The following is a 72,089-nucleotide window of genomic DNA, read 5'->3' as shown; positions in this document are numbered from 1 at the left end:
CTGGTTCAGCCCTTTTGGAAAACAATATGGGTGATTCTCAAAAATTAGAAATTGATCTCCCATTTGACCCAGCAATACCACTCCTGGGAATATATTCCGGAGAGGCAAAAAGGTATAGTAGAGATGACATCTGCATTTCTGTGTTCATTGTAGCACTGTTTACAATAGCCAGAATCTGGAAAAAACCAGAGTGCCCAAAAACAGATGACTGGTTAAAGAAACTCTGGTACATCTACACAATGGAATACTATGCAGCTGTCAGAAAACATGCAGTCATGAAATTTGCATATAAATGGATCAACATGGAAAGTATCATGTTGAGTGAAATGAGTCAGAAAGAAAGAGACAGACATAGAAAGATTGCACTCATATGTGGAATATAATATAACTGAGAAATACAAGTTTACAGTGATGCAATTTCTGGCAGATATTTCTCTGGACTTAGTTACTAAAATACTAAAATACAGAAACCCAAAACCGTGAGGCTGCTAGTGCGGTCACTCGACCTCATATCTCTTCATTCTCAGCAATGGAAACACAAATGCTTCCTTTTCAGCAGGTCCGACTTTAGGGGGGAGAAACTCCAAACAATAATAGTGAGTTTTGTTGAAATATTGAATGTAATCAAAATAAAGTAAAGGTAAAGTGAAATTTATCAGTTACACAGGCGGGGGGAGGCTAGGGCTGTGGGGAGGCTAGGGGTGTGGGGGGGCGGGGTGGAGCTATACTGTGATTCTTGGTGGTGGAATATGTGCACTGGTGAAGGGATGGGTGTTTGAGCATGTATAACTGAGACTTAAACCTGAAAACTTTGTAACTTTCTACATGGTGACTCAATAAAAAAAAATTAAAGAATAAAAATATAAATAAAAATGAAACTATGTCAATTTAAAATATTCCTACACTCTGAAAGAAACTATGGCTAACGTTTTTTTTAAAAAGACAATCTGCTTAATGGGAGAAAATATTTCCACTCCATAGAAGTGACAAAGAATATCTATCTTAATCATTTAGCATTGCCTTTTCAGCAGGTTTGAGTGGTGGTGAGACTGGTGTCAAAATATTTGAATATAACCAAAGTAGAGAGAAGGAGTATGGGGGAAATTGTCTGCCACATAGGCAGGGGAAGGATTGGAATGGGGTTGGGGTGGGGGAATACTGAGGATTTTGGTGATGGAAAATGTGCACTGGTGAAGGGATGGGTGTTTGATGATTGTATGACTGAAGCTCAAACATGAGAGCTTTGTAACTGTATCTCACAGTGAATCAAAGAAAAAAGGGTGGTATCTATATACCTTCATGCCTCCATGTTAGAAAACCTTTCTGTGCAGAGAAGACCAAGAATGGACGACCAACATTTCCTGGAGTTGAAGAGTTTAGATCTTTCACTCCTAGATTCTGTCAAAGAATCCAAAGGCAGGGTTTGAACGGGATATTCAGGCAAGATTTTTGGAGGACATCCTTGTTGAATGGCATGAATCCCTGTGACATACATAGGAGATCCACATTATTTATGACACTGTTGTAGTAGAAGAGTTCACATGTTCTAAAAGGGCCAAAGAACAAAATGAAGGAAAAGTGTGGGGATCCAAATTTCACAAAAATGAAACAAGCTAATCAAACTTCACTGCAGGCCCAGAAAGATGGGCACTTGCCTTGCACATCACCCATGCACGTTCTGTCCCAGCACCACAGATTAGTCCCCAGTACCCTTCTAAGAGCAGTCCTGAGTACAGTCAAGTATGGTTCCAAAAGCTTTTGCAAAAATAAAACAAACAACAAACTAAACCAAACCAAACAATAATCAAAATCCACTTGCAAAGATATGCTATCTTTCAATAAAAAGAAGAGGGTGAGGATATAGTACAATGGGTAGGGTGCTTATCTTGCATGTGGCTGAACCAGGTTAGAGGCTCTGAGCCCAGCAGGAGTACGTAATCCATGAGAATTTCCAGATGTGCCCCCCCCCAAAAAAAAGAGAGAGAGAGAGAATGGAAGAAAGAATTGTTTTCTATCAAGGCAAAGGACGATCTCAGTCTCAGAATGAAGAAATGACCCCAGAGAATGAAACCTTTAGGAACAGAACACAAAAACCATTTGCCAGGCAGTATTTTTAAGTTTCAACAGGCTAGAGACTTCATTCTTTATTCTATTTTCTTCCTTTGGAGTAGGAATGTCTACAAGTATTGTGCTACTGTTGCCCAAGTTTATTTTAACAACAAGTATTTTGGGTTTTATTTCACAGATTCAGAGAGTGAAGAAAAGTTTGTGAAAGGATAGCTTGTTTTAGGAGACATAGCTACATCAATGTCAACTTATATAAAAAGACATAGACTTTCGTAGTGATAATATTAAGTATAATTAAATCAGATGAGATTTGGATGTGATTCTATGAAGAAATGAGGTTTGGAGAACTATAGAAAGAACAAATATATTTTGCAGCTAAATGGGCAAAAGTAGTTGGTAGAAAAGGGTGTAGAATTTGCTAGGTTGAATAATAAACTTCTAAAAATACACTGATTGTTGAACTGGTTACCACCTTACTAGGAATAATATGTGTGAAGATGTGATTGCATTCAAATTTTTAAGATAGGGAGTTTACTTTGACAAATTAAGGTGATTCTAAGTGAAATAATTTATATCCTTATAAGAACTAGACAAAAATATTTGACACACACGTGAGAGAAGGACTTATGAGAATAGAATGAAGAGAATTATTTTTTTAATTAGTGAATCACCGTGGGGTACAGTTACAAACTTACAAACTTTCGTGTTTGCATTACAGTCATACAATGATCATTTACTCATCCCTCCACCTGTGCTCATTCTTCTCCTCCACCAATGTTCCCAGCATCCCTTCCACCACCCCCACCCCATCCCCCACCACCCCACCCCACCTCAGTGGCAGGGCATTCCCTATTGTTCTCTCTCCTTTGGGGTGTTGTAGTTTGAAATAGAGGTATTGAGTGGCCATTTTGTTTGGTCTATAGTCTACTTTGGGCACGTATCTTTCAACCCGAATGAATCCTCTCAACATCCTTTACTTGCTGTTCCCTTCTCTATCTGAGCTGCCTTTTCCCCCAGCATGTGAGGCCGGTTTCCAAGACGTGGCACAGACTTCCTGGTCCTTATCTCTACTACTCTTGGGTGTTAGTCTCCTAGAATGGAGAAAATTTTGAATATGCTCATTTTGGGGGCCAGAAACATAGTAAAGCAAGAAAAAAAAACTTGCCTTGCATGTGACCAGCTTCAGGTTTGATTTCAGGCGGAGTAGGGTCTGCCAAGCCTCTCCAAGAGTGCTGAACCAGGAGTAAGCCCTATGCATTGCCGAGTGTGCACCATCCCCTTAAAGTGTGGAACAGACTTGGAAGACGATCATTTTGAAGATTAAAGGCAAGAGTTTCTTTAGGCCATGGAATTGCAGCAATATCTGGGAACTGGAAGAGAACAAGAATAAACTCACTTTAAAACTCCCAGAAAGGAGTCTCTGGCCGGGGCCGGCTCGGGCTCCACCAAGATTTGACCCGGTGGCCATGCCTTTGCACAGCCGCTTTACTGCTGAACGACCAAGATCCAGAGCCTGCTATATGACTTGGGGTCCCAGGGAGTGCTTGCAGCCATGTCTCCTGACTGTGAACTAAGCTTTTGCTCCATGCTGCTCCAGGAAGGGAAATGATTCAATTTCCAACTTAAATCTCCCTGGACTTAATTACTAAAATACAGAAATCCTAAAACCATGGCGGCCGTGGTTTATATAAGACTTTATATCTCTTCATTCTCATCAGTGAAAAACTAATTATCAAATGTTTCCCTGTCAATAGGGCCATAATCTTGGGCGATAAATTCCAACAAGAATAGTGAGTTCTGTGTTGAAACTCCAACAACAATAGTGAGTTTTGTGTTGAAATATGGAATGTAATCAAGGTAAAGAGAAAAGGGAGTGAAATTTTTCAGTTATGCAGGGGGGGTTGGGTGGTGGGGGGGCGGGAGGTATACTGGGTTGTTATTTTGTTTTTTTTATTATTTTTTTTGGTGGTGGAATATGGGCACTGGTGAAAGGGCGGGTGTTTGAGCATTGTATAACTGAGACATAAGCCTGAGAACTTCGTAACTTTCCACATGGCGATTCAATAAAATAAATTAAAAAAATAAATAAATAAAAAATAAAACTCCAGAAAGACTATGATCCTGTCAACAACTTGAATTTGATCCACTGGCAAAGATTTCAGCTCTTCAATTCAGAAATATGAGAGATCAAATCATATTATTATTGTTGCTTTTTGGGGACTAAATCCAGTGGCACTTGAAGACAGCTCTGTGAATGGCACTTGAGGGTGACTCCAGCAGTGCTCAGGGTACCGTGAGGTGCTGGGGACCTAAACAGGAGTTCCCCTGCAGAACAGCGTGTGCCCAGATCTTTGAAACAGCTCCACAGCCCTTAATTATAGTATCTTAAGCTGGCCATTTTCCGGTTAGTTATTACATTTGTCCAAAGAAACTAAGATTAGTAGGAAAATAATCATTTCTCCAATACTTCTGAAGATTATTTTTTCACTCAGTCACTCACTCAAAAACAACTCATACTTTGGGCACAAAGATTTGATTCAGAGGTTGATTGACTACTTTGCAAGCATGCAACCAAGAATTTGATCATTGGCACTATCCACATCTCCAGTGTTACAACAAGAGTGTCAATTCCTGATACATCATAGCACTGTAGCACTGTCGTCCCATTGTTCATCAATTTGCTGGAGCGGGCACCAGTAACGTCTCCATCGTGAGACTTGTTACTGTTTATGGCATATCGAATACTCCACGGGTAGTTTGCCAGGCTCTGCAGTGCAGGCAGGATACTCTCAGTAGCTTGCTGGGCTCTCCGAGAGGGATGGAGGGATTGAATCTGGGACGGTCATATGCAAGGCAAACGCCCTACCCGCTGTGCTGTCGCTCCAGTCCTGGTATATCATAACCCAGTATATCTGACCATAGCAATGAAAGTGTGTAACCACCAGGGAACCACAACTAAGTTTAAGTAACCCCTGAACAGAATAACAAAACAACAATAACAACAATAATGGAAAGGAAAAGCTCAACTTCTTTTGAGTGTCGGTTTAATGTAAGAAACCAAAAAGAATGTAGAATTGTCCTTAACATATGATATAGAATTCACTAAGTAGATTATGAAATTAGAGCAAAAGGAAATAAACAAAGAGCTCATTTAAGATGGATGAGATGTGCCAGTTGAAACAAGCTGTTAAAACAAAACACTGTTCAGAAATTCCTGGAAATCTTACAGAGGAGAGCAAAAAATGGGAACCTATTCATCTTGAACTCACCCCTCCTCTCACTGTTTCATAATTATCTACTTCAGGGTCCTCTCCAAGGCCATAATTCAGAGAGAAAATACATTTCAGGAAGAATTCCTGAGTAGGCAACCTTCCAAGAGGTCCTTCTTCCTGACTTTCTTTCACCCACCTAAACTTGTACTCCTAAAACTCCTCCTTTGCATCATGACAGGGGTTTCATTACACAACTCAAACGGTCAGAGTCTTTTCATTCCAGCCTAAATCCTGGCTTTTTGCATGCAGCAGCATGCAATCACTAACAATATTTTACCATGGTTACTTTCTAACCTGCTTTCACCCTGCACTAGGAACTCTTGACTCCTTACTCTTTCTCCTACAGCTCCTTGAATGGTATTTGAGAGTGACTCCAGCAGGGTTCAGGGCACCATAAGGTGCTTGGGATCAAAGCAGATGCTTCCCTACAGAACAGCATGTACCCAGATCTTTGAAATATCTCTGCAGCCCTTAATCTTAGTATTTTAAGCTGACCATTTTCTGATTAGTTACTACAATATCCCAAGTGAACTAATATTAGTAGTAATATTACTAATATATCACTAATATTAGTAGAAAATAATCCTTTCTCCAATACCTCAGTGAATTTTTTCACTCACTCAGTCACTCATTCAAAAGCAATTCATCTTTGGGCCCAGGGATTTGACTCATAGGTTGAGTGACTACCTTGAAAGCATGCAACCATGAATTTGATCATTGGCACTATCCCACATCTCCAGTGTCACAACAAAAGCATTGATCTCCGATACAAAAAAGTATATGTGAGCATCACAATTAAAGTGTGTAACTATCAGGAGAACCACAACTAAGTATAAGTAACCCCTGAACATAATAACAAAACAACAACAACAACAAGGAGGAGGGAAGAAAACAACTCAACATCTTCTGAGCTTACAGTTTAGTGTCAGAAAACAAGAGAAAGTAAATTTGTCCTTAACATATGATAGAAAAACATTTAATGGATTATGAATTTAGGATAGAAGAAAATAAACAAAGAGCTCATCTGGGATGAATGAAATGTGCCAGTTGAAACATGATATTAAAACAAAACACTTCAGAAATTCATGGAAATCTTACAGAGAGAGCAAGAAATGGGAACTTATTCATCTTAAACTCACTTTTTTATAATTATCTATTTCAGGGTTCCCTCAAGGCCATAATTCAGAGAGAAAATACATTTCAGGAAGAATTCCCAAGTAGGCAACCTTCCAAGAGGTTCCTCTTCTTCCTGATTTTCCCTCACTCACCTAACCTTGTACTCCTAAAACTACTCCTTTGTGTCCTGACAGGGGGTTCATTACACAATTCAACCGGTCAGAGTCTTTTCATTCCAGCCCAAATCCTGGCTTTTCGCATGCAATCATTAACTATATTTTACCATGGTCACAAGGTTTTTCCTGACTGGGTTTCAGGCATACAATGTTCCAATACCCAACCCTTTACCAACGTGCATTTCCTACCACTAATGTCTCCACTTTCCTTCCCGCCACCTTCTCCACCTGCCTTGAAAACATGCCTCTATCACAAGCACTTCTTTCTCTGTCACTCTTTCCTTCTGGGCATTATGGTTTGCAATATAGGTACTGAGAATTTATCCTTTAACTACCTTCAGCATTCAGTTCTTTTTTGGAGGGTATCGTACTTATTTTATTCTTAGAAAAATGTTCTTTGAGGATTTCTCCAACAATTATCAATTTACCATATACTCAGATGACACAAATGCAGTATTATAGTTACCTTAAAATACCTTATAGAAAAATAAACATATATATATTTATAACAATCATGTTCTTATTTTCTCTCTGGGAGAGATGCTATCTTTTATCTGCTTGAAAATATGGTCCTGCTGCTTTTGAAAATAGCCTAACACCATTAAAATTTTTATTTTTTAAGTTGTTCAAAATATTTGATTACATTTAATATTTGAACACCAATATCTCCACCATTAAACCTTCCCACCACCACAGTTAGATCACAAACCCCAAACCCTGCCCACAATTCTTGTACTATGTGAGAAAACTAAGCTACAAAGAGTTCAGCTACCTACAGGGTCACCCTGTAGGTAAGTGGTACATTCAGAATTCAAACCAAGGAAGTCAACTCTGAAGATCTAATTGCTGAACATAATGGTAAGCATGACACCAAGCATGATTGTTTGGTGATTGGTTGACTTTCTAGAACATAAACGGGTGCATATACTGTTTGCACTGTCTCATCCCTTGTATCCAAGTAGCAGGAATTGTTTAGGTTATCATCATTACATGCTGCCATAAGCAATCCTGCCTAGTTTTTGAGAGAAACTGTTGAACAAAACATTCACAGAGAAAGAGTTCTAAAAAAAATTTAATGATACAAGAAAGTGATCATTAAAGAAGTGATCAAATCAGAATGTATAGTTTTAACATATAGTAATGATGCTGGCTTCTGGTCAACATTTATTAGTGAACTCTTGCCCAGTCTTTTGCTATACAGATACACCAACCCCAAATACTTGAAAGTTGTAACTAAGCATTCCACATCTATAGTCTTTCTATATCATGGAATACAGGACATGCCTACTGATTAGATGAAGGAATAAATAAGCTAATGGGAAAAAATGGGAACTAGGGTGCCATTTCCTAAAAGGGAATTAAGGCACTCCACTTTGGGCTACACAGATCCCAATTCTGGTGCATCAACTCACCTTTCTATTTTGGCCTTTCATCTCTTTCAACTCTTTCACTCTGAGGAATCCCACAATCATCTTAGAATGAGAATCCCCCTTCATAAAACTATGTTACTTGAGAAAAAAGAAATTTATACTTTAGACCATATTCATGTCTATTTCTTGGCTTCTTTTATATGTCTCAGAAAAACAAAGGAGGACTGAGTTAATCACTAAGGTGGCAGGTTGACATATTAGTCATGAGTTGCTTTAGGACATTTCAATCTATGAAGGGTTTCATATAGGACAATGGTCCTGTCAGGTCACTCCATATGCCCAACTGCACAGGAAGTCCTACCCAGTCAGTTTGTGATTGCTGCTCCTTGACCAAATCCTCTAAAGACATTTTTTAGCTTACCCTGGTGGGGAGACTCCACACAATCCCACTAGCTGAGGCAAGGTCATGTGTACTAGGTTGGATTGAGTCAGCATGATTCACCCAATGCTGTTGACTTTCATTCTTCTCCCACGGCTGCTTCTTCAAGGCAGGTTTTTTAACCTAAATAGTTCTTGTTTTTCCCCTGAAAGAAAGGCATATAATGACCCTGCTTATTTTCTGCCTTCAACCTGAATACAGGGAGAGAAGTGACTCTAAGAGTGGGGTTTTCCTCCTTGGTATCACCTCATGGTATTGACATGCATTAAAGCACTCTAAAATGTTTGCTGAGGTCAAAGATAACATGGAATGTGCAGTAGCAAAGTTAATTATGATTATTATAATTATTATTTGTTTGTTTTGATGATACATCTGACAATTCTCAGGGGTTACTCCTGGCTCTGCACTCATGAATCCCTCCTGGCAGGCTCTGGCGACCACAGGGGATGCTGGGCATACAACCTAGGTTGATTTCATGCAAGACAGTGCCATGTCGGCTGTACTATCTCCAACCTCAAATATGATTACATCATTATAAATTTTATATATAACTGTGGTAGTTGCAAAAACTATGAATTTTTGCGTTGTTTTTCCTAGCTTTATTATGACAGTGATGCATATTCACACATTTGTATGTCTATCTCTCTTCTATTAACTCCCGTACATCTAAGAATATGTTTTAATAATAAGTCATTTACTTCACAGAATTTGTTTCATAGTATTGGGAGAAAAGTTTATATGCCAGCCTCCATTTATCACCTGCAAGAAAGGATTAGCTCACTTAAAAAAAAACCCTGAACTCAGGACTGGAGCGATAGCACAGCGGGTAGGATGTTTGCCTTGCACGTAATTGACCTGGGTTCGAGCATCCCATATGGTCCCCTGAGCACCACCAGGAGTAATTCCTGAGTGCAGAGCCAGGAGTAACCCCTGTGCATCACCAAATGTGATCCAAAAAGCAAAAAAAAAATTCCTTACTTTAAAATTGCAATTTACAAATTTGTTCATAACAGTTGTTTTGGATATTCAGTATTCCAAAACCAATCCCACCACCAGTGTGACCTTCCCTCCACCAGCATCCCCACTTCTCCCATCAATTCCCCAAGCCTGACCAAACAAAAAGCCACAAACAAATTTACTTCACATTGCTTGTAACAATAAATGGTAAATGAAATTATCAAAAATAAATCAATAAAAATCAATTTGTGATGATTGTTGTAGCTCACAATGGTGTTTCTATAGTCATTGTTTGAGGATTTACTGGTATAATTGGTACTAGTTGAGTCTTCTGTGTTATTGTTGAGGCTCATTGAGCTTGGACATCCTCTATAAAGCTTTCCCACCAAATTTGATGTGTTCCTGCTGTCAGTCCCACAAAATTAGGAGGTATAGTTCAGCTGCATGTGTAGTCATGTGCTCCAGAAACTGTGGAGCTGGGACAATTTTGGTCTCTGGACAACTTCATGAGTTTCAGTTGCGGATCTGGGCCTTTTCTATGCCAGAGGATATCACGTGTGGATGGGGGCTGCAGACCTTCTACAGGGTGGGGAATATCACTACCTCTATTCTGAGAAGAGCCTAGCTCTCTCTGACTGTACACTGATAAAGTTGGGACACTTTGGCACTTTCGAGATAGTTATGGAGCTGGAATGGTTTTTATGCCAGAGGATGTTGAATGTGAATGGTACTGCTGGATCTTTTGGCAGGTCAGGAATCTGCCCACATCCATATTGAGAAATGCCAAGGACTCTCAGCCTGGAGATTGGTTAACCTGTGACAATTCAACAGCTTGACATTCTTTCTCTCTCTCACTTTTAATTATATGCAGCATGCTTGGTGAAAGTATGCCCTTGATATCATACTTGTTTTTTACTTTTTATTGATTAACATTCTGTGGTTTCAATGTTATCAATACTGGTTTTTCATGCACATAATTCCAACACCGTACATATCACCAGTGTACCCAACTCCCTACCCTTTCAAACTACCCCCTTCAACTAAGTTGTGTGGATCAGTTCTCCTAGATTGTTGTCTTTGGATATTTTTGCTTGCTTTGCTGTCTATATTTAAGGCCACACACGAGAGAAATCATTTTATATCTATCCCATTCTTCTGTACTGACTTCATTAGCATGATATTCTTTAGTTCTGTCCATATTGCAGTAAATTGCTTGATTTTGTTCATAAATATGTACAACAATTTCCTGACCCATTCATATTTGGGCATTTGGGTTGTTTCTGTATCTTGGCCTCTGCACTAAATGTGGCAATAAATGCAGATGTACATATATGCATTCAAATGTGTTTGGGGGATAAAAGCTAAGTGGAATGGCTGGGTTGTATGGTAGTTCTATTCCAAATATGGGGATAAATGTCCGTATTGTTTTCCATAAAGGCTGACCCAGACAGCATTGCCATCAATAATGGATGAGGGATCCTTTCTCACCACAACCCCAATACAAACGCTGGGTTGTCTCAAGACCTTTTGATAGGTGCTGTTTTTAAAAGCATGAGATTACCATCTTAATTTGAAGATTAAGTGTGATTTAAGGGAAAAGTGCATGAATGACAGGTTGATGAAGTTGGACAGAGGATTTTGGTTTTATGTGCCAACTTGGATGGGTTATGTTGCTGCTATGCAATTGAATACTTGTTTAGATGTTGATTGAGTATTTAGAGGTGTAGTTAATATCTATTAGCAGTTCAATTTAACAAAAGGCTATTTTCTTGAAAAATCTGGCAAAACCCAATATACTCACTAAAAGAACTTAAGAGTACACTCCACACCTGTAAAAAACAAGCAACAGCACTCTCCTTAGAAGTTCTGCAGTATCTCGCACAACCCAATGTCAGATTTCTGATTTTTCACGCGAAATGATAAATGGTAAGGTTATAATTTTGTATTGATGTGAACCTCAAAGTTTCATGTACTTTATTAGAGCTACAGGAGAACACCAATCAGATACAAATGGGAGCTAAAGGAAGAAATACAGCAAAGCTCAGTAGGCTGGGGTAGGCAGGCAACCAAGAATGATGTGATTCTCAGATGTGCGGTGTGTAGGGAGAGCAGACAGACAAATAGATGGGGAGTCCAGGAATCAGAGACAATGGAGGGAGAATACAGAACTGGCAAAGATAAGAGATCAAGCAGGAGACAGGTAAAAAGCAGGAAGGGGGGGAGGCATAAAGTGGAGATATTAAAGGGACTAAGCTTAAACCCATCAACTCCTGCTTCAAGGCAGCTCCCCAACCATCAATGAACAAGCCTGGAAGGCACCCGAGGCTCCTGAGTACTTCCAGAATAGCCCCTATGGCCTGCCCAGCACTCATCCTAAGACCTGAGACCCAACCTTAAAGCCTGGTCAGCTGAGTGTCAACAGAAGTGGTCCGTGAGCTTTCTGATCACTGCATCAGAGGCACAAACTAATCCCCCAAAGACCACACACCCCATACATATACCAAACTGAAAAAAAAATCAGTAAAGGGAAAAGGGGGAGGTGACAGTAGACAGAGTAGCAGGCAAGAGGCCCTCACACCCATCATGACCCCACATTGTTAAGGGAGTTTCTTGAGAATAGAAGTGGATTCCATTCTTCAAATTCAGCACAACTTTAGGATGGAGGGGTCAGGAGCCAGCTCCGAAGTGGAGCAGAGTCAGCACCACAGCCACCTTCATCTCATTCACAGCAAACTGCTTGCCAATGCAGTTTCTGTGAAGAGACAGATCATGAAAAACGATGTTAGGGTCAGTTCTGGACTGGGAAGCATCCATTAGAGCTGCCATGTACCTATACCCAGGGTTTTCTTTATGGGGTTCCTTCCCGGTCCCTCCTCACCCCACATAGGCCTGAAATCTAACTCTGAGATCTGCTCCATCTCCCATCAGAAAGCATTTGGGGGATCCCTAGGATACCAACCCTCAACCAGCTGCACCATCAGATCCAATGAATGGCCCAGACAACCACCTCCTTGTACTCTGACTTAACTAGCTTCTGTGTCTTCCAGTCCTCCAGAAGTGCCCCCGCCTTCCTTCCTATCATCACTGAGGTCTCTCTGTCCCATGCTTCCTCTAACTCTACAGTGAGGCACAGCTCTCTCAGACCCTGCGAGGCCCTCCAAGCACGGGAGTAAACATCCTAGCATCTCAGTGGGCATTCTTCACTACTTTGCTGTTACCTCACTTACCCCTTCCCTTTCCAGGTCCATTTAATCTGTCAGCTCATGTTGACATGGCCAGCATTCTTCCTTCCACTTCTAACACAACCTCAAGGCTCAGTCCACTGACAACCTGTCCTCACTCCTCTGCCTCCTCCGTTCTTCCTCCCCAGATCTCAATCATACATTAGTGTCCAGAGCTCAGAAAGTGGAAGGGACAGGATCAGCCAACACTCTACTCATGAAAGAGTGAGTGAAGAGAGAAGAATGAGCAATCTGCTTCTGGTTCCTGATTCTGAAATCTTCTAGGCAGGAACAGTGTTTCAAGTTGAGTACCCTTTCATATCCCAGGACTGGGCATCTAGGGAATGACTTGAGACATACTTTACAATTTGAATAAAGTGAACAAAACTAAAAAGAATCTCAGAATAAATAAAACTAAGATCTGGACTAGAAATAGGACTCCTAATTCTCTCCTGCACTTTCCTGATATCAATAATTAATTCCATGAGGAAATTTAATCCTGAGAGTAACCGATGCCTAGCGCCAACTCTGGAAGAACAGTTTGTTCAAATTGTTTGTAAACTTGGACACTCCAGTTGAAAAACAGTCATATACAGATCGAAAGATACATGTTTGTGATGAAGAGATAGCTCCAATGGCTGAATGCAGAAGAGCCTGGCTTGATCCTCAGAACCACACAGCCTACTGGTATATGCCAGAGTGTTTCACAAGTAGAGTATTGAATAGCCACTCACAATAATGGATAGTAGCTCTGTAAGAAACATCTGCCAGGCTCTCCTCCGTTCGCCCCAGCTGCTCTCCCCATTGGCTGCCCCCTCGGTTTTGGGGTGCCCAACCAGAGCGGCCCAGGTCATGGGGCAGACGGAGGAGGAAACGAGGGCCAAGCCGGTTGATTGATCAGTTGACGTTTATTTCATTCTCTCCTGACTCTCCTCTTCTCTCCTGGCTCTGGATCTCTTCTCACTCTGGATACCCCTCCTCCAGTCTTTCCCCCTACTTGTCTCTCTCCACCTTTCCCTCCTTTCCCTCTAGGATACACACAGCCAGGTAGCAAAATCAACATAAGAAAGCCCTTCCTGGGGCTGGAGCAATAGCACAGCAGGTAGGGCATTTGTTTGCCTTGCATGTGGCCTACCCAGGTTAGAATCCCAGCATCCCATATGGTCCCCTGAGCACCGCCAGGAGTACTTCCTGAATGCATGAGCCAGGAGTAACCCCTGTGCATCGCATCGCCGGGTGTGACCCAAAAAGCAAAAACAAAGAAAGCTCTTCCTGAAGTCCAGGCATTCTAAAACCTTTTCTGACTACCAGCAGGCAAAACACCTCTTCTTATTTTTTATTTTTAAATTTTTATTGAATCACTATGAGATAGTTAAAAGCTTTCATGTTTTGCTGAGTGAAATGAGTCAGAAAGAGAGAGACAGACATAGAAAGACTGCATTCATCTATGGTATATAGAATATCAGAGTGGGAGACTAATACCCAAGAACCGTAGAAATAAGTACCAGGAGGTTGACCCCATGGCTTCGCGGCTGGCCTCACGTTCCGGGGAAAGGGCAACTCAGAGAAGCGATCACCAACTACATTGTAGTTGAAGGCCATGTGGGGGAAGGGAGTTGCGGGCTGAATGAGGGCTAGAGACTGAGCACAGCGGCCACTCAACACCTTTATTGCAAACCACAACAGCTAATTAGAGAGAGAGAACAGAAGGGAATGCCCTGCCACAGTGGCAGGGTGGGGTGGGGGGGAGATGGGAGTGGGGAAGGTGGGAGGGACGCCGGGTTTACGGGTGGTGGAGAATGGGCACTGGTGAAGGGATGGGTTCCCGAACTTTGTATGAGGGAAGTATAAGCACAAAAGTGTATAAATCTGTAACTGTACCCTCACGGTGATTCTCTAATTAAAAATAAATAAATTATAAAAAAAAGGGGGCCGGAGCGATAGCACAGCGGGTAGGGCGTTTGCCTTGCACGCGGCCGACCTGGGTTCGATCCCCGGCATCCCATATGGTCCCCCAAGCACTGCCAGGAGCAATTCCTGAGTGCAAAGCCAGGAGTAACCCCTGAGCATTGCTGGGTGTGACCCAAAAAGCAAAAAAAAAAAAAAAAAAAATTATAAAAAAAAAAAAGCTTTCATGTTTGGGTTACAATCCCAAAATGATCAAACACCCATCCCTCCACCAGTGCACATTCCCCACCACCAATATCCCGGGCATAACCCCTTTTTCCCACCCTCCCCCTGCCTCTATGGCAGATAATATTCCCCATACTCTCTCTCTACTTTTGGGCATTATAGCTTGCAACACAGACACTGAGAGGTCATCATGTTTGGTCCATTACCTACTTTCAGTATGCATCTCCCATCCCAACTGAGCCTAATTGCCTCCCCCAAAGTGTATGCAGTGAATGAGGTGGAATGATAGAGTACAGGTTCACAGAGATGAGAACTCCCTGTTTTTTATTCAACATTCCGGTAAGAAGATATTTGAAATGCCCTTATAGCCCACACCTGGCACTCTCAAGTCCTCTAGTCCTGAGTGGACAGCAAATTTACAGTTATACCAGGGACATCCCACTGGATTCTTTGTATGTGACTGATCATAGCGGGAGAATTCCAGATGTGGCATCTCACCTGTATGTTCATGGGGAAGCTCACAGGCCTTGAGAAAGCTGAAGCCCATAGAGGTCAGGTTGTAGATGAAGTCATTCTGGTGGAACAGAAGAGGTTCTTTAGGTCATCGATGGCCTGAGTATTTGACTGGGACTTCCTGTCAGAAGACAGGCAGATGAGAAAGGGGGACTCTGGCATTGAAATGGAGATCTGGTGGAGGTTTCCACAAAAACTGGAGGCAGTAATTTCTGCCCTCACCCCTTTGTCTTTAGATAGTGTTAAGAGACCAGGAGTCATGATCAGAGGCCAGAGTTAAACTCTGGTTGATCTGGAGCATGAGAGGAGATGCCAGGGTTTGTCCCTGGTAAGGTCTCCTGAGAGCCTCTCTGTTTGCACTGGTTCATATGCAAACCATCCTGCTGGGCTTGCAGATACTTCCCAGAGCTGCACAGAATGGGTGCTGACTGGGGCAGCCACTAACCTGTCAGAATGCATGCTGCTGGGGTGGCTGAAGGCGCACTTCATGATGGTGTCCAGTGTCATCAAGGAGATGGGCCCAAAGACATCCATGGGGGCACTGTTCCTGCTGAGCTCTGCCCATTTGTCCTGAGGGGAGGGACATGAGCACATGTGTCTCCCAGAAGGACATGTGTTGGAATCCCTTCTGGCACTTCTCTCATAATGTCTGGTCAGTGTCACCCTGTTGAGAAGTTCTCCAGGGATTCTCCTAGAGATAAGAGGGCTTCAGAGACATCACTGCAGAGATGGGGAAGGACAGCACCAAAAGGGGCCTTGTCTTCCCGTAATTGTGATGGCTGTAGTTCAGTCAACAGAGTTTGCTGAATTATTTGCCCCTCCATCATTATGAGCAGCTCATGTTTGATTTTTAAGTGGTCCTCCCTCCCTTCCTGAGAGCTTTTGTTAAAGGATTTTTTATCACCTTGCTATCATTGTTACCATCCTATGCAGTACTCCTGAGGTACTCCAAGTTCCCCAGGGGCACTGCCAATTCTCTGTGCTTCAGTTTATCTTTTACTTTGTGCCTTATTTTTTACTGCCTGTTAATCCTTTGTTATATCTTTCCCTTTCTATCCTGTCCTCTCACCCTGCACAAAGGCCACTCTCTCTTTCCCCTTATTTAGCAATGTTTCATCTCAATAAATGTCACTTCACTGGCCATCAGCCTATCTAGCTGCTTTTATATCATATTTGCCTGTGGAATGTCAATAAAGTGCATAAAGAATGTCTTTTGGTGACGTGACAAAATTTTACTAAAATATCTTGTTAGATATCTTTAAAAACATCTTACTAAATCTCTTTCTTTGGGAGAGCAATAATTTCTCAGGGTCCAAAGGGGAATCTTCACTAACCTGTGAGTTCAGCTTAATGAAAGAAGATATGAGAAGTAAACTCAGGCGACTGATAAGAGAAAGCTAAGGAACCTATTCTTGTAGATTCAATAACTCTGTTCATTTGCTGTTAAGCTGACTTGGGGGTTGAGAACGCAAATTGCCCTGGGAAGATTAGTTAATACAGAGTGTCTCTGAGAGACACACTGACTCCATAGAAGGTTTCATGACTTGCAGAAGCCTTGTGCAAAGCCAGAGCCCTTGGTAAGACAGCCTGAGGATACATCCTGTCACTGACTGTGACCATGAATAGGCCAGTTCAGTACAACATGTCCAGCTCTCCAGGGATCCATCAAACCAAAGATAAGGTGGAGATGAAGCAGGGCCCCTTTTTCACAATCACTTTCTTTCGTATGTGTAGAACCAAGTGTGTCTCCAATTGATGCCTGGGTTATTTCACAACTCGTTCACTTTAATCTCTTAGCAGTTGTTTTACGTATTTAGCTGGTCCCTCATTAGGTTTATATACATTTAAGAGTGTGATTTCTTCCTCTTTTACATAACCCTTGACAAACAGAAAATGGCCTTCACTGTCCCTTCTAATCCTTTTCAACCTGAAATCAATGTTGTCGGATACTAGTATGGCCACCTGAGCTTTTTTGAAGGAGTTGTTTGCTTGCAAGATTGTTTTCCATCCCTTAACTTTGAGTCTGTGTTTGTTCTGATTGTTCAGATGTGTTTCTTGTAGACAGCAGAATGTTGGTTTCAGTTTCTAGATCATTTTGCCACTCTATGTTGATAGGTGCATTTAGACCACTGACATTGAGAGATATTATTGTGATGGGGTTTTGTGCCATCTTTCTGTAAAGGTCTGTTGTTATTTTTTTACTGTGACAACAAAAATAAAAGGTTTATTTGCTGTAGAAAGAAAAACAAGCATTTCCTTGGAGGGCAGAATAGCTAAGGGAGATAGCAGTCAACTTAGCAACTTAGCAACCTCTCCACAAAGTTTTCATTGAGATATACTTTATATCAAACATTTGTAAATATGCATATTCAAAAACAAGTTTGAGAATTCCATAGAAAGAATAATAATTAGGTAACAAATGTTAGTAGAAACTGTCATTCTTATATCTTTTTTTTCTTTTATTAATGAATCACCATGGGAGTACAAATACAGGTTTACATATTCTCGTTTTGTGTTTCAGTCATATACAGCTTGAGTATCTATCCTTCCACCAGTGCCCATCCTCTGCTGATTACCCCTCATCCCTCCCACCCACCCCCACTCCACCCGTCTCCCCTCCTCACCTCTTTGGCAGGGCATTCCCCTCTGTTCCCTCTCTCCCTTTAGGTGTTGTGGTTAGCAACGGAGGTCTTGGGTGGCCAATGTGTTTGGTCTATAATCTGCTCTGAGCACACTTCTCCCCTCCTGAACATGTCCTCCCACCTCATTTTTGCTTCGTATTCCCTTCTCTATCTGAGCTGCCCTTTCCCTCAGCATGTGAGGCCAGTCTCCAAGCCATGGAGCAAATCTGGTACTTATTTTTGCTATTCTTGGGTGTTAGTCCTCCAATCTGTTGTTTTATATTCTGCAGATGAGTGCAATTCTTTTATGTCTGTCTCTCTCTTTCTGACTCATTTCACTTAGCATGATACTTTCCATGTTAATCCACTTATGTGAAAAGTTCATGACTTCGTCTTTTCTGACAGCTGCATAGTATTCCATTGTATAGATGTACCAAAGTTTCTTTTTTTAAAATTTTTTAAATTTTATTGAATCACCATGAGATAGTTACAAGCTTTCATTTTGGGTTACAATCTCACAATGATCAAACACCCATCCCTCCACCAGTGCACATTCCCCACCAGCAATAGCCTGGGTATCCCACCCCTTTCCCATCCTCCCCCTGCCTCTAAGGCAGACAATATTCCCCATACTCTCTCTCTACTTTTGGGCATTATAGCTTGCAACACAGACTCTGAGAGGTCATCATGTTTGGCCCATTATCTACTTTCAGCATGCATCTCCCATCCCAACTGGTTCCTCCAGCCATCATTTTCTTAGTGATCCCTTCTCTATTCCATCTGCCTTCTCCCCTCTGCTCATGAAGCAGTCATCCAGCTATGGGGAAATCCCCCTGGCCCTTGGTATCTACCGTCCTTGGGTGTCAGCCTCATGTGATGTACCAAAGTTTCTTTAGCCAGTCATCTGTTCTTGGGCTTCGGGTTTTTTCCAGATTTTGGCTATCAAACAGTGCTGTGATGAACATACATGTGCAGGTGTCATTTCAACTATATCTTTTTGCCTCTCCAGGATATATTCCCAGAAATGATATTGCTGGGTCAAATGGGAGCTCAATTTCTATATTTTTGAAGAGCAACCATATTGTTTTCCAGAAGGGTTGAACCAGTCGTCATTCCCACCAGCAGTATAGGAGGGTCCCTTTCTCCCCACATCCACACCAACAGCCGTTGCTTCTGTTCTTTTGGATGTGTGCCAGTCTCTGTGGTGTGAGGTGGTGTCTCATAGTTGTTTTGATCTGCATCTCCCTGATGATTAGTGATGATGAGCATTTTTTCATGTGCTTTTTGGCCATTAGTATTTCTTCCTTGAGAAAGTTTCTGTTCATTTCTTTGCCCCATTTTCTGACGGGGCTGGATGTAGAGTTGTACAAGTGTAGAGTTCTTGTAGAGTTGTATAAGTGTAGAGTTCAACCAGTGCCTTATATACCCTGATATCAACCCCTTATCAGATGGGTATTGGGTGAATATCCTTTCCCATTCTGTAGATTGCCTTTGAATTCAGGTTACTGTGTCTTTTGCGGTGCAGAAGCTTCTTAGTTTAATATAGTTCCATTTGTTTATTTCTGTTTCTACTTGATTGCTTAGTTCCGTGTCATCTTTGAAGATACCTTTGGCTTCAATATCGTGGAGGGTTTTTCCAACCTTGTCTTCAGTGTACCTGATGGATTATGGTCTGATGTTCAGGTCTTTAATTCATTTTGATCTGACTTTTGTGCATGGTGTTAGGTCGAGGTCTAAGAAACTCCTAGAAAACAATAGACTTGTACAGTAAAGTTGCAGGCTATAAAATGAATACCCAAAAATCCATGGCCTTCCTATACGCAAACATTGAGATAGAGGAAAATGACATAAAAAAATGCCATTCACAATTGTGCCACAGAAAATCATGTACCTTGGAATCAGCCTAACTAAAGAGGTTAAGGATCTCTACAAAGAAAACTACAAAACCCTGTATAAAAATAAAAAGAAAAGGCGCGGGCGAGGAAAGGGATGCCTCACCGCACCGAGCCAGGCCCAGGGCCTAGGGCGGCAGCTGTCTCTCCCGCCACCCGAGTTCGGTAGTCTCCAGCCGCTTCCCCCACCCCGGGGAGGTTGATGGCGAAGATATGGCAGGCGAAGGAAGGAACGGAGCCAAGATGGTTGGTTTCACTTGCAGTTTATTCCAATCTTCCCTCTATACACTCTCCTCTGGAACTCTCCCCCTGCCCCCTCATCTCCCCATCTCCCCTTAAATCTCCCCATCCCCCAGCAGCCTGGGGCTTATCCAAAGGTGTGGTTACAATCCATAGGGGGTATAGTTCTATCCCTTAGGGGAATGCCTTCACTAGGACAGAATCTCTCTTTCAGCAGGAGGACCCACCCAAGGGCAGAGTCCCATGAATGTGTTTCTCTTCTCCTCAGCCAGCAAACATATAAGAATTCATAATATTAATCATTTTGTATGGACACAATAAGAGATGCATTAAAGCTTATAGAATTGCTCTCCTGGGGCCATCTCAATCTCAGACTACAGTGCTCAGGCCAGATCAGTCTTTCCTATCCCTGGCAGGGTCCCAGTCTCATAATTACTATTGGATCATGATCATTTGTCTATGATCAAGCTCTTAACTTATAGTTAAGAATTAGGCACTTTGGCCAGGCCCATCTCGATGCCAGGGTAGCATATAACTCACCGCTTGCCCTGGATCCTTCCCGTCCCACGTCGGGGACCCTACTTTGGGGTGCTAGGAACTGAGGGCAACTGAGGCTTAAGTGGAGAAAGCAGATGCCCAGAAGGGAATAATATTCGAGGCCAATTAAGTCTTAAGTTATAAAAACATAATATTGTCTTCTTGTGTCTATACAAAAAAGACATAGCTTTAAAGTAAATTATTCAAAAGGCATAAAGAGGAGAGAAAGGCAATGTTATAATATTCAGTGTCCTAGAAAGTTCTGACCTTACCAATAAACAGAGTTTGATTAGAGGAAGAGCAGAAAAACTGGTAGAAGTGGTTACAGATAAACAAAGGAATGGGAGTGACTTGGGAGCACTTTGATGGGTGTGACTGATAAACCTAAGCTCCTTGGGCAAGGGGAGCAAGGACGAACCAAAATCAGGCCTAACATATTTAGAGCTATATTCCAACAAAACCCTACTCCATGAAGTAAAAGGAGACACGAGGAAATGGAAACATATTCCCTGCTCATGGATAGGAAGACTTAACATTGTCAAAATGGCAATACTCCCTAAAGCACTATACAGATTCAATGCGATCACCATAAGTATACCCATGACATTCTTCTAAGAAATAGACCCAGCAATCCTGAAATTCATATAGAACAAGAAACGCTCACGAATAGCTAAAGCAATTCTTGGGAAAAGGACAATGGGAGGCATCACCCTTGCCAACCTTAAACTCTACTACAAAGCGGTAACAATTAAAACAGCATGGTACTGGAACAAAGACAGAGCCGCAGACTAATGGAACAGGGTGGAATATCCCTACACACCACCCCAATTGTATGAACACCTAATCGTTGATAAGGGAGCAAGAAATGTGAAGTGGAACAAGGAAAGCCTCTTTAGCAAATGGTGCTGGCATAACTGGTCAACCACATGCAAAAGGTCTGTTGTTCTTATGGGTTGTTGTGTGAGTATTCGTGCGGTTGGAGGCACTGAGATAAGGAACGTGGAAGAAATGAGTTTCATGGAAGTCCAAGGTTCTCTCTGGCTCTTGGCAAAGGTAGAGAGCCCGTGATCTCCTTTTATTGATCATGGTACTGATGTAGGCAGGTAGATAGGGAAAGGCCCTTGGCAATGAAACAGATTAACAAAGTCTCTGGGAAGGAGAATCCTGAGACTGACCCACCTTGTGGATACAGAAAACAGACCTGATGAGACCTTCAGCAGACCCTGAGGAGGTTGGACTCCTCCCCATGAAGTTCCTCGAATTCTAACAACCTCTCCCTTAATCTGATTAAAATATGATCCAGCCTAAAGAAGACCATCACCACTCCCAACCTCCCTGGTAACCTCCTTAGCAACAGACTTTTACCTGGGAAGAAGCCCCCACGTGGGGGCAGGTTGGAGAAACCCTATAAAGGCCACCTTGAACAAAGGAAGTGCGCACATATGCTGCCTGAGCCCATGTGCTGCTTGTGCCCACGTGGCCGAGCACATGTGGTGCCCGAGCACATGTGTCGCCTGCATCTCCCCCTTGAGATGTGTACTTTCATGCTTTCGTGTCCACTGCTAGGATGTGTGTAGAGCTCTCTCCATCTTCGGAGGAGCCCGCGTTCTTTTTTGAGCACGTTACTCCTACTGGTTTTTCTTTTCCACTTATCCTTCCTCCTTCCCTCAGAAACCTCTAAATAAAATCTGCTACTTCACTGCTTGTCTACTCCTGAAATTCTTTTCTGCGAGCGAGACAAGAACCCAAGTAACCCTGGGTCCCGGGTGTTAGAGGCGGTTGGAGAGAAAGTGACCGTCTTTCTCCTCCCCGTTTCACGTAACTCACCCGTGGGGCCCACCGACATCAGACCTCTAAAGGGCCCAATACAGCGATGTCACCAAAGGCATCAAAAGAAGTTACAGGAAGATTGGGGCTGGAACGATAGCACAGCGGGTAAGGTGTTTGCCTTGCACTTGGCCAAACTAAGTTGATTCCCAGCATCCCATATGGTCCCCTGAGCACCTCCAGGGCGATTCCTGAGTACAGCGCCAGGAATAACCCTTGTGCACCGCCAGGTGTGACCTAAAAAGCAAAAAAAAAAAAAAGAAGTTACAGGAAGAACATTGAGGCAGTAGAATGTGCATTATTTCCTTGCATCTGCAGGCCAGTAATCTTAGCCTCTGGAAAGAAGATACAAAACCAAAACTGAAACCTTTCTTGGGCTAAAAGCACTTGGATTTGCATCCCAAAGACAAGGTTGGGCTGCCACATGAAATCTACATGTCAATTACAAAACTAGGCAGCACCTGAAATCTACATCCCCAAAGAGTAGGCTGGGCCAGAGCCTACAATTCACAGTATCAAAGGTCAGGCTTGGCTAATGCCTGAGATCTGCATGTCAAAGACCAGCCAGGCTTCTGTGACAGAAGGAAAGCTGCTCTTTTCAATATACTGAAATTATTTTCTGAAGGCAGCTTGAAGGGGGAAAATATTCCTGTCTGTAGTACAGTCTATTTGGTACGCCTGATAGCTCAGTCCATCCCCAACATCGGGTGTTTTCCTTCTTGTCTTATAGGAGCCCTTTTAGTTCTTCTTTTAAGTTTGGTTTTGAGTCTGTGAAGTTCCTGAGCTGTTATTTATCTATAAAATGGTGTACCGTTCCGTCGAATTTGAGTGAGAGTTTAGCCGGATAAAGTATTCTTGGCGAGGTGTTCATTTCATTGAGTTTTTGCACTATATCCCACCATTCTTCAGGCTTTCAGGATTTCCTCTGATAGGGGTCTGCTGTAAATCTAAGGGATGCTTCTTTGTATGTGATTTCCTTCTTTGACCTTGCTGCTTGCAGTATTGTGTCTCTATCCATGGCACCCATCATTCTATGATATGCCTTGGAGTGTTTTTATTAGGGCCTCTTTTAGCTGGCACCCTTCTTGCTCCTTGGATCTGGATGCCTGCATTCTCTAACTCTGGGAACTTTTCAGTGATGATTTCTTTAACTGTGGTTTTTTTTCATTCGGGTTGCCTCCCTGTCCTTCCAGTACCCCGATGATTATAATGCTATTCCTCTTGGATTCATCTTCTAGGTCTCTGATTTGCCTTAGAGCTATTTTTAGGTCTTTTCCCATTGTTTGTTGTTGCCTGTATGCTTTCTGATGCTTTTCTTCAAGTTCACTGATTCTGTCTTCAGCTGTAGACACTCTACTGCTGGGGGCATCCACTGAGGTTTTTTATTTTTATTCTTTTATTGAATCACCATGGGCATCCACTGAGTTTTTAATTTCATCTACCGCTTCCTTTATTTGTGATGTTTCCTTTTGTAGCTTTCTTATTTATGCTCTCATTTTTTATAGTTATGTTATGGTAAAATTTATTTTTAAAAATTTTATTGAATCACTGTGAGAAAATTACAAGCTTTCATGTTTGGGTTACAATCACACAATGATCAAACACCCATCCCTCCAACAGTGTACATTCCTCACCACCAATATCCCCCATATACTGCCTTTCCCACTCTACCCTTGCTTCCATGGCAGACAATATTCCCCATACCCTCTCTCTAATTTTGAGCATTATGGCTTGCAACACAGACACTGAGAGGTCATCTCGTTTGGTCCATTATCTACTTTCGGCACACATCTCACATCCAGACTGATTCCTTCAGCCATCATTATCTTAGTGATCCCTTCTCTATTCCATCCTCCTTCTCTCCTCCACACATGAAGCATGCTTCCAGCTATGGAGAAATCTTCCTGGCCCTTGTATCTACTGTTCTTGGGTGTCAGCCTCATGTGATGTTATTCTATACTCCACAAATGAGTGCAGTCCTTCTATATCTGCTCCTCTTTCTGACTCATTTCACTTAGCATGATACTCTCCATGTCTATCCACTTATAAGCAAATTTCATGACTTCATCTCTCCTGATAGCTGCATAATATTCCATTGTGTAGATGTACCAAAGTTTCCTTAACCAGTCATCTATTCTAGGGCACTCGGGTGTTTCCAGATTTTGGCTATTGTGAACAGTGCTGCAATAAATATATAGGTACAGATGTCATTTCTACTGTGCTCTTTTGTATCCTCGGGATATATTCTCAGAAGTGGTATTGTGGGGTCATATGGAAGCTCAATTTCTAGTTTTTGAAGGACTGTCCATATTGTTTTCCAGAAATACTAGACCAGTCAGCATTCCCACCAACAGTGAAGGAGTGTCTCTTTTTTCCCACATCCACACCAGCACTGGTTGCTTTTGTTCTTTTGAATGTGTGCCAGTCTCTGTGGTGTGAGATGATATCTCATTGTTGTTTTGATTTGCATCTCCCTGATGACTAAAGATGTGGAGCATATTTCATGTGCCTTTTGACCATTTGTATCACTTTTTTTGAGGAAACTTCTGTTCATTTCTTCTCCCTATTTTTTGATGGGGTAGGAGGTTTTTTCTTATACAGTACTACTAGTGTCTTGCATATCCTGGATATTAATCCCTTATCAGAATGGTATTAAGTAAATATTCTTTCCCTTTCTGTGGGCTCTTTCTGTAGTTTGGTCACTGTTTCTTTTGAAGTGCAGAAGCTTCTTAGTTTGATGTGGTCCCATTTGTTTATGTTTGCTTCCACTTGCATGGTCAGTGCCGTTTCATCCTTAAATATGCTTTTAGCTTCAATGTCATAGAGTGTTCTGCCACATTTTCTTCTATGTACCTTATAGATTCATGTCTGATATTGAGTGGATATATGATAGTGATCTTTAATCCACTTTGATCTGACTTTTGTGCCTGGCATTAGACAGAGATCAGTTCATTTTTTTGCAGGTAGCTATCCAGTTTTCCCAGCACCACTTGTTGAGAGGCTTTCCTTGTTCCACTTCACATTTCTTCCTCCTCTGTCAAAAATAAAGTGGTCATGTATTTGGGGGTCTGTGACAGGATATTCAACTCTGTCCCATTGGTCTGCAGGTCTGTTTCTATCTGGTCTCATTTCTTCTTGTATTTTCTCAGCTATCCGTTTCACTGGTTCTTTCATTTCTTCCTTTAATTTTCTGTATGTCTGCTCCAATGATTCCTTGAGTACTTGAACATCCTCAATATTTCATTTGGAATTCTTTGTCGAGGAGATTATAGTTGTAGGTAACCCCTGTTGACGATTTGGGACTCTTTCCTTCATCCTCTACTCGTAGTGCAGATTTGCGATGTTATTTCATGCTGTTGTGGCTGGATAGAGGTAAAACTTTCACATTCATTAGCACTGTTCCCTCATATTTTAGGAAAGAATTCTGAATAAACTTGGTTAATGGTGGTCAACCTTCTCCCCTTCTAGAGTACGTCCTTCCTCTCAGACATTAATCTGTGACTTATGAGAGGCATCTAGTGAAGCATTGCAGGAAGTGTTCTTTTTATTTTTTTAATTTTTTATTGAATCACCATGTGAAAAGTTACAAAGATTTCAGGCTTAAGTCTCACTGATACAATGCTCAAACACCCATTCCTTCACCAGTGCCCATGTTCCACCACTAAGAACCCCAGTATACCCCCCAACCCACCCCCGCCCCCCGCCTGTGTAGCTGATAATTTTCACTTTACTTTTCATTACTTTGATTACATTCAATATTTCACCATAAAACTCACTATTATTATTTGGAATTTTCCCCCCAAAATCCAACCTGCTGAAAAGGCAGCATTTGATAATTTGTTTTCCCTTGCTGAGAATGAAGAGATATGAGGTTTTGGATTTCTGTATTTTAGTAGCTAAATCCAGGGAAATTTCTGCCAAAAATTGCATCATTGCAAGCTTGTACCTCTGTTTAGTGGGCCTTATAAGATGGCAGTCGCCACACTGACCAAAAGGCACATGGAAAGGAAAAGCCAAGAGAGAAAAACCTTTCCCCTCCTGGGGTGGCATGGGGCCGAAGCTTAGTTCACAGTCTAGAGGTATTTCTTCAAGATGCTGCTGGTGCCAAGAGTAATTGGATGGCCTCTGGGATCAGGGACATTTTGCAACGGAGGGCCGCACATGTGCGGCCACTCAGATCACATCTGAGTGGAGAGCGACACCGGTTACACCCCCATCACGAGATCTCCCGTGTGTCCCGTTGCTGCAAGCTCATACCTCTGCTTAGTGGGCCTCTCTCTGTTTAGAGAGTAGTTAAATGGCCTCTGGGATCATGGGTGTTCAGCAACCAGAGGAGGTGTTCTTTTATATTGGGCTTGTACAGCTTCTTGTGTACACTGGTCTTTTGGTGGAATTGGAGTAGGCCAATGGATTATTGTCATATTGAGGTGGCCAGGACGTTTTCCACAGAATTATAATAAAGGCTGGGATGCGAGTCGAGAGTGCTGGGAATGCATTATATAACTGCGGCCACAGATGCCACACTCACTTTGAGGGGCCCACGCCCCCTACAGTGCTGGCCACACCCCAGATGGTCCATATGCTAATGCCCAGGTCAATAGACCTATTGAGAATAGCAGCTGGTAGTTGAGCAGGTGCTGCAAGTGGAAGTCAAGGCAGGTGCCCCCAGGGCTGGTCCTGGCTGCTGGCGTTGGGGGGCACAGGGCTGGACAAGGAAGGGACATGCAAAGAGATTCACAAACCTATTAAGAAGAGTGGCGGGTAGTTGGGCAGCTGCTCCATAAAGCCCTTCTATAAGAGATCAGTAACATGTTGTTGAAGGTTGAGCCTAGTGTGATATATATATATATATATATATATATATGTATTTCCCCCTAAGATTTTTTGCCCTCTACTTTAAATTACATCAAATGTAGTATGATACTCTTGATATATTGGTGGTGTAAAGTGCGGGATATCCAGGAATTAGATTGACTCATAGGCGAGTCTTGTCCAAGTGTGCGGAGAGCAGTTGTGAGCATGGCAGTGGTTGAGTTCTGGAGGTTTTAATCTGATAGGGCTGGCTCTGTTGTGGCGGGGAGTGGACCACACCTGGTCCCCCTCGGGGTTGCTCCAAATGAAACAGCCGGCACAGGGTCTTGAGGCATGGCTATGGTGTATTATTCAAGAAAGTGATCATTAAAGAAGTGATCAAATCAGAATGTATACCCTTTAACATATAATAATGATGCTGGCTTCTGGTCAACATTTCTCAATTAGTAAATTCTTGCCCAGTCTTTTGCTATCCAGATACACCAAACCCAAAAACTTGAAAGTTGTAACGGAGCATTCCATGTCTATAGGCTTTCCATAACATGGAATACAGGACATGCCTACTGATTAGATGCAGGAATAAATAAGTGAATGGGGAAAATTTGGGAATGGGGAGCCACTTTCTAAAGGGAAATTAAGGCAATCCACTCTGGCCCACCCAAATCTCAACTCTGGTGCATCACCTCACTTATCTATTTTTGTCCTTTCATCTCTTTCACTCTGGGATTCCCACAATCATCTTATAATGAGAATCCTCCTTCATAAAATAATTTTGGTTGCTGGTCAACTTAATCTGGTTCAATTGCGGAGCTGGGTTGTTTCAGTGCCAGAAAATATCAGGTGTGGGTGGGGGCTGCTAGGTCTTCCAGAGTGGGGAATCCAACCACTCCCATTCTGAGAAGACCCTAGCTTTCTCAGTCTGGACACCAATAAACTTGAGACACTTTGGCACGCTGACATTCCTTTTAAGATAGTTGTGGAGGTAGGATGGTTTCTATGACAGAGATGTTGACTGTGAATGGGGCTGCTGGACCTTTTGGCAGGTTAGGAATCTGCCCACCTCCATTCTGAGAAGTGCTAAAATTTTTCAGCCCGGAGACTGGTTAACCTGTGACAATTCAACAGCTTGACATTCTTTTTCTCACTCACTTTTAATTATATGCAGGATACTTGGCAGAAGTATGCTTTTGTATCATATTTTTGCTTTTCATTGATTAATATTGTGTGGTTTACAATACTATTAATAATGGTTTCTCATGTACATAATTCCAACACTACATAAATCACCAGTGTACACACCTCGCTCACCCTTCTAAACCATCCTGTTCAACTCAGTTGTGTGGATCAGTTCTCCTAGTATGTTGCCTTTGGAGTATTGTTCATAGTTTCCTGTGTATCTTTAAGCCCTGCATAGGAGAGACATCATTCTATTCTTATCCCATTCTTCCATACTGCCTTCATTCAGCATGATATTCTCTCGGTCCATACAGATTTCTCTAGTTGCATGATTTTGTTTTTCTTAGAGCTTCATAGCATTTCTTTGTATACTACAGAATGTTGCAATTTCTTTTTTAAATTTTATTGATTCACCATGAGATAGTTACAAGTTTTCATGTCTGAGTTACAATCACACAATGATCAAACACCCATCCCTCCACTAGTGCACATTCCCCACCACCAATATCCCCTGTATACCCCCACTTTTCCTACCCTTCCACTGCCTCCATGGCAGAAAATATTCTCCATACTCTCTACTTTGGGGCATTAATGTTTGCAATGCAGATACTGAGAGGTTATCATGTTTGGTCCTTTATCTACTTTCAGTACACATTTCCCATCCAGACTGATTCCTCCAACCATCATTTTCTTAGTAATCCCTTCTCTATTCCAGCTGTCCTCTCCCTGCCCACTCATGAGTCAGGCTTCTGACTATTGAGCAATCTTCCTGATCCTTCTACTGTCCCTGGTGTCTGTCTTGAGTTATTTTATACACCACAAATGAGTGCAGTCCTTCTATATCTGTCCCTCTCTTTCTGACTCATTTCACTTAGCATAATACACTCCATGTATATCCACTTATAAGCAAATTTCATGACTTTGTCTCTCCTAACAGCTGCATAGAATTCCATTGTGTAGATGTACCAAGTTTCTTCAATCAGTCATCTGTTCTAGGGCACTTGGGTTGTTTCCAGATTTTGGGTATTGTGAACAGTGCTGCAATGAACATACAGACGTCATTTCTACTGTGCTTTTTTGCATCCTTGGGATATATTCCCAGAAGTGGTATCACGGGATCATATGGAAGCTCAATTTCTAGTTTTTGAAGTACTGTCCCAGCAGAGCCTGGCAAGCTACCTGTGCGTATTGGATATGCCAAAAACAGTAATAATAAGTCTCTCAATGAGAGATGTTACTGGTGCCCACTTGAACAAATTGATGAGCAATGGGATGACAGTGAAGGACTGTCCATATTGTTTTCCAAAATGGCTGGACCAGTCAGCATTCCCACCAAGAGTGAAAGAGTGCCCCTTTTCCCCACATCCATGCCAGCACTGGTTGTTTTTGTTCTTTTCAATGGGAATATCACAATTTCTTGACCCATTCATCTATATTTGGCATTTGGGTTGCTTCTTTATCTTGCCCATTGTACAAAATGCAACAATAAGAATAGATGTGTATATATATGTATACATATATATATATATCCTTTTTTATTGATACTTTTGTATTTGAGGGATAACTGCTAAAAAGTGGAATAGCTGTTTGTATGGTAGTTCTATTATTAGTTTGGGGATATATGTTTGTATTGCTTTCCATAAAGGCTGAACCAGACAACATTCCCACCAATAATGGATGAGGGTTACTTTCTCATCACAACCCCAATGCCAACACTGGATTGTTCCCAGACTTTTTTGATAGGTTCAATTCTCAAAGACATGAGATTATCATCTTTATTTGAATATCAAGTGTGATTAAGGAAAAAGTGCATGAATGACAGGTAGATGACGGTTGGCAGAGACAGTGGTTTTATGTGCCAATTTGGATGGGCTATGGTACTTCTATTAATTGATAATAGTCTAGATGTTAATTGCATATTTAGAGATACAGTTAAGATTTATAAGCAGATCTGCACATGTATGTTCATCGCAGCACTGTTTACAATAGCCAGAATCTGGAAAAAACCCGAATGCCCCAGAATGGATGACTGGTTGAGGAAACTTTGGTACATCTATACAATGGAATACTATGCAGCTGTTAGAAAAAAGGAGGTCAAGAATTTTGTAGTTAAGTGGATGGGCATGAAAAGTTTCATGCTGAGTGAAATGAGTCAGAAAGAGAGAGACAGACATAGAAAGATTGCACTCATCTATGGTATATAGAATAACAGAGTGGGAGACTAACACCCAAGAACTGTAGAAATAAGTACCAGGAGGTTGACTCCATGGCTTCGAGGCTGGCCTCACGTTCCGGGGAAAGGTCAACTCAGAGAAGCGATCACCAACTACATTGCAGTCGAAGGCCATGTGGGGGAAGGGAGTTGCGGGCTGAATGAGGGCTAGAGACTGAGCACAGCGGCCACTCAACACCTTTGTTGCAAACCACAACAGCTAATTAGAGAGAGAAAGCAGAAGGGAATGCCTTGCCACAGTGGCAGGGTGGGGTGGGGGGGAGATGGGATTGGGGAGGGTGGGAGGGACACTGGGTTTACGGGTGGTGGAGAATGGGCACTGGTGAAGGGATGGGTTCCCAAACTTTGTATGAGGGAAGTGTGCGCACAGAAGTGTATAAATCTGTAACCGTACCCTCACGGTGATTCTCTAATTAAAAATAAATAAATTAAAAAAAAAATAAAAAAAAATAAAAAAAAAAAGATTTATAAGCAGATCAATTTAAGAAAAGGCTATTTCCTTGCAAAATCTGAAAAAAATCAATACACTCACTAACTTAAGAATACATTTTCGGAGCCCTAGTGATAGTACAGTGGATAGGGCGTTTGCCTTGCACGCAGCTGACCTGGGTTCGATTCCCAGCATTCCACATGGTCCACTAAGCACCGCCAGGAGTAATTTCTGAGTTCAAAGCCAGGAGTAATCCCTGAGCATCGCCGGGTGTGACTCAAAAAAGCAAAAAAAAAAGAGAGAATATATTTCCTTCTTTTTTTTTTTTCTTTTTAGGTCACACGCAATGCACAGGGGTTACTCCTGGCTCTGCACTCAGAAATTACTCCTGGCGGTGCTCAGGGTACCATATGGCATGCTGGGAATTGAACCTGGGTCAGCCGCATACAAGACAAATGCCTAACTGCTATACTATTACTCCAGCCTCAAGAAAACATTTCTTAACTGGATAAATCCCAATGTCAGATTTCTGATTCCTCAATGGTAAGATTATCATTTTGTACTAAACCTCAAAGTTTCATGTACTTTATTAAAACCACAAGAGAACACAAATACAGATACAGATAGGAGTATATAGGAAGAAGTACAAGAAACTGCAGCAGACTGGAGGTCAGGCAGACAATTAAGAATTACATGATGGGGAGATGTGCGGATGTGTAGGGAGAGAGACAGACAAAGAGATGTGGAATCCAGGGATCAGAGACAATGAAAAGAGATAATTGAACTAGCAAAGATAAGAGATTAGGTAGCAGGTAAATAGAAAGTTAGAAGCGCGAACTATACAGGGATATAGTAAAGGGACTAAACCTGAACCCGTTCAATCCCTGGTTCACAGCAGCTCCTCAGCTATCACTGGTCATACCATGGGAAGCCCTGAGCCACAGAGTGTAGTTTGAGATTCCTGAGTACTCCAGAATGACCCCTGTGGTCTGCATAGCACTCACCCTAAGACTCCAGTGTGAGTTCAAATGGTGGTTGTGTGCCACAAGCATTCACTGGCTGAGAACCACCTCCCCAGCCTCCACAGCAGGGGAACAAAGAAAACCACAGACTGCTGGCCAAAATGACCCATTTAATGCAGAGCTGTTAGCATAGAACATCTGAAGGGGTTTAAGGTATAGGACTGCACATAGGTGTGATTTTCATTTACAGTGGTAAAACATTCTGACGGAGACAATTCTCTTGGAGAAATTAACTCAAGGAGACACTCTGTCTTCCAGGAACTTCCATATAGCTTTTCTCTTTCCGTTTGGTTGTACATATTAAACAATTGAGTTGACATCTTATTAATAATTGCAGTTACTTGGATAAACACAGTAAGATATATAGATTCCAAAATTTGGTTCTCTGGGCTCTGAGGTTTCTATGTAAATTCCAAATTAGGTCCTCAGGGAGGTTTGGCTATTCCTTCCCCATGCGAGTAATGTCTCAAGTCAAAACAGCTTGCATTCAGACTGTGCTTTTATGCTTTCTAGACTGTCCCATTCCCATAATGTGATATTTTTGCTGCTCGTCCAGGGTCCATCCCAATCCCACGGCAGGAGCTCCCTTTTGGGGTGTTGGGAACTTCAGCAACCGAAGCCTGAGTCAAATAATTATGATGGATGCCCAGGAGTAGATATATTTGAGAGCCAATCAACTCCCAAATACTAGGGGCATAGCATTAATGGTCTTTCTGCTTTTAAGTGAAGAGCATTGCTCTATAGTAAAATATAAAAAGTTATTGGGGAAAAAGAAAAGCAAATAATTCACTACAAAGTCCAGAGCCACCTAAATAACCAAGCCTGACTTGGGGAATTTTAATACACAAAGAAAAGGTTAAAGACAAACTCATAGCAATAGGAGCACTTGTAAGAGCACTGTAAGCTTCTTGGAGTTCGGGGGGCTAATCAATGATGAAGCCTGAAACACTTAGGATTAATATCCAACATCTGAGATCCAACTTTAAAGCGAGATTGACTGAGTGTCACCAGAGGGGGTCCTTGAGCTTTCTGATCACTGCATCACAGATGCACTATCCCCCAAACTCTGAGGCCAACACATACACCAAAATGAAGAAATCAGTAAAGGGACAAAGGGGCAGGTGACAGTAGACAGAGTAGCAGGCAAGAGGCCCTCTCACCCATCAGTGACCCCACATTGTTAAGGGAGTTTCTTGAGGTAGAGGTGGATTCCATTCTTCGAATTCAGCACAACTTTAGGACTGGGAATAGGAACCCTGGAGGGGTCAGGAGCCAGCTCAAAGCGGAGCAGGGTCAGCGCCACAGCCACCTTCATCTCATTCATGGCAAATTGCTTCCCGATGCAGTTCCTGTGAAGAGGCAGAGCCATGTGAGAAATAGTCTCAGGGTCAGTTCTGGGCGGGGGGACATCCATCAGAGTAATCACGGACCTACACCCAGGGTTCCCCTCATGGGGTTCCATCCCAGTCCCTCCACTCCTCACATAGGCCTGGCCTCTAACTCTGAGACCTGTTCAATCTCCCCAACCTTAGATTTCCCCCTCAAGATTTAGAAATAATGCCCAAGTTATTCCCTCTCAGCAGCCCCAAAAGCCTGTGAGGGGACAGCAGGCTTCAAGCCCTGGGTCAGGTGGTCTCCAAGCGTTCCTCAGGACTCTTCTCAATCTTTCCATGGAGTTTACAGAGGTTAATCAGATCAAGGCACATATGAAGGGGCCACCCATAAGCCTATACCATCAAGGAATACCCAGGGATACCTTTAACATGGAGAAAACCAGATGGAGTTTGAGTCAAGAGTCTGGGCAGAAACAGAAAGCATGTGGAGGAGCCCCAGCAAACCAACCAGCTGTATCATCAGTTCCAATGAATGGCCCAGACAACCAACCCCCCTCCCCATACCCTGACTTAACCAGCTTCTGTGTTTTCCAGTCCTGCAGAAGTGCCCCTGCTTTCCTTCCTGTCCTCACTGGGGCTACTCTAGCCCCAGTTTCCCATACCTTTACAATGAAGCACAGCTAGCTCAGACCTTCTTAGTCTTTCCAGTATGAAAGGACACATCTAGCATCTCAGTGGGCACCCATCCCTCCTGCGCTATTGCCTCACTCATCTCTTCCCTTTTCAGATCCATTTTTTCTGCTCAGCTCATGTTTAAATGGCCAGAATTCTTCCTTCCACTTCTGCCACAACCTCAAGGCTCAGTCCAGTGACAGCCGGTCCTCACCCCTCTGCCTCTGCACCTGTTTCTCCCTTAATGCAATTCACTGTTCAGGACACATTAGTGTCCAGAATCCAGGACGTGCTAGGAGCAGGAGCAGCCAAGAATCTGCTCCTGAAGGAGTGAGTGAGGAGAGAAGAATGAACCAGCCTGTGCTGGTTTTTGACTCTTGGATTCTTGACTCTTAATTCTTGGAGGCAGGAATGGTGTTTTGAGTTGAGTTTCCTTTCCTAGCCCTGGGTTAGGCACATAGAGAGAGCCTAAGACATATTTTTAATTTAGAAAAAAGTCAACAATGGAAAAAACTGAAAAAAATTCCAGAATAAAATGAAATTAAGATCTGACCCAGGAATAGAGTCCCTAGTTCTCCCCTGCACTTTCCTGGTAGCAGGAATTCCCTGAGTAGATGCCTGGAGGAAAGTTTATCCTGGGAGAAATGAAAGCCTAGAGCCAACTTTGGAAGAACAGTTTGTTGAATGCCTTGCTTGGAGACATGTAGTCTCCAGGTCAAAGTCTGTCAGATACAGATCCAAGGGCACATATTTGGGCTGGAGAGTTAGCTCCAAGGGTTGAGTGCACACTTCGCATGCAGAGCCTGGCTGATCTTTATAAAGTACCACATGGTCTCCTGAAGTCTGCCAGGGTGCCTCACTAGCAGTCTGGAGTAGACCTCGAGCAATAAAGCCATTGCTCCAGAACAATTTTTTTTCAAAAAAGACAGCATTGTAGCAACTACGTGAAAGTTCCTGGGTGCCATTGTTTCACCAGGTAACTGGGTAGCAGTGGAGGTATTCTTGGAGTGTTGGACAGGTACAAGTCTAGCCAAGTGTAATGCTAGTATACCGTGAATCCCACATGCCTTTTTCTCTAAACAGGTCACTGTCCCTAGTAATATACTCTTGGTCACATTGGATTATTAGATTGGAGATGACTGTGGCTTCAGAATGTTGCTTCGGATAAAGGTTTTGCCAAATGGAAAATATTCATGATTACACAAACTGATAGGCAGGCAGATCATGTTGGAGAGCTGTGAACCCAGATGACACCATCGGTGTGAGTCTCTCCCAATGCTTCTGAGAGTTTCCAGTAAAGCTCCCAATGTCAGCACAAGGGCATGGTGGGAATCCCAACACCCCCAACATCACTGCCCTCTGGGGGTGGGTACGGGCCACCTGAGGCTCTGGTCACAGTGAATCATCGTGATGGAGAAAAGCAATTATCGGAGGTTAATTCTGAAATATTCTATTTCGTAAAGCAACAAAGCACAGGGGGACACTGGCCTTGGTTCTGCTGCTGCTACAGTGCCTGTTCCTTGGTTCTTGTTGAAGATCAGCAGGGCAGACTTAGGAACGCCTGAATGGTCACCTCTGCCTCAGCATTGGAAGTGACTCCTTCCCACCCTGACATGCAAAGGTCCCTCTGAAGACACCACAGGTGGGTGCAGGAGGTCACCTGCACGTCAGTGTACCCAGTAACACCCCCTCCAGAAAACTCTAAGGAGCTCACCTGGAGCCCCCTGAGAAGGGCAGGAATGCGTGGCTGTGCCGAACAGCACCTGGTTCAAACCGGGAAGGGTCAAACACCTGCAGAGAACAGGGACAGAACAGGTGGGTCACAAGTCCTTCAGTCCAGGTGGCTTCGGGCCTCAGGAGAGGAGAGACGGGGTAAAGTGAGGAGACCCAGGACAACCCGCTGCCCCACATCATACCTCTGGGTTGGGCCACACATTTGGGTTGTGGTGAAGGCCATAAATGGACAGGGCCACTGAGATTCCTGGGGATAGTGTTGAGAGAGAAGACTGAGTACATCACTTCAGGCACCAGCACCCCAGCCTAGAGTGTACATGGACATGCACAAAACCTGGTGTGTTACCAGCTACCTTGCCACGTCTCTGTCTGAAGGATGCTATGTAAGAGGGTATTGGGGGCGGGAGGTACTGCTGGATCCTAACAAGGCCTGTGTGCACATCCCAGGAGTTGACCAGGACAGGGATGGGGAAGTCAAAGTTTTACTTTTATAAACTCCTACAATATTCCTGTTTGTAAAGGCTCATTGAACGTTGCGTGAATGTGTATTAACTCAGTCTCCACATAAAACAGCTTCCAAGAAAACAGATCTTTTTTCAGCTGAGCTCAGGAGAATCTAAGTTACTTGCTGTTAAACACACAGCTGGTTCAGGAGAGGTGGGTTCAGACCTTGGCATGTAAATGTGTGTGTGTAAATGGTAGGGGGTGCGGGGGTACATTGTTGGAGGGGACAGGGTTGTGCCTCCCATCATTACACTGGTCTCAGGTCCATTTATCAGCTACTTTCTTTTTTTAATTAAAAAAATTTTTAATTAATTTATTCTTTTATTGAATCACCATGTGGAAAATTACAAAGCTTTCAGGTTTAAGTCTCAGTCACACAATGCTCAAACACCCATCCCTTCACCAGTGCACATATTCCACCACCAAGAATCACGGTATACCTCCTCCCCTCCCCCACCTCTCCAGCCCCACACCCACCTGTGTAACTGATAAAATTCACTTTACTTTCACTTTACTTTGATGACATTCAATATTTCAACAAAAACTCACTATTATTGTTTGAAGTTTCTCCCCCCTAAAGTCGGATCTGCTGAAAAGAAAGCATTTGATAATTTTTCCCTTGCTGAGAATGAAGAGATAAGAGGTCAAGTGGCCACACTAGCGGCCACACGGTTTTGGATTTCTGTATTTTAGTATTTAAGTAACTAAGTCCAAAGAAATATCTGCCAGAAATTGCAAGCTTGTACCTCTCAGCTACTTTATATTCCACATATGAGTGCAATCTTTCTATGTCTGTCTCTTTCTTTCTGGCTCATTTCACTCAACATGATACTTTCCATGTTGATCCACTTATATGCAAATTTTATGACTTCATGTTTTATGATAGCTGCATAGTATTCCATTGTGTAGATGTACCAGAGTTTCTTTAACCAGTCATCTGTTTTTGGGCGCTCTGGTTTTTTTCAGATTGTGGATATTGTAAGCAGTGCTGCAATGAACATAGAAATGGAGATGTCATTTCTACTATACCTTTTTGCCTCTCTGGGATATATTCCCAGGAGTGGAATTGCTGGGTCAAATGGAAGCTCAATTTCTAATTTTTTGAGAATTGTCCATATTGTTTTCCAAAAGGGCTGGACCAGTTGGCATTCCCACCAGCAATGAAGGAGAGTCCCTTTCTCCCCACATCCACACCAACACCGGTTGTTTTTTTTTTTTTAACTCTTTGAACATTTATTAATGGTAAGCCAGAGAATAACTCATCAATTTTGTCACAATTATGTCAGGCTCAGAATGAGTTCTAACATTTTTTTCTAACCAAAGCACATGGCACATTATTTTAGGACAGGAAACTCATTAGGTAAGACCAAGTCAGGTAAACATAGAGCATGTTATTGGTAGATGGAAATCTGGCTATAGCAAGATTTTTCACAATGCTGTTGTGAAATAATCTTCTACCAATTTTAGAATAGAGTATCATGAATTAAAAAGCCATAGGAATTAAAAAGAGCAGGAAGCTCTTCAGAATCCAGAAGAGGTTTATTCAAAAGCTTCAGGCCTTTGAGTAAAACAAGTATAGTTTTCCTTTATTCTAACTGGTGTTAAGCAACATGGTAGCAATGTAGCACTGTCCTCCTGTTGTTCATCAATTTGCTTGAGTGGGCACCAGTAATGTCTCCATTGTGAGACTTGTTACTGTTTTTGGCATATCAAATATGCCTCCAGTAGCTTGCCAGGCTCTGTCATGCAGGCGGGGATACTCTCAGGAGCCTTCCGGGCTCTCCAAGAGGAATGGAGGAATCGAACTCTGGTTGGCCTTGTGCAAGGCAAAAGCCCTACCCGTTGTGCTATCACTCAAGCCCTACCAAACATTTATAATTATTTTTGTAAAACAAATAAATGAAAGGAATGAGTCAATGAAATATTACAGTACATGAGTATAAGAAAATTGTGTCTTAGAGATCATTGTATAGTTTCAGAATAAAAGAAGTTAACAAAGTAAATTATTAACATCTCGATGTGGTTAGCTGTGCAGCGCAGTGGTGAGGCACTGGCCTTCAATGGATGGGGCTCTGGCTTTATTTTCAGCAATGAAAATATAATCTAAAAAGACCTTGGATGCATAAGACAGGTTTTCATGGGGATTTCTCGGTTTGATTTTGTTTTAGTAAAAACTGTAGCCTTGAAAATACCAATATACTAATAATTCAATGTAAACCTTGATAGATGATTAGACCACTTTGAGAAGTCTGAAATGCATCAGTTTTAGGAAACATGTTTCTTAGGGTAAAATAAAATAAAGGCAGAACTAAGTGAATAAGGACAGTTTTGTAAATGCTCATCAGTCACTCATGGTTTTCCTTAAGCTTCAAATTGTCCAGAATTTTGTAAGTGGCCCAGTCATATTTAATTCTCCTGATAAATATCACACAAATATATATAATATAGAGAGAATTTTTAATTAGTAACAGAGCCCTAACCAGGCAATCTCACACCTATAATGTCTTGAAAGCTGGAGGAAGAATTGAAGGAGTTTCACAATTATGTCCATAAGCAAAAATGTTCTCATCCTCCAGGTTTATAAGTCCAATCTTATCTCTAAGTCTGTGAAAAATACACCTGTAGAGAGTATTTTCAATTAATGTATACATTTCTAATCCATAAATTTAGATAAAACTGAAATGAAGAAACACCTTGCATATATTCCTGTGCAACTGTCTATTGAAAATTCAATTAGTACATTTCTGTTAAGAACACTCCCTTTCCTTTAACAAAAGATTGACTTACATAGCTTCACTAAAAGAAATAGAGATGTAGGTATGTTAATTAATTCCCCTCAGTAAGATCATTTTAAATCCCAAACCTCTTAACAATGAGAACTAATGTGTAGCTGTAATTATGAATATATTAAATTATGAATATAGACAGCTATCTTATCTCTTTGATGCAGTATTTAAAGCCATCTTTAGAAGATCAAAAAAGGCAATACTTTGAATATCTATTCATACCACAAAGCTCTTTAGCAATACTATTCTTGATTATTACAAGACATAAATATCATATTAGGTCTTCTTGGAAATATAAAATTTCAGCCCTCTCTCTCTCCAGAAATTATGTTTTGCATTTTATTTTTCAGGATGGGATGAGGTGCTTGGGGCCACACGTGGCGGTTCTCAGAGATAACTCCTGACCCTAAGCTCAGGGATCCCTTCTGGTGGGGCATGAGAGACCATGTGAGGGACCAGGAATTAACTCCAGACAAGTGCCTGACCCACTATACTATTTCTCTGTCCCCATAATTTGCATTTTGATAAGATTTCTGAGTTATTTGTGTGCATATATAGCATCATTGCCTAATTTTTAATTTCTTACAACAAAATTAAAATTGAAAATCAAATATACTTCAAATATGTAGATTCGAAATATATGTCAAAAAAGTGATAAAGTCCCTGAAAATGTAGATACTAGAGTTGATAAAAATTCTGATTCATTGCATAGAATGAAAAAAATGTTTAATAAGATAATCTAATCAGAAGTAGATCATGGGATGAGAAATAAAGAAGTAAATAAAGAAATAAAAAAGTAAATAAAAATGAGGAAGTATTCTTGTAATAGTGGTAGCATTTGAAAAATATTATAAGAGACGAATTTAGGGAGGAATTGGTCAGATTAAATGAATAAATTAGGAAGAAATCTGAGAAAGCCACCAGTTCACAAAGAAAGCATGCCACCCAATGCCCATGTCAGATGAGGTCAAAAAGGATAAAAATAGAGAAAAAACCCTTTTCAGAGGACTGCTTCAGGGATCAAATAACAAAGAAACAAGGAGTGTTACCCTAGAGAGAATGAAATCAGGATCTAATTCAGGAATATCTTAGGGTTTCCTACAGAGCACCCCCCGTTAGTATTTTAGACTTTTTAGTTCAGTAACCAATGGTATTTTCAAGTTTTCACTTTCCACATAGAAATATTTATGATGACTCTTACCTTTCCCCTAATATTGTGTGTTGCAGGAATCTGTGGACAAAATGTGTGTTTGTGGTGGTGAACACCAGTTGTTTTTGTTTTTGGGGATCTGGGCCAGTCTCTGTGGTGTGAGATGATATCTCATTGTTGTTTTGATCTGCATCTCCCTGATGATTAGTGATGCTGAACATTTTCTCATGTGCCTCTGAGCCATTCGGATTTCTTCTTTCGGAAAGTTTCTGTTCATTTCATCACCCCATTTTTTGAACGGGTTGGCAGTTTTCTTCTTGTGGAGTTCAACCAGTGCATTGTATATCCTTGATATCAACCCTTTATCGGATGGGTACTGTGTAAATATCCTTTCCCATTCTGTAGATTGTCTTTGTATTTTGGTCACTGTTTCTTTTGAGGTGCAGAAACTTCTTAGTTTAGATAGTCCCATTTATTTATCTCTGTTTTCACTTGCTTGGCCAGTGGCGTGTCAGCTTTGAAGATACCATTGGCTTGAATGTCGTAGAGGGTTTTGCCGACCTTGTCTTCAATGTACCTTAGGGATTCTGGTCTGATGTTGAGGTCTAATCCATTTTGACCTGACGTTTGTACATGGTGTTAGGTGGAGGTCTAAGCCCATTTTTTTGCATGTAGCTGTCCAGTTTTGCCAGCACAATTTGTTCAACATGCTTTCCTTGCTCCACTTCACATTTCTTGCTCCCTTATCAAAGATTAGATGATCGTATATTTGGGGGTGTGTGTCAGAGTATTGAATCACCGTGAGATAGATACAAGCTTTCATGTTTGGGTTACAATCTCACAATGATCAAACACCCATCCCTCCACCAATGCACATTCTCCACCACTATTATCGCCCATATATCCCCCGTATTTGCCACCCTCCCCCTGCCTCTAAGGCAGACAATATTTCCCATACTTTCTCTCTACTTTTGGGCATTATAGCTTGTAACACAGACACTGAGAGGTCATCACGTTTGGTCCATTATCTACTTTAGGCATGCATCTCCCATCCCAACTGGTTCCTCCAGCCATCATTTTCTTAGTGATCCCTTCTCTATTCCATCTGCCTTCTCCCCTCCACTCATGAAGCAGTCTTCCAGCTATGGGGCAATACCCCTGGTCCTTGTATCTTGCGTCATTGGGTGTCAGCCTCATGTGATGCTACCCTACACTCCACAAATGAGTGCAGTCCTTCTTTGTCTGTCCCAATCTTTCTGACTCACTTCACTTAGCATGATACTCTCCATGTTTATCCATTTATAAGCAAATTTCATGACTTCATCTCTCCTAACAGCTGTGTAGTATTCCGCTGTGTAGATGTACCAAAGTTTCCTTAACCAGTCATCTGTTTGGGCAGTGACTAAGGGCACTCGCGTTGGTTCCATATTTTGGCTATTGTGGACAGTGCTGCAATGAATATATAGGTACAGATGTCATTTCTACTGTGCTCTTTTACATCCTCGGGATATATTCCCAGTAGTGGTATTGCGGGGTCATATGGAAGCTCAATTTCTAGTTTTTGAAGGACTGTCCATATTGTTCTCCAGAAATATTAGACCAGTCGGCATTCCCAGCAACAGTGAAGGAGCGTCCTTTTTTCCCCACATCCACGCCAGTATTGGTTGCTTTTGTTCTTTTGAATATATGCAATTCTCTGTAGTGTGAGATGATATCTCATTGTTGTTTTGATTTGCATCGCCCTGATGACTAGTGATGTGGAGCATTTTTTTCCTGTGCCTTTTGGCCTTTTGTATTTCTTATTTAAGGAAACTTCTGTTCATTTCTTCTCCCCATTTATTGATGGGGTTGGAGGGTTTTTTTCTTATACAGTTCTACAAGTATCCAACACTTCAAAACAGTTTCTATGAAGCAAATATCACCCTGATACCAAAAACAGACAAAGATACCACAAAGAAAGAGAATTTCATACCGATATCCCTGATGAACACAGACACAAAGATCCTCAACAAAATATTAGCAAATAGAATCCAACGACTCATCAAAAGGATCATATAGTATGACCAAGTAAGACTCATCCCAGGGATGCAAGGATGGTTTAACTTTCGCAAGTCAATCAACATAATTCATCATATCAATAAAAGAAATAATAAAAACCATATGATCATATCAATAGATGCAGATGAGAACTTTCAGTAGAATGGGCATCGAAGGCACTTTCCTTAATATAGTCAAAGCCATCTATCAAAAGCCCATGGCAAGTATCATTCTCAATGGGGAAAAACTAAAAGCCTTCCCTCTAAGATCAGGCACAAGGCAAGGTTGCCCACTTTTGCCACTACTATTTAATATAGTACTGGAAGTCCTGGCCATAGCAGTTAGACAAGAAAAAGATATCAAGGGCATACAGATAGGAAAGGAAGAGATCAAGTTATCACTATTTGCAGATGATATGATACTGTACTTGGAAAACCCTAAAGATTCTACAGAAAAGCTCCTAGAAACAACAGGTCAATATAGTAAAGTGGCAGGCTACAAAATCAACACCCAAAAGTCCATGGCTTTCTTATATTCTAATAATGAAAGAGAGGAAATAGATATTAAAAATCAATCCCATTCACAATAGTACTCAAAGAATCATGTACCTTGGAATCAGCTTAACCAAAGAGGTGAAGGACCTATACAAGGAAAATTACAAAACACTACTTCAAGAAATAAAGGAGGACACTAGGAAATGGAAAAAATATCCCCTGCTCATGGATAGGGAGAATTAACATTATCAAAATGGCAATACTGCCCAAAGCACTATACCAATTTAATGCAGTCCCTATCAGGATACCCATGACATTTTTCAAAGAAATAGTCAAAACGCTCCTGAAATTTGTATGGAACAATAAATCCCCACGAATAGCTCCAGCAACCCTTGGAAAAAAGAAGATGGGTGGCGTCACCTTCTCCAACTTCAAACTCTACTACAAAGCTGTAGTAAATAAAACAGCATGGTATTGGGATAAAAACAGACATGCAGACCATTGGAACAGAGTTGAATATCCTGTCAAAGATCCCAAAATATATGGCCAATTAATCTTTGACAAAGGAGCAAAAAATGTGAAGTGGAACAAGGAAAGCCTCTTCAACAGTGGTTCTGGGAAAACTGGATAGCTACCTGCAAAAAAATGAACTGATCTCTGTCTAATGCCAGGCACAAAAGTCATATCAAAGTGGACTAAAGACCTCAATCAATATCAGACATGAATCTATAAGGTTCACAGAAGAAAATGTAGGCAGAACTCTCCATGACATTGAAGCTAAAAGCATCTTTAAGGACTAAACAGCACTGATCATGCAAGTAAAAGCAAACATGAACAAATGAGACTACATCAAGCTAAGAAGCTTCTGCACTTCAAAAGAAACAGTGACCAAAATGCAGAAAGAACCCACAGAATGGGAAAGAATATTTACTAAATACCCGTCTGATAAGGGATTAATATCCATCAGCTATTTTCTTATACAGCAGTGAATTTTTGCTCCTGATTGCTTGTATTCCTTGGAAAAAACCAAAATTCCCATTGCGTTTTTTTCTAACAACCCAGTTTTTCCAGATCAAAAAATGAACGTTGTAGAGTTGAAAGCTTGTGCCACACTTAGAGGACAAAATGAATTGACTGAGATTTTCTGGTACAGGAGTTACGGCAGTGTGTCATAGATCTTATTCTAACTACAGAATATTAATTCTTGAGAGAAAGCAGTGAGAGTTCAGGGTTGTCTTTGGCCCCATGACCTGCTCTCCTTTCACTTTGCTGCTTCTCAGGGAGTGTGCCAGGAGCAGGCCTACCTTTGGGTAGGGAGCGCCCATCAGGGAAGGTGACAGGTGAGCTGAGCTCTCTGCTCACACCAGGCACGGGCGGGTAGAGACGCAGCGCCTCCTTGATGCACATGGTGGTGTAGGGCATCTTGTCCATGTGGTCCCTGAAAGAAGCATCCCTAGTGTGAGTGGAGCTGCCCCTGGCTCCATTCCTGTGGAGCTGGGCTCACCCACAGCTGGCACTTACCAGGTGATGGAGGCGCCATCCCCCAGCAGGCTCTGGAGCTCCTCCCGGCACTGCTGCTGGTGCTCGGGGTGTGTGGCCAATGCATAGAGGATCCAGGAGATGCCGCTGGCTGTGGTGTCATGACCCTCGAACATGAACGTGTCCACCTCCGCCCGCAGGTCCTTGTCAGACAGGCCGCTCCCGTCCTCTGACTGTGGACACGGGGAGAGAATGGGTTGGCCTCTTTGTCTCTGTGTGTGTGGGCACAGTGACGACCTTCTCCACACTCACCCTTCCCTATTCTCACCCTCCTCCACTCACCCTCCACACTCACCCTCACTCCCAAGATCACCCTTCTCTATACTGATTCTTCACAGTTATCGCCCCTGCCTCCCCCCGCAACCCGAACTCTCCCCACACTCCCCTCCTTTCCACATACCCTGGCAAAGAGCAGGATGTCTAGGAAATCCAGGTGCCTCTTCTTCCTGATCTTTTCCAACTCACCCTCATCATGCAGGCGTAACTTCCTCTGCTGGATCACACGGTCTGTTGGGAAAGTGGTTCAAGGCACAGTGGAGGATGTGGAGCCCAAGTCAGTGTCCACAGGGGCCTAAATACCTCCCCCAGAGTGTATGTAGTGGATGAGGTGGAATGATGGAGTACAGATGAACAGAGGTGAGAACTCCATGTTTTATTCAACATTCCCCATATGGAGATATTTGAAATGCCCTTATAGCCCAACACCCAGTATTCTCAAGTTCTCTAGTCCTGAGTGGACAGCAAAGTTCCAGTTATACCAGGGATATTCCACAGGTTCTTTGTATGTGACTGGTGATAGTGGGAAGAGCCCCAGATATGGCATATCTCACCTGTGTGTTCATGGGCAAGCTCACAGGCCCTGAAAAAGCTGCGGCCCATGGAGGTCAGTCTGTAGATGAAGTCATTATAGTGAAAAATGTTCCACCTCCGAGAATTGAAGAGGTTCTTTAGGTCCTCGATGGCCTGTGTGTAGGACTGGGACTTCCTGTTGGAAAATGGGGCAGAGCAGATGAGAAAGGGGGATTCTGGCATTAGAATTGGGATCTGGTGGAGGTTTCTACAAAAACGGGAGGCAGTAATATCTGCCTTCACCCCTTTGTTTTTAGATAGTGTTAAGAGACCAGGGGTCATGATCAGAGGCCAGAGTTAAGCTGTGGTCGATCTGGAGCATGAGAGGAGATGCCAGGGCTTGTCCTTGGTAAGGACTCCTGAGAGCCTCTCTGTTTGCACTGGTTCAGATGCAAACCATCCTGCTGGGCTTGCAGGTATTTCCCAGAGCTGGACAGAACAGGTGCTGACTGGGGCAGCCACTGACCTGTCAGTCTGCAGGTTGCTGGGGTGGCTGAAGGCACACTTCATGATGGTTTCCAGTGTCATCAAGGAGATGTGTCCAAAGACATCCACGGGGGCACTGTGCCTGCTGAGCTCTGCCCATTTGTCCTGGGGGGAGGGACATGAGCACATGTGTCTCCAGAAGGACATGTGTTGGAACCCCTGCTATCACTTTTCTCATAATGCCTGGTCAGTGCCACCCTGTTGAGAAGTTCTCCAGGGATTCTCTTAGAGACAGGAAGGCCTCAGAGATATCACTGAGAACATGGAGGGATAGGACCAAAAAGGGCATGTCTCCCATAATTGTGATAGCTATAGTTCAGTAACAGAGTTTGCTGTTTTTTTTCCCTTCATAGTTATGAGCAGCTCAGATTTTAGTTTAAGTGGTCTTCCCTCCCTTCCTGAAAGCTTACGTTAAAAGATTTACCTTTCTCCTTGCTGTCATTGTTACTATCCTCTGCAGTGTTCCTGAGACACTCCAAGTTCTCTAGGGGCACTCCCAATTCTCTGTGCTTCAGTATATCTTTTACTTTGTACCTTACTTTTCACTGCCTGTTAATCCTTTGTTATATCTTTCCCATCCTATCCTGTCTTCTCACGCTGCACAAAGGCCACTTTCTCTTTTCCCCTATTAGCAATGTTTCATCTCAATAAATGTCACTGGCCATCAGCCTGTCTAGCTGCTTTTATATCCTTGTAGATTGTCAATGAAGTGCATAAAGAATGTCTTTTGGTGATGTGACAATTTACTAAAATACCTTGTTAAATATCTCATAATACATCTTACTAAATCCCCCTCAGGTTCCAAAGGAAAATCTTAACTAACCTGTGAGCTCAGCTTGATGAAAGAAGATATAAGAGAAGTAAACTCAGGTGTCTGATAAGAGAAAGCCTAGGGACCTGTCCTTGTAGATTCAGTTACTCTGTTCATTTGCTATTAGCTTACCTGGTAGTTGAGAGCCCAAATTGCCCAGGGAAGTGTAGTTAACAACAGAGTGTCTCTGAGAGACACACTGACTCCATAGAGAGCTTCATGACTTGCAGAAAACTTGTGCCAAGCCAGAGCCCTTGGCAAGACATCCTGAGGGTACATCCTGTCACTGACTGTGACCATGAATAGGCCAGTTCAATAAACATGTCCAGCTGTCTAGGGATCCATCAAACCAAAGACAAGGAAGGGCAGAAGAAGGTCCCCCATCTTCACAGTAACTTTTTTTTGTATGTGTAGAGTCAAGTGTGTCTCCAACTGGGGTCTGGGTTATTTCACAAGTGGTTCACTTTGGGAGAACAACCACCCCATGTGCACTTTTTGTTCTGTATGAACATTTCTGGGAGGTCTAGGAGCACTTGGGTAAGAGTGGACCCTGAACTGTGGTGTGAGTAAAGGGAAGATGAGAGAAAGACACCTTACCAGCATCACTCGCACAGAATCAGCTGTGAGCCCCACATAGGGCTTGAGGATGTCATAGTGGAAAGCTGGGGTCAGCATGCGCCGGTGCTGGAACCAGGGCTGTCCATTCAACAGGAGCAAACCATACCCTGGACCAGACAAGGGTGTGTTCAGGGAGAGAGGAGATGTGATTAGAAAGACTAGAGTTTCTTCACACAGAGCTATGGGTGTTTCACAAAGACACATTATGGTACAGGTAGGATAAGATATCACCATAGAAGTTTGATTTTTTAATTGATTTAAACTGTGATTTACCATGCTATTAATGATGTTTTGTCAGGCTCATGATTCCAATACCTTACATCACCACTGTATATTCCCTCCTCTCCTGGGTATCACAGGGCCTTTTCATAAATCATTTCTCCCTTTGTGTTGTTTCTGGCCCTTTATTACTATCTCGCTGTCTATCTTTATACAAAAGCAAAGATAGAAACAACTCAAATACCAATACAGAGGAATGGATCAATAATCTGTGGTCTAGAGTCCCAGACAATGGAAACTTAGGGAGCCAGGACATCGTGGCCCCTGCATTTTACTCAGGTACACCATTTTGCCCCTCAAGTCAGTACTAGCACCCTCCCAAAAAGTGCATATGAAGTGGAAGGTCTTTAACCACCCCAGATTAGCTCTGTCCAGCCTAGCCAGCTTTGCTCCCCATTTAAGCATGACTTCTTCCCTCCAAAACTTACTGTAAACATACATAGACATCCTGTGGTACCTAACCATAAACAACACACAAGAAACAGCTCTAAACTGCAGCAATAACAATGGTAAAGCAACAAAAAAACCCTCCATGCTTAGGGAGTGAAGATGCTTGCCTAGAATACTCAACTAGTAATTATGAGCTATATAACCTCTCTGATAAGGAATTTAGAGAGGAATTGTTAAGGATGCATTCCTAAGGAATTCATGGAAACACTGGAATAAACCACCAATAAAACACAAGAGGATATGAGAGCAGAAATGAGTAAAATATAAAACAATGACAGATCTAAAAACTAAGTGTAATGTAAAACTCATGCGATAACCTCAGAAGCAAAGGAACTTGTGCTGAAGGTCTCAACCCTCCACCCCCAACATATGGCTAGAGAACTTTGGAATGAATTGAATAGGAACATAAGAATCATCAGGGTTCCAGAGGGGCAGGAAGGCAACTCTGATGAAAGAACATCAAATCCATCATTGCTGAGAAGTTCCCAGAGCTGAAGAGTTAATTCACCCAGACCCAGGATGCCCATAGTGTACCAGATAAAAGAAATACATTTAAAAATACTCTAAGACACATTCTAATAATAATGACAAAAATCATAAATAGAGATAAAATACAGAAGCATCAAGGTCAAAGACATAATTATATGCAAAGGAGAGTCTTAAGATTTTCAGCATATGTATCAGAAGACAGTGGTGGAATATGGTGAACAAAACACAATCAAACAAATGCCTCACCATGAGTACTTAACCAAACCATGCTCTCACTCATATTTTTTGTTGGTTTTTGGGTCACACTGGGCGATGCTTAGAGGTTACTTCTAGCTCTGCACTCAGGAATTACTCCTGGCAGTGCATGGGGGACCACAGGGATGCCAGGGATTGAACCCAAGTCGACCGCGTGCAAGGCAGATGCCCTATCCCCTGTACTATCACTCCAGCCTCTCTCATTCATATTTGAAGGAACGATCTACAACTTACAGATAAACAACAACTCAGGAACTTCAGAGACTCAAACCTATAGTTATAAGAACTAAATGAGCTACTTTAAGTCAAGACAAGCACCACAAACATGCCAAACTCCTATAGGAAAATGGCACAAGACCCCACAACTAGAATCTCTCTCAATGTCAATAGGCTAAGAAGACACAGAGTGCAGGATGGATTAGAATATGGAACCCAGAACTCTGATGCCAGCAAGAAAAACTTTTAAGCAGTCAGAGCAAACACACACTCAAAGTCAAAGGTTGGAAGGCAATTCTTCAAGCAAACAACTCTCTCAAGAAGGCCCTGGTAGCCACAATACTATCAGACAATATAGACTTCAGGCTGAAAAAAATGTAAGAGACATGGGTATTGAGTGGCCATCGTGTTCAGTCTCTAGTCTACTTTCAGCATGCATCTCTCTTCTCAGTCGGGATCGCAAACCACAACACCCAAAAGGAGAGAGCACAAAATGGAATACCCTGCCACAGAGGCGGGGTGGGGTGTGGGGGGACAGGATTGGAGGGTGGGAGGGATACTGGTTTCATTGGTGGTGGAGAATGGACACTGGTGGAGGGATGGGTTCTCAAACATGAGGGAAACACAAGCAAGAACATGGGTAAATTTGTAACTGTACCCTCAGGGCGACTCACTTATTAATAAATAAAAAGAAATATAAGAGACAGCAAAAGTATTTTCTTAATGATCAAGCAAGATGTACATCAGAAACCACTCACACTTTTAAATATGTATATGGACCTAATGAAAGACCAGGACATTATTTTTTAAATAACTACTAAAAAACTTGAAGAAAGACATTGATAGCAACGAATAGTTTTCAACATCACTTTGTCACCTATTAATGGATCAACTAGACTAAAACTCAGCAAGGAAATACTTTGTTTGAGGGGAAAAAATGGAAGACAGGGGCAATATATATATATATATATATATATATATATATATATTATGCTATATATATGCATATAGCGCCTTTCATTCTCAAAAGGCAGAATACACATTCTTTTCTGCCTTTTGAGAATATGGAACATTCTTCAAAACATATATTCACTCAAAACATACCTCTACAAAGAGCATAAAAATCACATAAACTATCTTCTAAGACTAGGACGCGCTGAAAGTAGAAGTTAATCACAAACAGATATGGAGCAACAACTCGAACACGTGGCATCTAAGTAGCTTCTTACTTAACAAATAGTGGGCCAGAGAGGAAGTCGAAGAGGAACTTAAAAGATTCACAGAAACAGGGTCTGGAGCGATAACACAGCAGGTAGGGAGTTTGCCTTGCATGCGGCCAACCTGGGTTCAATTCCCAGCATCCCATATGGTCCCCTGAGCACTACCAGGAGTAATTCCTGAGTGCAAAGCCAGGAGTAACCCCTGTGCATCGCCAGGTATGACCCAAAAAGCAAAAAAAATAAAATAAAATAAAGGCACAGCCTACCTGAACTTGTGTGACACAGCAAATGTGGTGTTAAGAGGACAGTTCATTGCTATGCAAGCATTCATCAGGAAGGAAGAAAGGGCCCATTAAGGACTATTGCAGTAAGGTTTGGTTAGGCAGTCTGAGGCATTGAGATATGCATGCGAAAGAAATAATTTACAGATGGTCACAAATTGTCTCTGGTGTTGTGACCCAGAGCAACCTGTTCAGCCCCTTTTATTAACTAGCTTAATGTTCTAACTAATGATATTCAGCCACATAGTCAGAATGTACAAATTAACTTAGTCAACAGAAACAGTATCAAAGTCAGTTACATAACCAGAAGTTACAGTAACAGTAACAGAAAAACAATTTTTACATTCAAGCCTAGCTAGGCCTGAGATTGTGAGATGTTGTACACCAACAGAGATTATGACTACATAATTTAAGAAACAGGAAAATGATCAACAAATGAAGCCCAAGGCAGAAGGAAGGAAATATTAAAACATAGAGTGGAAATTAATGAATGAAATACTTAAAAACAATCCTTCAATGAAACCAAGAACTGGTTCTTTGAAAAAATTAACAAGATCAGTAAACCACTAGCATGTCAAAGAGAGAACAAATAAACTGAATCAGAAATGAAAGATGGAACATGACATCAGACACAATAGAAATTCAAAGGGTCATCAGAAATTACTTTGAGAATTGCTGTGCCATGAAAAGAGAAAACCTAGTAGCAATGTACAAATTCATGTATTTGTGTAACTTCCCTAGGCTGAGCTAAGATGATTTGAAATACCTGAACAGACCTATCACCATTGAGGAAATTGAAAGGATAATTAAAAGTTTTCCCCCAAATAAAAGCACAGTCCCAGATGGATTCATTAGTGAATTCTTTCAAACTTTTAAAGAGGATCTATTGCCAATATTTTTCAGACTCTCCCAGAATATTGAAGAAACAAAACAATCCCAAACAGTTCCTATGAAGCAAACATCACCTTTGTACCAAAATGCACACAGAGACACCGCCAAAAAAAAGAGAAAAATAATGATAAGCCAATATTCTGTTGAACACAGAACAAAGATTCCCAACAAAATACTAGCAAATGGAATCCTGTTGGATCATCAAAAAGATCATGAGATCAAAACAACAGTGACCAAGTAGGATTCCTCATAGGAATCTAAGGGTGGTTAAACATACACAAGTCAATCAACATAATACACCATAGTATAAAATAAAACATAAAAACGGTATGATCATGTCCATAGACACAGAGGAAACATTTGGCAAGAACCATAACCCTTGCATGACAACAATCTCTGAACAAAATGGGAATTGAAGGAACTTTCCTCAGTATAGTCAAAGCCATTTACCACAAGCCCACAGCAAACATTATTCTCAATGGGGAAAAACTAAATACCTTCTAAGATCAGACACAAGACAAGATTGCCCACTCCCATTACTTCTATTCAATATAGTATTGTAAATACATGCCATATCAATTAAGGTCTCATTATTTGCAGATGACGTGATACTATACTTAGAAAATCCTAAAGATTTTCTAAGACTCTGTGGAAAATATCTTAGGAACAATAGATTCACATAGTAAGTGGAAGACTACAAAATTATTGCACAAAAATATGGCTTTTGGATATAGAAATAATGAAATAGAAGCGAGAGATACTTTAATAAACAATCTCATTCACAATTGTGGCTCAGAAAAGAAAATAAATCAGAATCAGCCTATCTAAATCAGTAAAAGACCTATACAAAGAAAATTATAATTCACTACTTCAAATATGCAAAAAGGGGTCAGAATGATAGTACAGCAGGAAGGGCATTTTTCCTTGCATGCTGTTAACCCGGGTTTGATTCCCAGGCCAGAGTATTGTTCCTTGAGCACTGTCGGTGGCAATTCCTGAGCACAGAACTAGCAGTAACCCCTGAGCACCACTGGGTGTAACCCAAAGAGCCAAAAAAAAAGAAGGAAAGGAAGGAAGAAAGAAAGAAAGAAAGAAAGAAAGAAAGAAAGAAAGAAAGAAAGAAAGAAAGAAAGAAAGAAAGAGAGAGAGAGAGAAAGAAAGAAAGAAAGAAAGAAAGAAAGAAAGAAAGAAAGAAAGAAAGAAAGAAAGAAAGAAAGAAAGAAAGAAAGAAAGAAAGAAAGAAAGAAAGAAAGAAAGAAAAGAAGGAAGGAAGGAAGGAGAGAAAGAAAGAGAGAGAAAGAAAGAAAGAAAGAAAGAAAGAAAGAAAGAAAGAAAGAAAGAAAGAAAGAAAGAAAGAAAGAAAGAAAGAAAGAAAGAAAGAAAGAGAGAGAGAGAGAGAGAAAGAAAGAAAGAAAGAAAGAAAGAAAGAAAGAAAGAAAGAAAGAAAGAAAGAAAGAAAGAAAGAAAGAAAGAAAGAAAGAAAGAGAGAGAGAGGAAGGAAGGAAGGAAGGAAGGAAGGAAGAAGAAAGAAAGAAAGAAAGAAAGAAAGAAAGAAAGAAAGAAAGAAAGAAAGAAAGAAAGAAAGAAAGAAAGAAAGAAAGAAAGAAAGAAAGAAAGGAAGGGAGGGAGGGAGGGAGGGAGAGATGGAGAAGAAGCAGAAAAGAGGAAACAAGAAAATGGAATCACATTCCCTGCTCATGGTTTGGGAGGGTTAATATCATCCAAATGGCAATACTCTCCAAAGCTTTGCACAGATGCAATGTAATCCCTATAATGGTACTCAGGTCATTACAAGAAAAAACATATGACCCTATCAAAAAAATGGGAAGAAGAGATAAGCACAAACTTCCTCAAATAAGAAATGTAAATGGCCTAAGAAAAACAGAAAACTGCTCTTCATCACTAGGTTTCAGGGAGATGTGAATCAAAACAACAATTAGATATCATCTCACGCCACAGAGACTGGCACACATCAAAAGAACAAGTGCTGTCTTGGATGTGGGGAGAAAAGGCCTCTCATTCACTACTGGTGGGAATGCAGATTGATCCAGTCTTTGGGGGAAACAAATTGGACATTGTTCAAAAAAACGAGAAATTCAGCTTTCATAGGGCCTAGGAATACAACTCCCGGGAATATACTCTAGTGACCCCCCCAAACATAATGCAGAAAAGACATCTATACTCCTATGTTCATTGCAGCACTACTAACAGTAGCCAAAATCTGAAAACAACCCAAAAGCCCAAGAATAGATAACTAAATAAAGACACTATGGCACATCACATGATTAAACACTATACAGCTGTTAGGGAAAATGAAGTTATGACATTTGCTTACACATGGATGGACACAAAGAGTATCATGCTGAGTGAAATAAATCAGAGGGAGAGGGACAAACAATGATTGAACTCATTTGTGGGATATAAATCAACAACAACAAAGTGAATAAAAAATACTCAGAGACAGAAATAAGGGCCAGGAAGACTCATCCAGAGTAGGAAGCTTGTTACAAAGGGTGAGGGGGAGTGCAGTTAGGCCAGAGAAGGGACCAGCATGACAATGATAGAATGATCACTCTAGACAAAACCTGAGTGCTGAATGTAGGCAAAGTGATATGCATGATACATTTCAAAGTATTGCAAACCACAGTGCCTAAAGAGAAAATAAGAGAGATAAAAAGGGGGGGAGGGAGAGAAAGAGAGAGAGACAGAGAGTGAGAGAGGAAGAGGGAATGAGAGTGGAAAGAGGGAGGGGGGAGAGAGAGGCAGAAACAAAGACAAAGCAAAAGAGAGAAGTGGCTGCCATTTAAGCAGTCTATGGGGATGGGGTCAGAGGGGAGGTGGGCTGGGTGAAACTGGAGACATGGGTAGTGGAAAATATGCACTGGTGAAACAATAGATGTAATACTTTATGACTGAAATTCAATCATGTACAACTTTGTAACTATGTTTCTCGAGGTGATTCAATTTTTTAAAAAAGAAGCTGTGGTATATATGCATAATGGAATATTATGGAGCTCAGAGAAAGAATAAAATTATGCAATTTACAGCAACATGGATGGAACTAACGGATATTATGCTGAATGAAGAAAGTCAGAAAGAACAGATACAGAATAACTTTATCATGTGTAGTACCTAAAGGTAAATGGCAAGTTGGATGGTTAATGGTTTTAAGAAAAGGGAATGAGGCCTGAATCAGATAATTGGGTAGTGACATGTATAGGCCACCTGTTATTCTCTGTCATTGAAAGAAGTCTTTGGCAAACTAACTAGATTTGTTACTAAAGCCTCATTAGATTTGTCACTGTTTTAGACAGATGTACTTACCAATCCAGGAACTCAGTAAGTGGTAGATACTGACATCTTTGGGGTCTGAAAGTGAAAGAAGAGCATTGGTTAGAGGAATAGATTGGAAAGGGTTGGTGGTAAAGAAGAGGCATGGTTGGAGGAAGCTCAGGTCCAGCTCACTCACTGAATTGATACTCTGGAATTTCACAGACCAGGGTCATGTACTCATATCAGTGAATAGGGGTTTCCTCTCACCTGATCTCCCAAGTATCACCTTCATGTAGTCAGGGTTGTAGATCAAAAGTTGGGGCTTTGTTCCCCATAGCCAGCGATAACAAACACTTGGGTATTTCTTCATCCATTTTAGTAACACCTGCAGTTCATTATTCTCTTGGAACTGTCATCATGGGAAAGAAAAACAAATTAAACTTTCATGCAGTGTCTTGGTGGAGTGAAGGCTCAGTGACAGCCTCAGGGAGGGTTCCCAGTCAAAGACAAAGTTAAGGGCAGTTTAGAATTTGGACTCTGTTCCAGACTGTAACATGCCAGTCCAAAGGCCAGATTCTGTTTACACGTTGGGTAGACCCTTGGCTATCACACATAATGGCTGCAAAAACTGACTACATGTTGTATAAAGTTTTGGATGTCATTACAACATTGGCATCTACAGTTTGGTGACCACCTGAATCACTTGGGAGGCAAGAGTGTTCTATAATTATGGGATGAACAGAGGTGGGTGCTTGCCTTGCACACACCCCACCTTGGTTTGATTCTTGATACCAAATATGGTTCCCTGAGACCCACCAGGAGTGATTCCTGAGCAGACTTACTCCTGAGTAAGCCCTAAACAAGCCTGTGTAACCCAAGCCCCCCCCAAAAAAAACCAGCAAACAAATATGTTTATTAGAGAATAAAGTGAATATATTAAATTCTATGGATTGAACCCGGGTTGGCCACGTGCAAGACAAACACCCCACCCACTATATCATCTCTCTGGCCCAGAAGAGAACTTTTTTCATGAGACCAGGAGCGATAGCACAGCGGGTAGGGAGTTTGCCTTGCACTCGGCCAACCCTGGTTTGATTCCTTTGTCCCTCTAGGAGAGCCCAGCAGGCTACTTGGAATATTCCGCCCATATGGCAGAGCCTGGAAGCTACCCGTGGCATATTCGATATGCCAAAAACAGTAATAACAAGACTCACAATGGAGACTTTACTGGTGCCTGCTCAAGTAAATCAATGAACAATGGGATGACAGTGCTACTGTGCTATTAAATTCTATACTTTCTATATTGGTCTTCTGGTATCCAGCATACATGCAAATAGTAGTTTTTGTAGGAGGGTGTTGGGATCTATACGGCTGAGTAAAATCAACTGCCAAAATATCTGTATCATATTATTCCAAATACCAAAGAGGAACTCATTTAGAGTAAGTCTGGATGCATTCACGTAGAAATGGTGTGGCTCTATCATGTTGATATTTTGCTTTTTAATGTTCTTTTCCCTTGCTAATAAGAAACCTTAGGAGTCACAAAGACCTGGAGTAGTCTGTTGAAACTGTTCAGTGTAGAACCCAAAGGCTTCTATTTTATAGCTAAACATCCTTTCAGCTCTCTGCAGCACCTCATTTCCACCTAATGTTTTAGTCCACTAACTCTTTGGGAACTCATGTGCTTGAGCCTGTCTTAATTCATTGAGTCCATCTCTTGCCACAGAGCATAGTCATGGGATGGTGTGAGAGACTCTCCCCTTCCCCACCTACAAGCTGCTGCTTTCCTCCTTCTACCTAAACCCCACACTTCTCAGCAGGCACCCCTCCCTGCTGGATGTGAGGTGAAGAGGATGGAGTCATGAACTCACAACACAGAGTTTTCAAGAATGCAAACTGGGAGGTGAAACACGGTGTTTAACTGTGCAAATCAAAGGTCAGTGTCTTTCACCTCAGGCCATCCTGACACCTGGCACCCCAAATGCCTGCAACTGGTGAAGGTTTAGCACATGATTCCTGTTTGCACTGGGTACTCCACAGCATAGTAGTGGCTGTGATTTCTGGCAAGCTTAATCTGGTATAGAGGATGGATTGAGTGACTGGTCAGGGAAACATCTAGAAGCCCTTTTTTGTGGAAAGAGCCGAGGCTGCCCAGCAGGTGGGGGAGACTCAGGGAGGCACAGCATTGCCCTGTAAGTGCAGGACTGCTGCTATACCCCAGGAGGGAGAGTCTGATAAATCTGAGCCACGAGCCCCAGTTTCTAAGAGCTGGGAGTTCCCTGAGCTGGGGTGGAAGACCAGAAATGTGAGCTGGCTTTTGCTGAGAACCAGAGTGGTCATGCAACAAGACTTTCCAACAATCTCTTCACCACCACCACCTTCTGAAGCTGCCCCCCGCCCATCCTCCCACTCACCTCCCTGATCCCTCCTACCTCCTTGTAGTGCCCAAAGAGCCAGTGGGAGGGAGGTGATGGGAACTCTTGGACAGCCTTGAGCAGCCACTGGCGGCGCAGGTAGAGCTGGACAGCCTTGAGCAGCAGCAACACCAGGCCTAGCAGGAAGGCCACTTGCAGGAGCCCAGAAAAAATACCCAGGGATCGGGTGTGACTGAGCAGGGAGACACTCATGGTGCCGTGACTGCAGAATGTCTGGCTCAGCCTGACTATGCTGATTCACCCAACCCACATCAGTGTCAGGGGAGGGTGGCCCCACCCACCTTGGGGAGGTGACTGCTTTGGGACAGAGCTCATAAGTTCCTCCCTGGAAGAGGCAACTGTGTCTGATTGCCCAGTTGGAAAATGAGGCTACAAATGGAGGGATCAGGAGAAGGAACTCAGGGTCAATGGTGCCTCCACTCTGATACTAGCACTCTGGGGCTGGGTTTGGTACAGTGCATCGGAAGTATAAGTAGTAATGTTCATATTGTTGTAAATCACCAACCTCAGCAACAAAACAACTGACTAGATGATATATCTGAGAAAGAGTGAGGGAACCTTCCCAGTTGCAGTGATAATGGCCTACACACTCCTGGCCCCTCTCTGTGGGAAATTATCCCCTATCAAACCCCCTTAAATGTGATAATCCCCTGGGTAAGACAAGTTTAGAGAAAGGGGTAACAATCTTTTGTCTAGGCCAGAATAGAATAGGAAATCGTTATGACTTTACTCTGTGCTTTAGATTACGTGTTGATTGACTATGTGAACTATTTGAACCTCTGTTTGATTTGGATGTGCTTGCTAACTGTTCTTAATGTCTCTATGAACTTAAGCAATGGCTCAGTGTTGGGAACCTATGTACATGAGCAATATTTTGTCGAACAAATGACCAGGCTGTGAGCTCATTCCTGACTACTCATGACATTTTTTTTCGGTGCAAGTAGTGGTTTGGGGTACAGCCAGCTGTGCCCAGGGATATCTCCTGGCTCTGCACTAATTACTACTGGTGGGCTCAGGGGATTTTAGGGATTGAACCTGCATTAGCAGCATACAAGGCAAGCACCTTACACACTGCTCTGTCTCTCTGGCTCCTGCTCAGGTGATTCTAAAGTAGTTTCGACAATTCTTGTGTGTTTGTCTGTTTCATCCTTTTTTTCCACTCACTTCTCTTTTTTCATTTTAGTGAGACACCATGATTTACAAAGCCATTCATAGTTGAGGTTTAGCATACAATTTCACAGCAAGTGCAGGGATGCTGGGACAGTCTGCTGGTTGGCCCCAGGAGGGAGATTCCAGTAGTCCTGAGCCACAAGCCCTGGCTTCGTGGAAAGAGGAAATTGCCTTTATGGAGTGAAGATACCTGAATGGTGAGCTGGCTTCCGCTGGAGACCCTGTATGGTCACACAAAAAGACTTTCCCAAAAATCTGCTCAACACCACCACCACCTTCAGAACCTGTCCCCAGTTTTCCCACTAACCTCCTGCTCCTTCCTACCTCTTTGTAGTGCCTCAAGAGTCAATGGCAGGGAGGTCATGGGGACTGTAGGGCAGATTTGAGCAAGGACTACCTGTGCAGGAAAAGCTGAACAGCCTTGAGCAACAGCAGCAACAGCAGGCTGAGCATGTAAGATTTATAGGAGTCCAGGGATATTGGAAAAGGATCTGGTGGGGCTCAGCCAGAGGCACTCATGGTGTTGTGAGTATAACAAGGCTGGATGGGTCTGACTGTGTTGCAAGGGAAAGGTCCATGTTCAAACCCCGACAACATATGGTACCCCAAGCACTGAGTTAGGAGTAACCTCTGAGCACCTCTTATATTGGCCCCCCCAAACAAACATACAAACCAAAAAAGAAAGGAAAGGAAAGGAAAATTGAAGCCTTAAAAACAAAACAGTGACCAAAATACAAAGACAATCTACAGAATGGGAAATGATATTTACATAGTACCCATCTGATAAAGGGTTGATATCAAGGATATACAATGCACTGGTTGAACTCCACAAGAAGAAAACTGCCAACCCGATCAAAAAATGGGGTGATGAAATGAACAGAAACTTTCCCAAAGAAGAAATCCAAATGGCTGAGAGGCACATGAGAAAATGTTCAACATCACTAATCATCAGGGAAATGCAGTTCAAAACAACAATGAGATATCATCTCACACCACAGAGACTGGCCCACATCGCAAAAAACAAAAACAACCTGTGTTGGCGTGGATGTGGGGAGAAAGGGACTCTCCTTCACTGCTGGGGGGAATGCCAACTGGTCCAGCCCTTTTGGAAAACAATATGGACGATTCTCAAAAAGTTAGAAATTGCCCAGATAAATCCGGAGCCGCTGAGCGCGAATCGGACCCTCTCGCCTAAAGACTTTGATTCCAAAGATGTAACACATTCGGGCATCCAGCGCAACATCCGATAGCGATGCACTGGGACACCAAACTGGGCTACAACTCTGTGCTGCCGGGGGTGGATTTTTTTTTTCCTCCCCACCCTGTCTTCCTGCACAGAAAGCGGCGGGCTGGCGGCACCCATGTGGCAGGCGCCATCTTCTGGGACTCCAAACCCACAGGTATTCGGATTTTACTTTGGGGGCTCCCAGGAACTCATGGGAAGGGGGCGTAACCGGCACGCCCTCGGCCCAGATAAATCCGGAGCCGCTGAGGGCGAATCGGACCCTCTCGCCTAAATACTTTGAATTCAGAGACTTCTTACAGCAATGCACTGGGACTGTGAGCTGTGCTATGTAATTTCTGGCAGAATTTTCCCTGGACTTTATACAGAAATCCAAAACAGCACGGACGCTGCGCGTCCGCGCGACTTAACATTTATAATTGTCAGCAATGTGAAATGGTTCCATTTGAACAGGTCTGACTTGGGGGGGAAACTCCAAATAATAACAGTAAGTTTTTGTAGAAATATTGAAGGTTTTTAATGTAGCAGCCACCTCTGGACTGTGAACTAAGCAAAAGCCCCAGTCTGGCCGACGCGGCGTGGCATACACCATACTATGAGGCACAGGAAGGGGGATGAGGGGGAAAAAGGAAAAAAAAAGGGAAAAGGAAAAAGAAAAAAAGAGAGAGAGAGAGAGTTATGTCAACTATAGTGAGTTTTGTGTTGAATTATGGAATGTAATCAAGGTAAAGAAAAAATGAAGTGAAATTCATTAGTTATACAGTAGGGGGTAGGGGGTGGGGGCGGGGGTATACTGGGGTTTCTGGTGGTGGAATATGGGCACTGGTGAAGGGATGGGTGTTTGAATATTGTATAACTGACATATAAACCTGAGAACTTTGTAACTTTCCACATGGTGATTTAATAAAAATTAAAAAAAAAAGTTAGAAATTGAGCTTCCATTTGACCCAGCAATACCACTCCTGGGAATATATCCCAGAGAGGCAAAAAGGTATAGTAGAGATGACATCTGCATTTCTATGTTCATTGCAGCACTGTTTACAATAGCCACAATCTGAAAAAAACCAGAGTGCCCAAAAACAGATGACTGGTTAAAGAAACTCTGGTATATTTACACAATGGAATACTACGTAGCTGTCAGAAAACATGAAGTCATGAAATTTGCATATAAGTGGATCAACATGGAAAGTATCATGCTGAGTGAAATGAGTCAGAAAGAAAGAGACAGACATAGAAAGATTGAACTCATATGTAGAATATAAAGTAGCTGAGAGCTACAATTTTACAATGATGCAATTTCTGGCAGGTATTTCTCTGGACTTAGTTACTAAAATACTAAAATACAGAATTCCAAAACCATGTGGCAGCTAGTGCGGCCACTCGACCTCATATTCTTCATTCTTAGCAATGGAAAACAAATTATCAAATGCTTCCTTTTCAGCAGGTCTGACTTTAGGGGGGAGAAGCTCCAAACAATAATAGTGAGTTTTTTGTTGAAATATAGAATGTAATCAAAGTAAAGTGAAAGTAAAGTGAAATTTACCAGTTACACAGGTGGGGTGGGGGGCTGGGGAGGTGAGGGGATGGGAGGAGGTTACTGTGATTCTTGGTGGTGGAATATGTGCACTGGTGAAGGGATGGGTGTTTGAGCATTGTATAACTGAGACTTAAACCTGAAAGCTTTGTAACTTTTCACATGGTGATTCAATAAAAAAATAAATTAATAATAAAAAACATTAAGATACTGAAAAACACACTATTAATTTTGAGTCAAGGAAGAAATCAAATAAGAATTTAAAGAACATCTGGAAATAAATGAAGATGAAGATACAAGGTGTCAGAACCTTATGGAAGATAGCTAAAACAGGGTAAGAGATAACATAGCAAAAAGGATTACACCAGGAAACATGTAAAGGCTAAAATGAATGCTCTGATCTCACATTTCAATGTACCAAATTAAAAAAAAATGCAGAGAAAGAAGAAGGCAATAATAATGATTTGAAAAAGCAGAATATATAGAACAACAATGCAAAAGATAGGTGAAACAAACAGCTGTTCTATTTCTTGGTTTTTATTATTTTGGGAGCCACTCCTGGCAGTGCTCAGGCCTTTCTCCTGGCTCTGCACTCAGGGTTCTCGCCTGGCAGTGTTCTGTGGATTACATGGGATTCTGATATTGAACTTGTGTCGGTCTCATTTGGCAAGCATCCTACTCCTTGCACTATTTCTCCAGCCTCCAGAAATGTTTTCCTGAAAAGTTAAACAAGATCAGTAATCCCTTAGCTAGACTTACAAAAGAAATAATAAAGAAATTCCTAATACATCAGCTCAGACATGAAAGGGGAGTTACTATATCACTTTATCACTTGCATCCCATTGTTCATCAGTTTGCTAGAGCAGGCACCAGTAACATCTCCATTCGTCCCAGCCCTGAGATTTTAGCAGCCTCCCCTTACTCATCTTTCTCAAAAATTGGAAGCTTTTTCAGGGTCAAGGGAATGAGACCTGTTATTGTTACTGTCCTTGGCATATCGAATACGCCACAGGGAGCTTGCCAGGCTCTTCCGTGTGGGTGGGATACTCTTGGTAGCTTGCCGGGCTCTCCGAGAGCAACGGAAAATGTATATCAGAGAATACAAGCAAATATGTTTTATTAAGTCAATCACCAAAAAGCCAAAATTTTTTAAATCATCGCATATAAAAATTTCTCAAACACTAAAACACTACTGTTTTTTATAAAACAGATGTAGCTGTTAACAATATAACTTACAAAGTATACGATTTATATGGGCTTCATTCATATATACATCCACATGAATGGAGCCAAAATATATCAGAGAGCTTTCCTATATCTTTGTAGTGCCTCAAGTGCCAGTGAGAGGAAGGTGATGGGAACTGCTGGACAGACTTGAGAAGCCACTTCCTGTGCAGGTAAAGCTGGACAGCCTTGAACAGCAGTAGCAGCATGAGGCTGAGCCTGGAGCCCTGGGTTATTACACAGGAACCTGGTGGGGCCCAGTAGGAGGCATTCATGGTGTTGTGACTGCATCAAGGCTTGTTGGGCCTGACCCTCTTGCAAAGGAAATGCCCATGCTCAATCCCTGGCAACATATGGTACCCCAAGCAGTGAGTTAGGAGTAACCTCTGAGCACCTCTTGGAAATGCCCCGGAAACAAACCAAAACCAAAAAAGAAAGGAAAAATAAAGCCAGAAAAAACACAAACATTTAGAGACTAAACAACACACTATTAAATTAATTTTGAGTCAAGGAAGAAGTCAAGTAAGAAATAAAAAATACCTGAAAACAAATGCAGATGAAGATACAAGGTATCAGAACCTTTGGAACACAGTAAAAATAGTGCTATAGGTTTAGAGGGTAAGTCAGAGCAAAGCAGGATTTCACCAGGAAACAAGTAAAGGCTAAAATTAATGACATTTTAAAATACCAAATTAAAAAATATAAAATTCAGAGAAAGAGGAAGCAATAATGAAAGTTAGAATGAAAGCAGATGATATAAAACAATTATGCAAAAGATAGATGAAAACAAGGGCTTTTTTATGGTTTTGGGGGGCCTCACCCAGCGGTACTCTGGGCTTACTCCTGGCTCTGTACTCAGGGATCACTCCTGGTAGTGTTTTGTGGACCAAATGGGACACAAGGGATAAACCTGGGTCAAGTGAGAGAAGGAATCTGGAGTTCCCACCTTTGTAGACAGTCGAGAATCAGGGACTCTGTCTCATTTGCCAAGGTGTTGAAAATCAGATGGGCCAGACACGTAATGAGATTTGGAAACAACCACTGGGCTAGAGCTGTTACCAGCTGGATTCCACGGGACATCAAAAGAACACATGGCCGCCCACCTACGGATGGTCAGACTTCTTCGTCAAGACCCTGAATGAACCATTTGAGGGTCTTTGTGTTCCTGGAGCAAGCAGATGCCATTGGGCTTCACTAGCACATGACAGGGACGAATGGAGACATTACTGGAGCCCGCTCTAGCAAATCAATGAGCAACGAGATGACAAGTGATACAAGTGATACAAAAATATTTATCTGAGGTTTTCTTTTTGGGTTCTGAATTCTATTGTGTTGATTTGAGTGTTTGTATTTATGTCAGTACCACAAAGTTTTCATTGCTTCATAGAGTTTAAAATCAGAAAATGTAATGCCTCTTCTATTCTTTGGATTTTCTGGGAGGTTGTAGGGAAGATTGTGGTTCCATACAAATTTTAGTAGTATTTGTTACATGTCCTTGAAAAGTGCCATGAGAATTTTGATAGGGATCACAATGAATCTGTATAAGGATTTAGTTAGAATGGTCATTTTAACATTGTTATTTCTTCCATTTCATGAATATGAAATATATTCCCATTTACTAATGTCTTCTTTTATTTCTTTTGATAGTGACAGGCTTTTTTGATTTTAAAGTTTTTAATCCCCTTTGTTAAGTTGATTCCTAGATATCTGGTTTGGGGTTGTAAAAATAAAATGAAAGTTTTATATTGATCTTCAGATTTATTGTTTACATTTTATTGGGTTTTGTCTTCTTTTGTTTTGTTTTGTTTTTGGAGAGCACCAGTGGGCCAAGGCATCGATCTGGCTCGAGGCAAAGAGCAACTGCAAGAGGCCTCCTTTTATTCTATTTTTTTATCAGTTACATCCTAATGACTTCATTACAGAGAAAGAATCACTAAGGAGAGTACAAACAATTATAGGATAAGTATTTGTCAAAAGAACATCAGGGTATACATTGTCTTGTCAAAGCTATGTTCTCAAAGCTATGTTATAATGATTAAAATGTCAGAGGAGGATATGGGGCTGGACATGTAGGCTCTACAGATTACATCACCGACATTCTTGTCGTCAGTTACACACAGGACAAAGAGAAGGCTCATACCGATACCTAAGGGTCAAACCAGATTTAGGATGTGTAAGAGAGTGCAAAGCTCTTGTACTGCCAACATAATGTATGATCAGGCAGGTATATGAGACCATGCTTGTACTTTTCCAGATCATCTGGACTCACAGTTTTTTAGCTTGTCCACTTAATGTAAAATTGGGGCCTCGGTTCTGCTTCCTGCTCCCAGGGCAGCGTCCAGAGGCTCATCCTAATGTCCTGGCTTAGCACCAACATTGGCTGACCTGGGTTTAATTTATGGCAACCGATATGGTTCACCAAGCCTGCCAGGAGTGATCCCTGAATATGAGCTAGCAGTAAACCCTGAGCACTCCCAGACTTGTCCTTAAACAAACAACAAACAAACAAGGACTATTAGCCATCAGGCTGAACATTGCTGAGAATGACTCCCCATGTCCCCTAGCCCCCATTTGGTGGGGCCCCCCATTTCAAATGAAGAGAGGGAAAATAACACAACCTAAATTTGAGAAGCAGCAAAACATGGAAAACTATATTATAAAAAACATTGGAGGTATACCCAAAACATCACATTGTTTACATTTTAAAATGCAATGCATTTTGTATATTGATTTTATACCCTGCCACTTTGATATATAGGTTTATTATTCTTAAATGAATGTTTTGGATGGTATCGTTAGCATTTTCTATATATTATCATGTCGTAAATTGTGATAGATTAACATTTTCTTTTCCTATTTGAATCTGTTGATTACAGAGGGGTCTTCAGTTACGAGACTTTTAAAACTGGACCTATACCAAATAAAAAAGTTTCTGCACTCTGAAAAAAGCTATTGCTAAAATTTTCAAAAAAAAACAATCTTCTTAATGGGGATAATATTTTCACTCCATACAAATGACAAAGGACTAATATTTAAGATGCACAAAGCACTTATAAAACTCAATAACAAAATGAACAACTTTATTCATTTGGATGAAGATGGGAGAAGAGGTGAACAGATACTTTTCTAAAGACGGAGGCCAATGAAAAAAGCAGTTCATCATCACTGGTTTTACGGGAAGTTCAAATCAAAATTACAATGAGATATTACCTCATATGACCAAGAATGGCATAATTTTAGTCTAGAAACAGTGCTAGTGGAGATGTAGTGGAACTTCCATTCACTATTGGTAAAATGTAACCTGGTTCAGCCTTCACAGAATATAATATGGTGACATCTCAAAAAAATTGAAACATATTTACCTTATGAACTTTCAATTAACTTCTTTTTTTAAATTTATTTTATTGAATCACCATTTGGAAAGTTACAAAGTTCTCAGGCTTATGTCTCAGTTATACAAAGCTCAAACACCCGTCATTTCACCACTGCCCATATTCCACCACCAAAAAGAAAAAAAAAAACCCATTATACATCCCACGCCCCACCCCCCAACCACCCCCCCTGCATAACTGAAAAATTTCACTTCCTTTTCTCTTTACCTTGATTACATTCCATATTTCAACACAATACTCACTATTGTTTTTGGAGTTTCAACACAGAACTCACTATTCTTGTTGGAATTTATCCCCCAAGAATACCGCACTATTGACAGGGAAATATTTGATAATTAGTTTTCCACTGATGAGAATGAAGAGATATAAAGGATTTCTGTATTTTTTAGGATTTCTGTATTTTAGTAATTAAGTCCAGGGAGATTTAAGTTGGAAATTGAATCATTTACCTTCCTGGGGCAGTATGGAGCAAAAGCTTATTTCACAGTCTGGAGACATGGCTGCAAGCACTCTCTGGAACCCCAAGTCATATAGCTGGCTCTGGATCCTGCTCGTTCAGCAGCAAAGCGGCTGTGCAAAGGCATGACCACCCGGGTTGAATCTCGGCGGAGCTCAGGCCCAGGCCAAGCCGGCACAGGCCCCGGCCCGAGACTGCCCAGGCATCCTGCAGTTTCAAGTTCAAAGCACATTTTTTTTTGCCGCGCCACCAAGTTCATACCTGCTTAAAAGTCCCATAAAATAGCGGACACCATACTTTTTCCTCCCGGAGGGAAGAAAAACCAAGGAAGAAGGATATTTCCTCCATTAGCCAGTGTGGGGCAAAAGCTTAGTTCACAGTCTGGAAACATGGCTGCAAGCACTCGCTGGAACCCCAAGACTGTGAACTCATATTCCTCGTCGATGTTGTCAAGGACGGCATCTTCCCACATTGCTGCAATAGTGCCAAAGAGCTCCCAGTTGGTGGTCATTCTGGGAGTTGTCTTCTTAGACTTAAATTTTGCAGACTTTTCTCCCTGCTCTGTGAAGTAGAATTTCGCACGAAGAAGATGGTGGTCTGATTCCGTTTGGAATTTTGGGACAACAGTGACATCGGTTAGGCAAAACCTTTGATTAAATATGATGTGGTCAATTTCACTGTGGAACTGTCCACCAGGAAACTCCCATGTCCAGTGTTTAGATTCGGCCTTCTGGAACTGTGAGTTACCATGGATGGTCTTGGTCGACATGATGAATTCAGACAGTCTCTCACCCTGATCATTCCGTTCTAGGCAATGGGTCCCAATGTGGAGTTCTTCAGGTGACCTTCTCGGACCTATCTTGGCATTAAAATAACCAACAATGATCTTGTAGAGGGTGTGGTCTTCTTTATAGACTTTCTCCAGTTCCATGTAGAACCTCTCAAGTTTTTCTTATCGTAGTTGGAAGTTGGTGCATAAACGAAGATAGAAACTGCAGGCAGTGAGCTACATCTATTCAAGTGTAATCGTCCAATTCAGGTTGTTAGGCATTCGAATGAATCAATGCTCATAGCCAAGTTCGTGTTGACAAAGACACCAACACCACCAACACCTCTGTTGTCGCATGTTCCAAGGAACAATTCTTCTCCAGTGTCAAAAATGGAGTGATGTGATTGATGTCTCCTCATTTCCGTCAGACCAATGATGTCGTACTTTATCTTCTGTGTTTGCACCATCAAGTCCTCGATGGATGCTTCTGATGCCAGTGTCCGTGCGTTGAAAGTACAGACAATCATTTTAGTCTTTAGACAATCCTCCAGGTTGCTTTTTGGACACTTGGGCCGAACCTCATGCACGAGGGAAGCCCCGCAAATCCAGGTAAGCAGAACTTTGTGACCTTAGCTCTAGGTTCAATGAGATTTGGAAACAAGATCCTCTGTCTGCATCCTCCAATCTCTGGTATCTGAGGGAGGGGTCCAACCCAGATGCCCCACCCTACCCAAGATAAATACCTCAGTGGCCGACCCCCACTACATCCACTACCCAGCCACCGCCACCCTCCAGGTTGCTCTCTGGACTGCAGATTTTTAAACCCAAATAATTCTAGTTTTTCTCCTCAAAGAAAGGAATATAACTGATCTGGATATTTTAAGTCAGAGGACATTGTATATCTCTGCCTTCTACCTGAATACAAGTAGAGAGGTGATTCTAAGAGTACGGTTTTGTGGGGGGCACTGGAACAGGGCGGCGCCAGCCCAGTTTCCAATTCGCCCTGGCTGCTGGAAGTCCACCCGCCCTCAGCGCCATGTTGCCACAACCAGCAGTGAAGAATCCAGGCTGTTCCGGCAGCACCGCAAGCTGGAAATTGCTCCAGACCCCAGACAGGGCCAACAACATCAGGGTGCCAGACGGAGAAGGTACAGCCAGCACGCCTTCTCCAGATGGAGCCCCAGTGACACTGAGCTTCTACTAACACGGCTCTGGTATGCGGGACTGGGATATCTCCAGACCTTTCCTGATATACAAAATATATGCTCAGGAATGACTCCACCACCCCTGAGCATCTATTATCCCAGAGGCACATAAACCAATCTCAGAACACAGCGGCTGCTGGCAGATATACTCCTGGGCTCTAAATTAAGCAAGGGCCCCATGCAGCCCCAGAAAGGGAAGGGTTTCTGTCCCTCAGCCTTTCCCCCCCCTGGACAGCATGGCGACCGCCACCATTCAGAACCAATTGGACAGAGATAGGAGTTCACAGTGATGGGATGGGATGCTTGGGGAATCTTGCAATGAGGGAGGCAGAACCGGCCCTGCCTCCTGCCCCAATGAGACCCCAAGCGGTTGCCCATAACAGCTCCTCCGCTCCTGAACAGCCATGATCCCAGCGCCACAGAAACCAATCTTGGAATGCAGCGGCTGCTGGCAGAAATACCTCTGGACTTAATACCAGAATTCCAAATCTGGGCAGCCGCTTTCGTGACCATGCAACATCATATGCTCTTTGTTACCAACAATAGGAAACATACAATCTTATGATGCCATTCCAACATGTCTACTGTTGGGGGAAAAACTCCAAATAATGATAGTGAGTTTCTTGTCGAAAATTGAATGTAATCAAAGTAAGAAAAGAGCAAAGAGAAAATCATGTGCCATACAGGCAGAGGGGGAGTGGGAGGGAGGGTTTACTGGGGTTATTGGTGGTGGAACATGTGCACTGGTGAAGGGATGGGTGTTTGATCATAGTATGACTAAGACTTGATCCTAAAAGCCCTGTAACTGTTCTCATGGTAACTAAATTAAAAATAAAAAAAAATAAAAATAAAAAAATGAGAGTACGGTTTTCCTCCTTGGTACCATCCCATGGTGTTGACATGAATTAAGCTTTCCAAAATGTATCTGAGGTGTTTGCTGAAAGCAAAGATAATATGGGATGTGCAACAGAAAAGGTTAATTATAAGTGCTTGGGCGGTTTTGTTTATTTGTTTTGGGGCACACACTTGGCAATGCTCAGGAGTTACCCCTGACTCTACACTCAAGAATCACTCCTGATATCCTTGGGGGCCATATTGGATGCTGGGGTTAAACCAAGGTCAACAGCATTCAAGGCAAGAGCCCTACTGGCTGTACTCTCTTGTCAGCCCCAAAATTGATCACATGGTTATAAATTTTATCTGTCACCATTTGATCTGCTACAGAAAAAAAAATGTATTATGGCTTGGCTTTTTATCATGACTATTGTGTATATTCACATATGTGTCCATCATTTTTTTCTCCTCTTAACTCCAACACAGCTAAGTTAATATATATTAATAATTGCTCATTTACCTCACAAAAGTTCAGTTACAGGGTAGCACTGTAGCACTGTCATTCCATTGTTCATTGATTTGCTCGAGCAGGTACCAATAACGTCTACATTGTGAAACTTGTTTCTGTTTTTGGCATATCGAATACGCTACAGGTAGCTTGCCAGGCTCTGCCGTGCAGGTGGGATACTTTCAGTAGCTTACCGGGCTCTCCGAGAGGAATACAAAAACACCATACAAAAACAATGCTAAAATACTATATTCCAAAAATCACCATAGGTCTATATATGGATGAACATACATGTGGAAATAAAAATATATAGTAATCATGTATCATATCTTTAAAATAAAGAATACTTTTGCAGTAATAAAAGAGGGAAAATAAAACTAAATAAAATCTTAAAATGGAGCTGGAGAGACAATACAGCTGAGAGACTCGCCTTACACATGGCCAATCTCAGATTTCCAGCACTAAATAAGGTCCCCTGAGCACCACCAGCAGTGATCCCTGAGCAGAGAGTCATGAGTAAGCCCTGAACATTCAAGGTATGGCCCCAACACACACACACAAAAGTTTTTAAAGTTCCCCAAGAGGTTCATATATGCAACATAACAATATGTCTGAAACTACACAGCTTACCAACATTCAGACCTAGAACTACATAGCATTATGTATGTAATATTCTCTGAACAGTGTATTCTCTGAACACTGGAAACAAGTTTTAAGAACTTATGAATATGAAAACTCCAAAAAGATCAACCACTATAAAGGAGTTTGAAACACAAACTGAGGGCTGAAGAGAAAGTACAGGAGTTACAGCAGTTGTATTGCATGCAGCCAATCACAATTTGATCCCCAGTATCACATATTCCTTAGCAAAGAGCCAGGACCTGGAGGAACCAGTTGGGATGGGAAATGCATGCCGAAAGTAGATAATGGAACAAACATGATGACCTCTCAGTGTCTGTGTTGCAAGCCATAATGCCCAAAAGTAGAGAGAGAGTATGGGGAATATTGTCTACCATGGAGGCAGGGGGGAGAGTTGAAAAGGGGGGCTATATCCGGGATATCAGTGATGGGGAATGTGCACTGGTGAGGGATGGGTGTTTGATCATTGTGAAATTGTAACCCAAACATGAAAGCTTGTAACTATCTCACGGTGATTCAATAAAATAATATATTAAAAAGAGCCAGGACTAGCCACTGAATACTGCTGGGTATGGCCTAAACCCTACCCTAATATAATAACAAAATTTAAACTGATTATTCATAGCCTAGTTAATAAATCATTAAAAATGTAAAAATAATAATAAATAAAATTAATCAGACCCTTGTGAATCACAGGTTCAGCTCCTGCTAGAAATAGAAAACAAATGGCTCTGTGGCACAATGGATAGCGCACTGGACTTCTAGACTAGATGGAAGCATTTGGTTATAGGGTATTGGGGAGAAAATATATACACCACACATTAGCTTTTCATCACCTACAGGAAAGGGTTTTATCACTTTAACAAATCCCTTACTAGAAGGTGTGTAACCTATAGGTCAAGAGCAGGCCAACCCATGGGGCAAGTGCATCAGCAGCCTGATGGTGCCTTCAGGCTTCCCAATACCCAAAAATTGCCTCTGTGCCTCTGGCCAGACACTAACAACTCAGGCCCAAGCTTCCCAAGAAATTAAATGGTGAAAAGTTACTTATGTGGGAGCCAGACCACAAACCACCTCTGGCTCAGCTATACAAACTCATTTGTCAGCCTTGCTTCCAAGACCCATAAATAACTCTCAAAAGAGATTGAGAGCCAAAGTAAATATCAGACCTGTGCAAGACTGAACAGACCTTACTCTACTTTACCAGAGTAAATCTGAGAGCAGTGGGTAAGGCTGATACCCACCCAAGCAGACCCCCCAGCAGCTGCTTGCTTCCACAATACAAAATCACCAGCAGAGCCCAGCAGGATGCCACTGTTTTGGAACAGAACTCACTGAGTTATAACCTGCTGAAAACTCAGGTATGCAGGTTTTGTGACTGAAATCTCCAGGCTTCTCTGGGTCTGGATGGGCTACCTACCCCCTCCATCTTCCTGTACTTCCAGAAGCCTCAGAAGTCACAATCATACCCCAAAGCTGCCATCCAGTTAAAAAGACTACTCCAGCCTTACCTTCCCAATAAAAACACTGAACACCCTGAACAAATACGATAACCAATTAGTACCTGTATTGCAAACCGTAATGCAAAAAAGAAGAGAGAAAAAAGAAAAGTGTCTGCCATAAAGGCAGGCTGGTGGGGGGGAATGGGTTGGAGGATTGTGGGAGGGAAATTGGAGACATTGGTCGTGGGAAATGTACACTGGTGGAGGGATGGGTTTTGGATCATTGTATGACTGAAAACTAATTATGAACAGCTTTCTAATGGTCTATCTCATGGATAGTCAATTACTTATCACTGTATCACTGTCATCCCATTGATCATCGATTTGCTCCAGTGTGCACAGTAATATCTCCATTCGTCCTAGCCCTGAGATTTTTAGCAGCCTCTCTTTACTATCCTTCCTAACAATGCCGCATTGGAGGCTCTTTCAGGGCCAGAAGAATGAGACCAATCATTGTTACTTTTTTGGCATATCAAATACACCACTGGAGCTTGCCAGGCTCTGCCATGCAGGAAGGATACTCTTGGTAGCTTGCCAAGTTCTCCGAGAGAGAGAACTAGACTATAGGAGGATCGAGGCTGCACACTTCCAGGAGCTTTGTTTTATAGTCTCTGGATCTTGGCCGTTGATGGGATAACACAGCAATGGTGGCGGGGGGTGGCAGTTTGTGGGTGTGACTGCTGCTACTGGAAAATGGGGAATCTGGGTGGAGGAGGACCAATTCCGATCTGAGCAGGCCTGGAGATCTCAGCCCC

At 42.1% G+C, this 72,089-nt stretch overlaps 1 protein-coding gene across 1 annotated transcript; it reads right to left on the bottom strand.

Moving 5' to 3' along the window:
- Positions 1-32,208: 32,208 nt before the first annotated feature.
- On the bottom strand, positions 32,209-57,049 carry LOC101551078 (cytochrome P450 4A6-like). Its single transcript, XM_055139077.1, has 12 exons — positions 56,855-57,049; positions 54,690-54,831; positions 54,474-54,518; positions 47,048-47,175; positions 45,620-45,744; positions 45,135-45,289; positions 44,705-44,811; positions 44,287-44,477; positions 44,070-44,203; positions 35,977-36,041; positions 35,775-35,851; positions 32,209-33,403 (listed from the first exon to the last, which is right to left on the bottom strand). The coding sequence occupies exons 1-12, from the start codon at positions 57,047-57,049 to the stop codon at positions 33,235-33,237; spliced, it is 1,533 nt and encodes a 510-aa protein (XP_054995052.1). The 3' UTR covers positions 32,209-33,234.
- Positions 57,050-72,089: the final 15,040 nt, after the last annotated feature.

The sequence above is a fragment of the Sorex araneus genome, chromosome 5, assembly GCF_027595985.1.
Source record: "Sorex araneus isolate mSorAra2 chromosome 5, mSorAra2.pri, whole genome shotgun sequence".
In the NCBI taxonomy this organism is placed as follows: Eukaryota; Metazoa; Chordata; class Mammalia; order Eulipotyphla; family Soricidae; genus Sorex; species Sorex araneus.
The sequence above is the reverse complement of the archived record's forward strand: the minus strand, read 5'-3'. Positions and strand labels throughout refer to the sequence as shown.

Excerpts from the sequence above, each read along its gene's own strand:
- LOC101551078 (XM_055139077.1), bottom strand. The coding sequence starts at position 57,049 with ATGAGTGTCTCCCTGCTCAGTCACACCCGATCCCTGGGTATTTTTTCT. Across the intron at positions 47,176-54,473 it reads CTTACTGAGTTCCTGGATTG|GGTATGGTTTGCTCCTGTTG; the intron begins GTAAGTACATCT and ends TGTCTGGTCCAG. Across the intron at positions 44,204-44,286 it reads GATGGCGCCTCCATCACCTG|GGACCACATGGACAAGATGC; the intron begins GTAAGTGCCAGC and ends TGCTTCTTTCAG.